Raw genomic sequence first — 59,114 nt, 5'->3', positions numbered from 1 at the left:
GACTGCATCGAAATTGTCAAGAGTAAGCTACAGACACACAACATGCCTAGTGAATATGCAGAGCTGTTACATCACTGCCTCACATCTGGTTATTTATTGTAGAATGATGAATTCTATGTACAAGTTGACGGGGTAGCCATGGGTTCTCCAGTATCCCCCGTGGTCGCCGATTTATTCATGGAAGACCTGGAGGAGAGGGCTCTTCGCTCCGGACCTATAACACCTAGGTTTTATAAACGGTACGTAGATGACACTTTCACAATATTACCTAGTGATCTGACATCTGCATTTTTAGTACATCTTAATTCTATATTTAAAAACATTCAATTTACTATGGAATTAGAGGCAAATAATTCTTTAGCTTTCCTTGACATCCTTATTATCAAGAATCCTGACAATACATTAAGTCACACAGTTTATAGGAAACCCACACACACCAACAAATAGCTCCATGGTGACTCGCACCACCACCCTAGTCAGTTAGCTACCGTTGGCAAATCTTTGTTTCAGAGAGCCCACCATCTCTGCGATGCTGAACACCTAGAGGACGAGCTACGTCAGGTCAAGCTTGCACTCCACCAGAACAAGCTGCCCGTGCCTCGCCAGCATCGCAGAAGCCGTATCAAACCACCCACAGTTGAGCGACAACCTGCATTTTTACCATCTGTGAAGGGAGTTACAGACAGGATTGGCAACATCTTGAAGCGAGCTTCGATTAAAACCGTTTACAAGCCTCATAAGAAAGTGAGCCAGTTCTTGAGACCTATCAAGAGTAATATTCCTTTACAAACTGCGGGAGTATATAAACTCGAATGTGAGTGTGGTTTATCTTACATAGGCCAAACAAAGAGGAGTATCGGTACCAGGGTCAAGGAACATAAAGGAGATGTCAAAAATAGGCGTTCTTCAAAGTCTGCAGTCTGTAAATATGCTCTGGATAAACCTAACCATTTTATTCGATTCGATAAACTACAGATCCTCGCTAAAGAACACAGATTCATTCCTAGAATGATACGCGAGGCTATTGAAATTCAAAAACATCCGAACTTCAATAGAGAAGATGGTTGGAGAGTTTCTAACACCTGGGATCCACTTATTTAAAAAAATTTTTAATCCCAAATCCAAAAAACTGCAAGACCTAAAGATACAGTCAGTGCCATCTGCGTGCAACCGGAACGTTACTCAAGATACCAATTGAGAAATCGTTGGCGGTAGTTGTAAATAATATTTCCTTTGTTCTTCATATAGACAAATGTCACCTTAGTCTACCCGTGACCACGAACACTGTAAAGTGCTCGAAACGTCGGGATGTTAAAAATAATTAATATACGCGATTCAAATCCAAAATGTTATAGCTAGTTTTATTTCAACCAGTAACATTATCTAATTAGCTGATTTTCTTAAAGTGGTGTGGAGCCTTTCCTAAGGTCAAGTGGCGGTCTTTCTCTTTTTTTATGGTGTAGGTTGGCGGACGACCATAAGGGCCACCTGACGGTAAGTGGTCACCATCACCCATAGACAATGACGCTGTAAGATATATTAACTATACCGTCTATCGTCAATGTGCCACCAACCTTGGGAACTAAGATGTTATGTCCCTTGTGCCTGTAGTTACACTGGCTCACTCACCCTTCAGACCTGAATACAACAATACTGAGTAATGTTATTTGGTGGTAGAATAACTGATGAGTGGGTGGTACCTACCCAGACGGGCTTGTACAAAGCCCTACCACCAAGTCCCTGGAATACTGATTGAAAATTGATGTAATGAGGAGTAACTTAGGTTACAATACTTTTTTTTGTCAAATCAACTAATCAAACAACGACGTCAGAAAAAGCCTAAACGTCCCTGTTTTCTTTTTAAACGTAAACTTGTAGATAAAACTTTTTATCCATTATACTAGTTTAACATCTATCCATATTTTATCCAATCGAAGCCGGACAATATATGTATGTGACTTTATAATGAACACCTACACTGTATTTCTCTAAAAATTTTTTTTCATATTCTAGCTTGGAATCAATACCTCTTGACTTAATATATAGATATAATTGTATTTAAATAATATGACTGTATGTTGAAAAAGAGTAACTACTGAGTTTCTTGCTGGTTCTTCTCGGTAGTTAAATGACGATTCAAAAGTGCTTGTAAAGGCCCCCTTGAATAAAGTTTATTTTGATTTTCTAAAAGGTTAGTGCAGGAGTTGTAGTAGTTTAAACGTGTATGATACACGTTTAAACTACTACAACTAACAATGAGACTGACATTTGATATTAATTTGATTTATCTATACTTATATTATAAAGTAGCTGTGCACAAGACCTTGTACGCGTTTGAATTTAACAAAAAAGAAATATTATTGTAACCTAAGTTACTCCCTATTATATCAGTTATCTGCTAGTGAAAGTCCCATTAAAATCGGTTCAGCCTTTCAAGAGATTAGCCGGAACAAACAAACAAACAGACAGACAAACCGACAAAAATTGTAAAAAATATTATTTTGGTATATGTACCGTGTATAAATACAATATGCATTGAGTAAAAAAGGGCTATTTTAATATTACAAACAGAAAATCCAGTTTTATTATATGTATAGATGTGAAAGTAGCTCTGTGTGTCGCTATTTCACTACCAATCTACTGAATTTGGTGAAATTTGGTATGAAGCAAACTTAAGAAACATGACAACCAATTTCTAACAACTAGTATAAAATATTAATTTAAGAATAATTTCGCCTGTATATAATTGATTCATTGATTAACACATGAAGTAAAGTAGTGTTAGCGATGCATAGTTTTGTGTGTTCATGTATGTGAGTTTGAGTCAGAAATAAAAGTCACATTGCTATCTAACATTTATTTGAGTAATAATAGACACATATTTCTACTACTACATGTCACTACTACATGGAGTCATATATAATATTCAAATACTATGCTCGTTACATCCAGCTAGTTCCTCTCAAAGATTACACATGCTGCATCTTCACATAAATATTGTCACTTTGATTTAATTATCATTAACTTTAAATTATTCATTTAATTTAATTTCATCCATCGGCCCCAAGATAAAATGAAATTACATAAATAATTTCTAGTTCATAAAAAATCAAAGAAATAATTTTATGTGCGCCGAGCGATGTCAGACGTACGAAATCTTTAACAGGCTCTAACTTTACAAACACCTTGTATGTTATTTAGGAGAACAGGATATACCTATGACATAGAATTCACGAATATATATAGTAAGATTAAGTTACCTAATACCTCGTAAATTGCCTTGTATACATCCACACTCTCATATACTAAAATTATATAAATCATCAAACATAATCGGTAACTTATTTTATTTATATAAATCAAAAAAGGTTTTAATGTTCGAATGATTGGTAAAAAAAAAATATTAAATACCGTGTCACATTATACTTAAAAAAAAATTACAATATCATAAAAGTAACAAAAAGCTGGAATTAATGGAAAATTCATCGAAAAGTCCATTATGCCTAAGTTTTGTCGGTATATATGGAATATAATTCTAAAAAGTGGAATATATATCTAAAAGCTGGAATATATTTCTATAATATGGAATATAAAGAGACTTTTTTTTTGCTTTTATATTTTTTAATTTCTTATCTTAATCGCTAAGCCAATATTCAATTGGCGGTTTTGAGTAAATATTTACCTTATCAATATTAATTAAGTATATAATTGAAATAATAAAAATCCGATCGATTGCATAAACCGAAAAAAAATGTAAGTACCTATAATTCACAATTCAAATCAAACTCGTCGAATTATATAAATAAAATAAAATATCTTAATAATTGAGATCATTTTACTAATTCATAATAAAATAACAAACTGGCATAAAATATACAGAACAATGTTTTATCGGAAATAATATGTAGCATATCCTAACAATAATAAAACTTTTATAAACGACGTATTTGTTTCGATTATCGCAGACTTAGAGCATTATTACTGAACCTTAAAATAGAACATTTAAAATTGATATTTTTTTACTTTTTTTAATATTTATTAATTATAACCATTAAACCTTTGGTAATTATATTTGGCAATAGAGACTATGTAGATATATTAATAGACGATTATAAATTGAATTCTATTCCTAAACATACATAAGATAGTAGGTATAGTTATATATAATGTAAAAGAAGTGTATATTAGGATAGGAAATATAATGTCAATTACGTCCATTTAATTTAAAGCCACTCACCATTGACTGTGATAAATATAAATTCATATCCAAAATACATGTATACATAGCAAAGATTTACATTAAATAGTTTAAACTATGAGCAAAAAATCAATCAGCTAAAATAGTGTCAGGAATTCACTACCATCGAATTTTGAATAGAGTTCTAAAACAGTATATGTTTAAATGTATGTATATCGATAAACATCGAACGATTAAAACGTTTTCAAAACCACTGGCTGACATTCATTTTCATTGCCATAACATTAGTTTGGTACGAAAACAATAAAAAATAAAATCGAATACCTTTCTAACATTTTCCATCAGCACCAACTCAAACCGTGTTCCCTCACGAAAGTTTAATTCACAATCACCTCTTATAATTTAGAGTTCAAACGTTTTCATATAAAGCCTTTTCCAGGTATCAAAAATAATTTACAGTTATGTAAATTTTCGAAAACTCTTTCCCAGACCAACAATAACATTTCTAAATTAATCAAACTTTACGATTCACTTTGAAGCATCAATTTGAATCCGCTTCAGTCGTAACGACTTGCTCCTTGGTTCAGACGTGACATTCAAAAGACCTGGGCTACGTTCAACACTGAGGGAATGTCCTCGTTCCCTAGCTGGAGGGTTCAGGCTCTTGAAAGAACCCCCTTGTACAGGTCCTATGGTTTCTTTCTCCTCACATGACCTGGCAATCTGATTCCGCAATTCCTCTGGATCAAGAGAGTTCATTTTTTCCTCAGATTCAATAGCCCTGAAAATTGCTCATTTGGAATAGATCGATTTGATATAAAGTCATATAGATAATTCGCTAGGCAGAACTGATGTCGCAATTTTTAATTTCGCTTTGCATTTTACTTAAATGTTAACGATTTAATATTAGCATTACCTTGTCTCGAGTCTATTTAATCTCTGCTTCAAAAGTGCTTGTTTTTCGCCAACGTCAGCCAGTAATACTTGCAAACGGTTTTGTAAACTAATAACAGTAGATTCCAATTTGCGAACGGTATCCTCTAAGCTTTGCTGGGTCGTTTGAGCGTTTTCGAATATAGTTTCATCGAGTAGTCCGTCCTATAAAATTTGTTTTATGTTAGTCCATATAACTTAAAATCTAAGCGACTTAAAGCAGATATAACTATGTCGAAATACTGACAGAGTTGAGATAAATAAACAACAACAGCAACAACAACAACATCAACTTCTACTTCTACGATTACTCCTACTTGTACTACCTACTAAATAAAAAGATCTATCTACAAATAATTGTAATTAAAAGAAACTAATGCAATGATATCATAAAATGAATAAAATACTCTTCATACGATTAATAAATGTTAAAATGTTATAAAAATGTTCACTATCATCAGACTATAACTATTTTTTATATGTAAAACTTACAACTTTTATTACGATGTAAACACACGATCGGACTAGGTGAGATCAACTTACAAACCTTACGCAGTAATTGACAACCGCGTGCAGTTAAAGTAGCCCTGGCATCTGGATAGTCTGCGAGGGCTTCCCATAAATCTTTCTTAGCCAGGCAGAATAAATCGGAATATCCCAATGACCTGACGTTAGCTGTGCGTCTGTTACCAGTGCGGTTACCAGCGATCTCCAAAACACTGACTTCTCCGAAAACTGATCCTGCGCTCAGAGTAGCAAGAACGGTTGTACCGTCATCGGCCACAACTTGAAGCCTACCCCGCTTCACGATATACATTTCCTTGCCGACGTCACCTTTGCGGCATATATAGTCGCCAGGGCTGAATACCTGCAGCCTCAATTTCAGCACCAAAGCTTCAAGTAAACCGGGTTCGCAATCTTGAAAAATCCGTACTTTTCGGAGTGTCTCGAGGTGAACTCGAATAGCAATTTCCGCTTTCAGTTTGTCCGGTAAAGATGATAGTACGTTCTCTTCATCCAAAGCTCCACTCTCCGCCCATGTGTAGGAAAACCAGCGGATCACTCTTGCCTCTAAATCGCCAGTAATTTTTCGAAAAGCCATGTATTGTTTCACACTGTCCATCTTGTTTTGGAATTCAACTCTTGCCACGTTCATGTTCGAGATCATCGATCCAATATTGCCTACTATAGTTGCAAAAATAAGAACACCTGCCAGAAAGTCTGCCACAACGAATGCATACTCGACATCAATTTCTGGTTGGGGAGTCTCGCCAATAGTGGTCAACGTCAACGTTGACCAATAAAAGCTGTATATATATTGGTGTGCCAACGTTTCATTCTGAGCTCCGGTGATGTTATATACCCAATTGTCAGTGCCAAATCCAATAGCGTAGCTGATCGCGAAGTAGAGGCATGCGTTCCAGTGTATCAGGACTAAGATTGCCATTACGACCTAGAATATCAATTTTTTTAATATTATTAATATGAATGATAAATAATTATTAATAAGTTTATTGTTGCTAATTTTAGTTGACCTTGCAAATTCTAAAAGCGTTCGGAAAACTAGTGGCGGTCTCGGTGCGGTCGAACCACTCCCACATTCGAGGCAGGCGAAATAGTCGATTAAGTCGCACAATAACAGGGCACGGCAAACGGTCCTGGAACACAACCAATATTGACACTTCCAGTAATAACAAAGCTAAAGAATGTGTTTGGTTGGAATGTTTATTGTCGTTCGATTCATCTCGCCTTGTAGGTACCCTCAACTTATTTACCAAATGTAAAATACGAGATGACTTTAATTGTAAATCTAGTTGATCTATACGTTATCATTTATACTGATTTTATTTTTTATCAACCGCAGTGCAGCACGGGTTTAAAGTGTAGTAAATATACTTATCATTCTATAACCATTAGAAAAAAGAGTGCACTATAGAAATGAATAGAAAACCTGAAGAATTCAATGATTGTATGACTATTTTGGAAAGAAAAAAAAAATTCAAAACAAATCCAAATCCCTAAATCGATTATATATCGATTACTGTATAAATCTGAATTACTTTTGTGAAATAAAGCCTTAAATTTTGATGTCTCTAGCCTTTTAAGCATTAATACTTAATTGATAAATATTTTTAGTAAAGTGTTATATTCAAATATACATACTTAGAATTACATTATTTTAATGATATGATCGACTCACGTAGTTGCAAGATCCTGGGGTCCACCAATAGTAAGCTAGGTCCGTCGGTAAAAGAGAGAGAACATCGTAGGGCCATGCGTCGGATCTCATATAATTTTGCCTAAGATAATGAGAATCCTTCACCATGAGTCCTTGTTCTAAATAACCTGAAATTAACATCTCACCATTTTTCAATATGTAGTATTGAACATTCATTCATTCCCATAAAACATATCGATAAATTTAAATCGAGCCTGTTTTAATAAAACTCATAGTCGCGTAACAGTTAAAAGCAAGTGAAACAAATATAGGTAGTCGCTTACAAGACTAAAGAGCGTATATCTCACGAGCGTTAAAATACTTATGACTTTTTAATGTCACATGTTCCCTTCCTATCAAGTGACTAACACTTCGTAATTCAATAAACACAGTTTCTGTCTTAGTCGAAGTAATAGTTACGAAATGAAAATTGCTCGGAAACTAGTGCAGTGCTGTCATTGAATCTTCACGATTGAGTTTTAATAAGAGACCAGGAACCGTTCGATTCGTATGGTAAAATGTCTTCTGAGCTTCTTAATTATATTAAAATTTAATAATATCGAATTACCGAATAAGTATATTTCCAAAAATTTTATTTTGATTTTACTTTTTGGTTCTCCAAATCGAACAGTCCTATGATATCAAGATCATTCAATTCAGAGTATTTGTGCGGAAAGTGAGGGCTGGGTGAGTTGTTTGTCCACGCGTTAGCTAAATTTGATGACGCAAGGCGCGGCCCAACGTATGTGGGTGTCAAATTGTTGAGTTGCGACCTTATTTCGAATACTACACTCGATTTAAATCTATGAATAATACGTCATAAGAAATAGACAAGTTGAAGATTGTTTATACAGCGTACTTTACCATCCGTTTCAACAGAAACAAATAAGCTTCAAATGAAAAAGCATGAACTGATTGTATTTCTCACATAAGAACTCGATATAATTGTATTCACGAGCGCATTTCCCTGTAAAATTTTCAACAAAAAAAGACGTTCCATTCGCTTGCTATTAAATAACTAAAATATATCATTAGTACTTCGCATAATGTCGCATAGCCACCTTAAATAATATATAAAAAAATCATTACGGTTTTTAGGTTATTAATCCAATATTGTTCTGAAGAGATCATTGATTATAATAGAGTGAACGTACCTTCATGAGCATGTATAACTGTATCGATGATGTAAATGATGTCACAGAGGTAATCGAGCACGAACCACATAAGAGTGAGTTCATCCAGCTTCCAGAATACCGCTCGTCCGATGACGAATATGACGTTATACAGTATAGCCAGGGAGACGACAGTGAGCCACTAGCAGAGACATCGGAAATATATTTATTTGACAACACTAACAAAGTAACAAGTACATAAAAATATACACAATAAACCAAAAGTAATTGGGTAATTGCTTACATTGTTTTAAGAGTTCTAAATTTGAATTATAAGTCAACATTTTAAAATCAATTAAATAAAACATTATAAAATAATGAGGATAATGCAAATTCATTTTTATATCAAAATATTAAAAATAAGTTAAATAAAATAAACTATTGTGTAATTAAATATATTGTTAGAACTTGTAAAATATCACAATGGATATATAATATCGAATTATATACACGAGTGTCAGTTCAAATGTAAGATCTTCAAACCAGAACAGCTATTAATTGTAAATATATGATAATATGCTGTGAATTTACAAGAAACAAAATTTTCCATATCCACCATCCTAAGTTGACCTGTCTGAACTTTGTCACAAGTTACAACAAAACATTCAACAATTTAACATTCTAAGGAAGTACGTAGCGTGGTTATAATTGTGTAAATTGTGCACTATGATTATTTTCTACTATTATGTGATTATCTCGACGAGACTAAGTTGAGGCCGGCCAATAATCATCATTGGTTATGAGAAACTATTTGTATACTCAAGTGACACTGGTCATGTTGACTGTTTTACAAAATAAACATTTATTAAAAAGAAGATAATATTTAATAAAACCTTTTCTACGTACCCGATAATGTGATGGTTCGGTTGGATCGAATGCCAGTTTAAGTCCACAGAGGAGCTTGGACTTTTTCGCCTGGTACAGCGGTTCTTCGGGGTCGGTGAAGGTTTGGGTCGAAAACTTATCAAGGAACCAATCGGGTGGTTTCGATCGACCTTCGCCACTGATCCGTTGGCGAACATTGCGTGTAATCCTGTGGAACTGACGTCGGAAGCATCCTGGTTCCTCGTCTCTTGGCGGCTGTCAAATTAATTGCCACGTTAATTGCTATCACACCATAATCTCATTCGTCATAAACCAAAACAAAAGTCATCATCATCATAATCATGTAACGACAAAATATAGTAAATAAGATTTCTGATTGTTTGCAGTCACTTAAGATTGATTTTACTGGGAGGAGAAATTAATGTTCATCTACTAGATCGTCAATTGTGACGTATTAATTATATTTGATGCAGCACTAATTACCCACTAAACAAAAACAAAATAAGCGAATAATAATCTGACTACATGACAGTTATTAACTACGGGATACTTACGATATTTTTGTTGTAGCTCGATACTAGACTAGTCTCGTGTCCAAGACATTCGTAGATAATGTCGAAATATCGAGCTCCAACGGATACAAATAAAAAAAATGGTAAATATCCCGTAGTTAATAACTGTAATAATAAAAATAACCATGTAAATTTAAAATCTTACAACATAATATTAATAATCTGGTGTATCTATCTTTACTTTGTGTTTTTTTTATTTGTACACACGTTTTCATTACCAGGCTGCGAACTATCAACTTCGACTACCTACATAATTATCACAAATTTTAATTTTCACACATTGACAATATTTCAATGAAAATTGAAGGAATGAGGAATGAATGAATGATGAATGACATTAGCCATAATTATTTTTACGGCATCAATGTATCGGTAGTGGTGATCGAGTACCATAATTTGGCCCGTTTGTTCATCCGACTCGTCAAAACAAAGCTGCAAAGTCGCTGCTGAATTCTAGTTGAGAATTTTATAATTGCTGCGCTTTTAATACTGTCGATATTGTGAGGAATATAGCCCGAACTCTCGTTATGTGCTATTGTCGAGCACACATTCTTCAGCTTCGTAAATACCATAAAGGTTTTATAACTCAAACGTCACGGTAGTTTAAAAACGTTAGGCAAAGTTCTAGTATTGAGCATCTAACCATCGAGGTTTATGACGACCATAAAAATATAGCTATTTAATCATCCAACAATCGTGAGACGTATGACATATATATATACGTGACAGACGGTTCTAGTTTTAGTTCCAATGATATATTGAATGCTATCTATGTCTGTGTTTTTTATATGGAATAGTTTTGCGGACGAGCATTTGGGCCACCTGATGGTAAGTAGTCACCATCACCCATAGACAATGATGCTGTAATAAATATTAACTATTCCTCACATCGTCAATGCGCCACCAACCTTGGGAACTAAGATGCTATGTCTGCAGTTGTGCCTGCAGTTACACTGCTCACTCACCCTTCAAACCGGAACACAACAATACAGCGTACTGTTGTTCAGCGGTAGAATATCTGATAAGTGGTTTACTCATCAGATGTTCTACCGCCGGGTGGGTTGCTTACCACCAAGTAAACAAGTTTTAACAAGTTATAATAATATTATTTGTAATAAATAAATATGTCATTTTGTGATATTAAAATTAAGAAAAGAAAAAAAATATATATTTGCAATATTTTGTAATTGTAAAGCATTTTTTTTTTTTAATAAATACACATAAATTTATTCAGTTAAACGCCTATAATCTATATATAATATAGGCTTCACTCGAATGAAATAAATAAAACTAAAAAAATATGTATAATATAAACGATGATATTATGAAAGATCTATATTTTTTTTTTATTCAGTAAAAACTAACAAATAATAATCCTTTACACAGATTTCTGAACGCACCGGTAAACGTCAAACATGTCCGCCCGTCGAGCTGTCATGTCATGTCATGAATTTCATGGATTCAATATCGAAATATCTCGATTATACGAATTTAGCAAACGTATGTTGTCGACGAAAATTCTTTATAACTTAACGATCTATAATTGTGCATAGGTTTAGATTGGGAATATCGGAGAAATGCACGAAATGTATAATAAAATAGACAGATGTGACAACTATATATTTGAAAACAAACAAAAAATATGTATAGTACGACACAACTCAGATGTAGCATTGGCAAGATTCGTAAATGTATCGTATGATCTTTACGCAAACGTAATAACTTATAATATCATATGAATATATTAGTCAATTTGACGCGTCGATTTACATGCTCTTGCTTCTCGGGTTAAACTGACGCGGGAATCTATAACGACGAATAGTAGTCGAATGGCGCGATAGGGAGCCATTTCTATTTGTTGTGTAAATCGGCAGTAATCGGTTTTATTGAATTTGTCGATGCTACATCTAAGTTGTGTCGTACCATACCTACATATACATAATATTAACGTAAATATAAATAAGTAATTAAATGAAATGTTATATAAATGAAAAAGCAGACATACCAGTTGGTAGTCAGGATGAAATTACAATTTATCTCAAACAATTCGGTAGTTAAACTGAATGAAAAGCGAAATTCAATTGCATTGTATTGTTTTAATTTGATTCGAAAATTCAGATTCACAAGGAAGCGCAATAACGTTTTTTTTTAAGAATTTATAACTTAGTGAAAAACAATTTCTTGTATTGATACGACGTAAGCGACGTACACTGTCATAATTAAAAAAGGTTTAAGAATGTGATAAAAATATATCAAAGAAAGATTTCCAAATTTCACATGTGACTTTATGGAAATTCATTGTTGATCCGAAATTTATGGCATTGGTACTAGTGTTAAGTTTCAAGGTGAAATGATAATTATAACATTATAAGATGTATGTCTTATGATTTAAAGTTGAAAGTTCTCTTTCCTGGAGATTTATTCTAAGGCGAATCACTGCGCGATCTGTTTTCACAGAATGTGTTTGTTTAATAGAAAAGTCAGTGTTCCTTTTTTAAATATATAAGTCGCCTGAATAGTCTGAATAGTCCATGTAAACGGCTTCTATATACATAGATTAAATATATCTGTGTGTCGGTTCAATTTGAAAAGTTACCTAGCCTATAACGATTTAAGGCTTTGTTAAATATCGTATATATAGGATGGATTTTATAACTGGGCGTGAATGAACTAATCCGAAACTATGCGGAATAACAAAAAGCACTAAAAGCAGCCTCCAAGCGGATATTTGAAAAATCAATATTCCTAGCGAAGCCGAACCCGTTGATTTACAAAAACAAAAAACAGATTACCACGCATTCGATAGTTTTCAGAAATTTTAGATTCTCGGATTTTTTTTTTGTAAAGTAATGCAGTGCGTTTCATTAATCCTAATATTTTAGCTTGTATAATAACAAAATAATTAAAGTAACAAACACAGTATACGTAACATATAATATAACACTTAAAAATGGGACAGAGACAAAAGTCTACTAAATATACAATTAAGGCAAAACAATGTATTGAACTCGCAATCTGTGGCCATTTTTTTTTTATATTGTTAAAGAAAGTTTAAAGACAAACAACTTCACGTATTCCGCCAAGCATTGCCAACTTCAGAACAGAACATCAATTATTCTTGGTTCTATTAAGAATTAAGATTTGAACCTAGAACTTAAGGAATTACAGTATAAAGTTAAAGTCGAAGTAAAGACCAGCCATAGAGATTTTACATAGAGAAATCTCTACTAATACTAGCTGCCGCGACTCTGTGGACGTTAGAATTTGACAAAAAAGGTATTGTTGTAGTCTAATTAACTCCTTATGATATTAGCTTTCTGCCAGGGATAGTCCCGTGAAAATCGGTTCAGCCGTTCCTGAGATTAGCCGGAACAAACAGGAAGACAGATGTTATTTTGGTATATGTATATTGCAATCAGTGAAAAGCGATTATTTTAATATTAATAATAATTTAGATTACAAATGCGAAGGTATCTATATTATATAACCGAATTTGATGAAATTTGCCAACTACATCATCATCAGAATCATCAGCCCTTTTTTGTCCACTGCTGGACGTAGGCCTCTCCAAGTGCACGCCACTGTGGTCTTTCTCCGGCTACTCGCACCAGCTTCTGCCAGCCGCCTTGCGTAAATCGTCACTCCACCGTGCCTGAGGACTTCCTACACTACGTTTGCTTAGCCAACTATGGATAAAGCCTTTTTTGCCAACTACGAATAAAAGCCACATATAATACCTGACTAACCTAACTGACTAACTCCTAATACGCGAGCGAAACCTCTGTGAGTAAATTTATTGGCATTTCTCTAGCAATTGTATAATTCTCCGATGCTAATCTAATGAAATATCTATTAGTTCACCTTGTGGGCAAGACATATTAGTATGCCGTGGCATACTGCATGACGGTCATTTATTTCATGCCCAATCTCCTCGGCCATCTTCTAACCTCCCCTCCCCCACTTTTAATGTGATACTATAATATTATTATTAATATTTATAATAACTTCAAACTTTATTTGTTAAATAGTTTTCTTTAATTATTATTAATCAGTTATCGTTCAGTGGTTTAGCAGTGAAAACGTAACAAACGGACAGACAGATTTGGCAATTGGTACGGCGCCCCCTTAGGGTCCATATTTTACTTATCAATACTAGCGTTATAGTTTACAATAATAACAAAAGCCTGTAAATTTCCCACTGCTGGGCTTCTCTCCCCTTAAGGAGAAGGTTTACGTATCATAATATCGAACTTGAAAATGCAACCATCGAATTCGAACCTTGGCACTCTTAAAGCACTATAGTAATTCGATACACGCGCTATTTAAAAATAACTTCCTCGAAAGAGTTATCTTATGTAATTTTCCTTGTAGTTTTGTAACTATTCGCCATTGTCACCGAGACCATGGCGGTGTCATGGCGATGGATGTGCTCTTTGAATATAAATAAGCCTAAACATTTCCACGTGTAAGAATTAAGCGAGTTATTTATTGTTTTTTAATTGACAATTTTTAATTCGCTCGTTGTAAGCTGGCCATTAGCTAATTGTTCCGTCGAATGGTCAATACGTTGAATAGCTCTGGGCGTATCGGATATTGTAAAAAGGGGATAAGAGCTAAGCTCTACAAACGCATTGGCAATACCAGGTATGACAAATCCGCTTTGCAATACAATGCCTGCGAGCGTTATTGATTCTGACGGTACATTTGCTCGCTCGCGTCAAAGTAAAATTATATATTTCATTAATTGAATAAATCGACTTCGATGTAAGGATTAATTAGTTAGATGGATGGATTTTCACAGTATATATTTTTTATAATGAATTAATCGTATTCCATGCTCGATAACGAATATATTAGAATTTATGTGCATCAAAATGAAAAAAATATAATGATGAAATTGTCATTAAATGATAAATATATTTTTATGTATATATGTGTGATATTTAAATGCTTTTCTTACTCAATATTCCGAAATATAGTCATAAAAATTATTGCAAAATTAATTGAACCTAGATGATATTTTACGTTTTTGTAAAATAAGTTATATTTTTAAATATACATATATTTTTTTATAATAATTAATCATTTAAATCTATTTTAATTTAAATCAAATCAACTTAAATAATGTTTTCTCGTCTATTTCATTACGATTATATATTGTGATTCAAGAAATAGAACACATTAACAATTGGTGAAGAAATCTTAAATTATGAAACAATAACTAGTTTTTGAACGTTCACCAGAACTTACATATAAATATATATATTTTTTTTTATTTTTATTTATTTTGGGAGTTTTGTCCAACGCAGGTACGTCAGTCCCAATATATGCTTTTCCTTTGGTTTTGATATTATTTAATATTAATTGCTATTAAGTAGAACTCCAGGAGCATTCTAGTTGATTCTGACGAAGGATCTGCTAGAATAGTTTGAAAAAATCCAAGATTGAATGAACATACATTTAAACTACATAAAAGTAACTTTCTCTCATTCTGAGTCTTGCCACAGTACATACACAACTTACATATATAAAAAATATATAAAAACGAATGATTACAGCGTCGCTGCTTGTGAAGTTGAGACTACTACGTTTGTGTGTGTGAGCTTAGCGTTATAATATATTTAATTTGTCATACTGGGTAAAAATCCTACAAGTCCTCGTAATTAATATGAAGGAAAGTTAATGATCATTATAAATTGAACACGATGAGTAACACAATACACGTTACAACAACGAGCAATATTTTTGTAATTCTCATGCTTGGTAATAAATGAAATATAATTATTTTCTCAAATTTCTAAAGGTAGAAAGAGCAATCCAAAGATAAACGACTCCTTCAAGTATGCTCCAGTCGACACTGATCTTGCTTGTACGATAATACATTAAAATGAAAGTAAAAATCTGTTAGTCTGCGGGCGCTTATAAATAATTCAGAACATTTCGTAATTCGAAATATATGATACAATTTATTTCGAAAATAAATTGCATTCGTCAAAAGACATGTAATAATTCAAAATTTTTCCTCGACATAAAATTGGGCTCATAAAATTTGAATCAAGAACCTTGAAATCTCAAACCCTATGAGACAAACACTTTATCAACGATATACTCAAACGTACTACAACCTATAACAATTTCCTTCACACCTCGGCCATACAGTTCATACACTCACAGCCCACTTGACATTAAAACGGAGTACTTAACACTATCTAAAAAAAAAACAATGCAAAACTGATCTCGCGCAATAAAAATGCAAATACATATAATATGACATCAGGATAAGTCCAAAGGGTGTCATATTAACGACGTATGCCGATCGTAATAACGCCGCGTGCTTGACAATTGCCTCATTAACAAAGAGCAATGAATCGTGACGAAGACGGACAAACAGCCTGTCGGATTCAATAAATTAAATTGACTGTTTGTTCAAAGTGATTCGAACAACAAAATTTAATTAATTAAAAGTATGATGCCTTTGAGGATGTCAAAGCAATTACATTCTCATACGTTCTGTTGCAATTGCCTTTAATTTTCTGCAATTTTATTATTAACGGTCGGAAGAAATATCAAAATTTAATTTAAAGCAAAAGTCTTTTTGTTTTTAAAATATCAGATGGATATCATGTCAGTATATTAAAATTAATTTTAAATACATCTTACAATCGTATTACATATTGTACCACGCAACAATGGCCTTTTCGTAGATACTCTATGCTCTATAATTTTTCTATAGATATCATATCTTTTTATTTTAACAGGATAATAGCATGCACTTTGAAGGCTTTTTTAATTTCGTTCGGATGGGTACTTCCTACATCCGAACTATTGTGTAATATTTTTATGCGATAACATTAGTAAGCTTACATATTACGTTTGTGAACTTTATTTGATATATTTTTTATATTTCAGTAATTTTTATATATGACAGCACTGAAAAGTCTGTCATATATATGACATATATATGTCATATATATGACATATATATCATATATATGTTTCTTTTTACAAAATAAAAAGAACTATAAAAGTAGTAAAGTAAAGTATACTTTACTACTTTTATAGTTCTTTTTATTTTCATTGTCGTCTGGTTTGATCCAGGTTGGTAGTTTCACTTAATGCAGTTTTGTAAAATAACTTAAATAAAGATGTTTCAAATGTGATAGTTAAATGAATGTTTATTTTGAATTAGATTTTTGAGATTTCAAGGGATTCGAAGTTAAGTTTTAAAAAGTGTCTAAGGTGTTGCACGGAAGAAACTAAATTATTCGTTGCCCGACTCACCACTTATGAATTTCAATTTCATAATAATGTTATTAAGGTGACGTACGGAGGACGCTAAAATAATTTCATAAGAACCGCAAACTTCAGAGATAATATTGAAGTATTTACTAAACACCGTGAAATATTTTAGCTCAATAAATATTTACAATATTTGACTAAGCAAGTCAAGTGACAACAAGTAGGTGTACAGAACAATATTCTAAACTTACATATATGTCGCCGCATCAGACAATTAAATCATTAACATCTAAAAACAGCCTATAAATTTCCCACTGCTGAGCTAAGGCATCTCCCTTTACGGAGAAGGTTTGGAATATATTCCACTACATGTGGCACATTTTTTATAAAATTAGGCACATGCAGGTTTCCTCGCGATGTTTTCCTTCACCGCTGAGCACGAGATGAATTATAAACACAAATTGAGCTCATTAATATTCAGTGGTGCTTGCCTGGGTTTGAACTCGCTTTGGTTAAGATGCACGTGTTCTAACCACTGGGCCATCACGGCTCTAGGTAATTAAATAATTTGATTGAAATCACTTAGTTTACAGTCTGGATGGTCAGTGAGAATCGTGTTAGGAAAAAAAGATTTCTTAGCTGTCAAAAAGGATATGACAGAGGGTGTCGCGGCTTATAAAATACAAGTACCGCTTATTCCCTATCCCTTGGGAATTCTGAAATATCCTAAAACAGTTTTCAGTTATTGTTACAACCTACTTGTTTGAGATAGAGCTACTTTGGTTCGAAACTATAAATCCCATTTATTCCCTATCCCGGGGGAATTTTGAAAAATACCTTCTTAGTGCACCTCTAGGACACTTAAAGCATAAATGTGCCAATTATTAAGTCTCTAGGTCCAGTGGTTTAGGCTGTGCGGTGTCTGTCACTCACTTAGTAACGGAACAGTTTTATATAATTATATTGATTGTTAAAAATACGAATAATACACCAAATCTTTAGTTTGCTTGTATTATTTCGTGAATATGTATGTCGAAGATGAACTTGAACCAAACATCTTGCCGGCTACCCATCATATATTATAAGCTTTAGTAAGTGCATCAAAATACTTTTAAGAGACCGTATCATTGATCCAAAACTTAATCATCATCGAAACAACAACAGCCGTTAGCGTCTCCAACAAAGCCTGAATATAAGTTGGTTTAAAACCGACCAATTTGACATTATATTCTCCAGTCTTTCTATTAACAGTAGTAGGAGTTGAAAAGCCACGTGAGTTGATTTCGAGGATGTATCCAAGTACAACGATCACGGACTCATCGTGTACTTAATTTGTGTCTGTAATTCACCTCGTGTTCATCGATAAAGGACAATCTCGAGGATACCCGTTACCGTTGAATGTCTTTCAAATGCGTATTTTTGTTGTTTTTTTTTTTTGTTTTTTATGGTATAAGTTGGCTATATATAGGCCACCTGATGGTAAGTGGTCACCATCACCCATAGACAATGAAGCTGTAAGAAATATTAACTATTCCTTACATCGTCAATGTGCCACCAACCTTGGGAACTAAGATGTTATATCCCTTGTGCCTGTAGTTACACTGGCTCACTCATCCTTCAAACCGGAACATATTAGGTTGGGGAAAAAGTCTTTTCGCATATAGTATGTATGAACTTGTAATAAAATCTCTTTGGCTATACCATTTGTATCTGGCTGGTTTTGGTATCATTAAAAAGTTTTAATTTTAAAGAAGGCACTTCCAAATTCAAATTAGCAATTTGTGTGATTTTCATTTGTTTTTGTTGTTGTTAAAATGAGTGAATCTAAAGAAGGAATTCGATACATTTTAAAATTTTACTATAAAAAAGGTAAAAATGCAACTCAAGCCGCGAAAAAATTTGTGATGTTTATGGACCTAATGCAGTATCTGTGAGAGTAGCGCAAGTTTGGTTTAAGCGTTTTCAAGCCGGAAATTTTGATATCAAAGATGCATCTCGCTCTGGTCGCCCTGTTACGGACAAAATTGATGCCATTTTTGAAAAAGTGGAGCAAGATCGGCATATTAGTAGTTACGATGTAGCTGAAGAACTGGAAATTGACCACAAAACGGTTTTGACTCATTTGAATAAAGCTGGGTACACAAAAAAGCTCGATATATGGGTGCCTCATGAACTCACTGAAAGAAACCTAATGAACAGTGTACTCATTTGTGATTCTTTATTACGACGTAATGAAACCGAACCATTTTTGAAGAAGCTGATAACTGGTGATGAAAAGTGGATCACATACGACAAGAACGTGCGAAAAAGATCGTGGTCAAAGGCCGGTCAAGCTTCACAGACTGTGACAAAACCCTGATTAACTCGTAACAAGGTAATGCTGTGTGTATGGTGGGATTGGAAGGGCGTCATTCATTATGAGCTGTTACCGCCCGGCAGGACCATCGATTCAGAACTGTATTGCGAACAATTGATGAGATTGAAGCAAGAAATTGAGAAAAAGCGGCCAGAATTGATCAACAGAAGGGGTGTGGTTTTTCACCATGACAACGCTAGACCTCACACATCTTTAGCCACTCAACAAAAATTACGAGAGTTTGGCTGGGAGGTATTAATGCATCCGCCGTATAGTCCTGACCTTGCACCTTCAGATTTTCATCTGTTTCGGTCTCTGCAGAATTCCTTAGGCAGTGTCAGGTTAACATCACGAGAGGACTGCCAAAACCACTTGTCGCAGTTTCTCGATCAGAAGCCCCAAAATTTTTACAGCAATTTGATCATGTCACTACCAACAAGATGGCAAAAAGTTATGGAACAAAATGGCACCTACATACTTTAGTCAAATGTAAATAAACTATAAAAAAACCTTTTTGAATTTTCATATAAAATACGAAGAAACTTTTTCCCCAACCTATTAATAATACTGAGTACTGTTATTTGGCGGTAGAATAACTGATGAGTGGGTGGTACCTACAGAGACGGGCTTGCACAGAGCCCTACCACCAAGTAATATGATATAATAGTAGTATTGTGGATCAATGTATCTCATTGTCATGGCAAGGAGTAAAAGCTATACATACTTTATGATTTTTATCATATTGACTTTAAAATACAATTAACAATGATAATCGTTGATTTTGGACAAAGATTCTACGATAAACGATAACGATCAAAGATTACAAATGCCACAATTATTGTATAGCATCAGCTTTTTCTACAATTTACAATACTTTAACTTAAACAATTGTTTAAATCAAAGTACTGTTAAGCTAAAAGGTTTGTCCATATAGATCAGTAATTGGTAGTGTCTGTATATAATAATTCTTTGTTTGCGAATCAGTTCATATCCTTGTTATTACAAATGGACACATGATCAGCGTCTTTAGTGATCACCTGATATGATCAACTAATGCGTACAATTGGATCAAATATTTCGCTGTTTATGATATTACACTGATCAACTCATTTAGCGCTTTTAGATACTGAAACAACTCTAAAAAGTATTTGTTACAGAACTGCTTAAGGAGTAACCCTTATCATGTATACCAATGAACCGACGGATTTGGCGTTTTGTTTTTTCAACATATTGCCATTTACTGCTGGACTAAAGCCATGAAACATCAACCATCTTGGGTAGTCCACGTCGCCATCATCACCCAGTACGTTTGACTAAGCATGGTCTCCAATTAAGCACGTTTACTTAGGTAATAATGACTTCACATCTGAGTCTTTAAGTCATGGGTAGTATATTATTTTTTATTGTACGCTCTACAAAACAAATGACAGTCAAAAGTACATTCGATCACATATTTAATTATGTAGTAGCGAAATGCTTTTGATATTAAGTGTAAATTAGCGTCCAGAGATGAAGCATACAATTTATTTACTTATTTATTAGTTATGTGTACTCGTGGTGAAACTATCTCCGTCTGGCGGAGTAATTCCTTCGTAGTATATTTCAATTGTTATTCCAACTCGTTTATATGAACGACAGACACGAACCTTCATTTACTCAGCTATTAAACCGGGCGATTAGCTGCGCACTTTCCTCAGTCGCTTGAGGTTACTGATTGTCAAGTACTATCGATTTTCGAAACATATACATCTCGTGTTCTTAGCGTGTACTTTAAGTCACTCCCTTTTGTACAGTTTATATTAATTGAAGATATATTTACAATGAAACAAACAAATGACTATAAATATAGTCATGTTAACTATATCGTCATTCCGTCGCATATTTTTTGGATTACTAAAAAGAGAGAGATAGATTTTGTAAGTCGTTTGGTTGCGAAATATAGAATTCAATTTCATTGGTATCTCTTAAACGACTGCTACGAGATCTACGGCTTAGTATGAATGTCTACTTGACTATACTACAGGTTGTATGAATTGTTCAAAACAAATACTGCGCTTAGAAAGATAATCTTTCCTCATACAAATACTCACTGACATAGGTATGTATATAATATAGGTATATAGTAACCTCTGTGAGAAATACATTTATCTGAATACGTCAACACTGGCATTCAAAAACATCGTTACTAAGAGATACTTATTATAAAAAAAAATAACAAAATGATTTGTAAATACTTTTTTAAAATTAGAATCATATTTAAAAAAAATTAACTCACCTGTCCCGTAGACATTCCGAGTCCGATTTTCTGTATAGTAAAAACGGGACTCATGTTGCCGAACTGACTTACTCACTCGACTAATTCTTACACATTCACATTGCAGTTCTTATAAGACATACAGTAATTAAAACCTTCGTGAAATGAAAGATCCTTTATCTGTAATTGGTAGGTTGGGTCACGACACCGCCTCGCCACTAACTTCAATTAAAGGAAATTTAGTTAGCACTACTAATTACTGATACGTCACCATCGAGGTGTTCTCAGAACGGCCCTTCCGTGGCTCCCTATGCGACGCTGGAGTTCCGAAGACTACCGCTCTCACGGGCGAAATGAGCATCAACTTTAAAGATTAACGAAGTCTATGCGTGTTCAAGGTAGTTGAACAATAGGCCATGATGAGTACCGACTTCCCTGTCGGTTTATGATGCGTTCGTCGTCCGTTGTAAATGGTGATGGCGCGCTGTAGGCTGTCGCGAATGTAATTGCCCTTTTAAAACTGAATGCATTAAGCTGATCAGTTTCGATGCCATACGTTCGGACTTTAAAAGTAAATTGATTGAATTAAACTTGGAATAAAATAATTGTTTATATATATTTATTCCGTGTAAATTTATTAAATAATTATATGTATCAATTGTTTTGAGTCAATACATAAGAATGTTGAAGTCGTTAGAAATATTACATATTGTATGATTTTCAAGTTGATAAGCAAATTTGGAAATAATTTTCTGTTAAATAAAATATATCTCGACTTGTTGTTGTAATGTAAGCTACATTACAACAGTTTATAAATATAAATGCGATCTAAGATGGCCCAGTGGTTACAAAAAGTAATTTTAGTAAATTATTGCGAGTTCAAATCCGAGCAAGCAACTGAATTTACATGTGTTTAATTTGAATTCGTTATTTAATAAATAAACTAACTTAGATTATACTTAAAATTTTACAATCAAAAGGAGAGTTGAAAATTGTGAATCTATTATTTTACTATTTTAATTCGAATTATTTGCTTATACATAACAAACAAGGTTGTAACTTAGGTAAAACTAAACCAATAAGGTCCGATAAATGAGAGTAGCATTTAAAAAAAAGACTTTTGCATATATACATTCCATTTATGTAAAAAAAAATTCTATACGTGCCAGTGCATGAAAACGTATCATTTATTTATTTTAGACATCGATGGATGTTTTGAAAGTAGGTTAGGTACTGAATGGTAAGTGATCACCGTTTCTCTTAAATATCGACGCAGTATCAAATTTTAATAATTTATTTCTTATGACAATTACGTTACTTACGTACTAATCTAATTATCCTACTAAGTAGATCTTAGTAAGATAGTTCGCAATATGTAGTATTAGTGATAATTAAACGTTCGGAAGTCACACCTCAAGTCCTTTAAAGCCTTGATTCAAGTTTGCTCGATCAATAGGAGGCAAAGTTATCAGCATTAAGTTCCTGTTTACTGCTTAGTTCTAAGTAAATTCACTTCAAGTATTTACACGCTTAAATGGAATTCAATAAGTTAATTATTTCCAAGTCTCGTCTATCCGATGTTATTCAAATACATTTAACACTAAATAACATTTTTGATAGAATAAGTTCCAAACCTTCTCTTCAACTGCCTTAGCCCAGCAGAGGAAAATTTACAGGCTGTTGTTGTTGTTGCTTGAAAATATGATTGACCGATATCAAAAAAATCTAAAGATTTCATTTTAAGTGTTTGGTTGTCATGCAAGACATATCGGCAATATTGAATTTAACATGACGTCACAGCATGGACAAGTTGGATTTAAGACGAAATTAACGATGCCTCATTTGTCAACGTACGATATCTATACGGGAACGTACATACATACACGGGCTGCGGAATTATAAAAATTATTTTTCTAATTCCATACTAATCTTATAAATGCGACAGTAACTCTCTCTGTTTGTCTCTTTTCCATGCCAAAACTTCTGCACCGATTCAATTGAAATTTGGTGCATAAATAGTCTAGAGCCTAAGAAAGAACATAAGCTACTTTTTAATTGGAAAAAAGTACTGTTAACGAAGAGGTCATTATTGTAATATTTTAAGTTAATTTGTAAATATATTCTACGCGAGCAAAACTGCGGGTAACAGCTAGTAGAATATAATTATATCTACTTAATGGAAAATTCAATATGATTGATAATAATGTGTCAAATTATCACTATAGATATAAAAGCTGAGCTTAATTTCCACATCAGACATATCTCAAGAATATTTAAATTATTGAATTACTTTTAAGAAATAATAACTGTTAAGCTGTTAATTCAAATTGATCCAGAATACCATGTCTGGCGGTTTTGTGCACACTCATCAAATAGTAATTTGTCATAGTTGCGTCCAGTAAGGCTGGTATCCTAATATTGAGAATAGGGTTGTCAACTGATGAAACTTTTGCCATTAATATACATCATTTTTAGTACTATTCGAATACTTAATTTAGGGTTGGCGGTATTTGAAATTTATTATATAATTTATTATGGAACGTTTATCTGCCAATATTTTGTGTGAAGATGTCTCGGAGCACTAAATGACATATGTATTTGAATGAACAAAATATGGAGTGTCTTCCAGCAGCTTAAAAAGCAGTCGGCTGGTGACAAAACTTGTCACCTAATGGTAAGTGCTTACCTGCGCTTATATTATTGGGATTGTAAGAAATACCTAACATTTTTTAAACAGGCTGCTTAAAATTACACTGCTGTATTATTTGCAAGAAACGTTATCTATATATAATTGAGAGAATTGTTTCTAAAATTCATGCGTTTTGAGGACGATTCTAAATAAATATATGTGAGGCAACATCACATACATTACTCTAATCCCAATGTATGCTAAAGTACTTGTGTTATGGAAAATCAGAAGTGATGATGGTACCACAAACACCCAAGACGACATAGAACACTTATGGTAATCTATATCGTCTCGGCCGGGAATCGAGCCCGGGACCCCGGAGTGGCGTACACATGAAAACCGGTGTAAACTGGACAACGGAGGTCGTCGTTCTCTTTTTTAAAAAATTAAGCTCCAGTCTCATTATTTGTCAATTACAATATTAGACCCAATATTAATATAAATATAATTAATAATGAAGATTGTCAATATTTACATCGTAGTTGTATAAACGATTAATAAAAGATTTAATTTTATTTTTGAAAGTAACAGCCCTGTTAGGGAGCGGAAAAGTTTTAGGTTCAAGATCGTTCACGTAAAAAGGATCGAGCACACTCACGTGATAAGTGAAGCGTTTCGATCTCTGATGATAATCTGTGGAGGTCGTATTTGTATGCGTTGAAACTGAGGCCGTCATTGTGTATGCATTTGAGTTATATCAATGATTCATTGTAATATATTGTTGCAACTGGAGCAATTCCTAAGGGATACTAGCTCTACGTATCGTGAATCATAGTATAAAGGTGTGTGTACAAACAATGTGCTTTTTTAATGATATAGGTCGAGCAAATGAGGCGTCTATTTGTAAGTGGTCGTCACTATACATAAATATCGATGCTGTAAATAATATTAACCATTTATTATCAGGAACTAAGATGTTATGCCACTAGTGACTTATATTACCTCAAAAACCGTTCAAACCTAAATACAATATTAAGTTCTTAACTATTTAATGAGAGAATGGTACATGACAGATGAGTTGAATAAAGTCAAACCATTAAGTAAATTATCTCTATTACCTCACTATTATAATGGACTCATAATCAAAAACTACTAACTATCCTTGTACTTATGTAAATTTACGTATTTTACTGAGGGATGACCCAAGCAAATTATTCATAGTGCTGGCAGCTAATGATTTTTTTATAAAGAAATCCGATAACTTTTTAACAACCCAATAGGGTTTCGAGATAAGACTACGAAATCTGCAGCCTTATGTTTATAAGGCCACTCGATATCCCATAGATATCTTTCGCTTCGCTTTGTCGTGCTGGCATAGTCGCAGCCTAAAACACAATATTATATAGAGCAATTTCTCTGACGCATAATGTCGTATGCATACGAAATGATTGGTCTAATCTAAATTCTATGTCAATCGATGTTATTCGTTTTTGGTGTATCGCAAAATATGCGACTTTGTTCGTAAATGTCGATATTGAAAAAAAACTTAAATCAGATATAAAACAACTTTTTAAGGTTTGTTTTTGCATTATTCTATATTAATCACAAATAAGGAATGAATGTTTTCGAAGACATAACATATTGTTAATGCAGGGACATAGCTCTCACTCCTTATTATGGCAGAATCGGTCCAGCCGTTACAGAGATTAGCCGGAACAAACAGCCAGACAGACAGACAAAAAATGTTGAAAATATTATTTTGATATGTGTACCGTGTATACACACATATGCATTGAGTGAAAAAGGGCTATTTTAATATTACAAACAGACACTCCAATTTTATTATTCGTACATGACTATTTATTATCTACTATTATCACCCGTGCGAAGCCGGGACGGGTTGCTAGTCGAGAAGAAAATTCTAATTTGTATAATATGACCTAATACATAGGTACATATATATATATTCTGTGTGCTCAAATATTCCGGTATGGAATTTTGCAATTTGTAACCATACTTGTCTAAAGAGTACTAGACGAAAAACATTAAATGCAGTAAATAATAAGGTGGCCTCGCTTACTGTAATTACATTAAGACCGTCTCAGGTTAAAAAAATTAAGCATTTAGAGCCGTCTGCATCAGAAAACTACATAATCAAAAAAAATAAGCAGTCCAATTCGAAAATAAAGTTTCTTAATTTTATTGAATTGTAAATTCTAATAAATCTTCAAAATACTGACTTTTGGGCTCACTCTCATTTTGGGGATGCGTTGTCAGGCGGTAGGTATAAAAATTATCGTAAGTGCTTACTTGGAATTCAGGCTTGCTTCAAACCAAATCATGTTATTTGGCTCAGTGGTGTGTCCGCCAAACAGACGAATAGACGAACAGAGGTATTTCCGTATTGATATTATTATGGAAGATATTTATATGATATATATTAGGTATATTTATTTATTCAATATATTTTTAGTCATTTCGTAGTCACATATTCCACCACGCTGTTCCAATGCGGGTTTGTGGAATACGCATGTGGATGTGGCAGAATTTCTATGAAATTTGTCACATGCAGGTTTCCTCACGATGTTTTCGTTTCCAAAGAAAGTATTTAACATTTGCATTGTTAATGAGTCCTTTGAATGAGTCCTTCAATATTTTTTTCAAGACAAAGCCAGCTGTTGCGGATGCGCTTCTGAAGACGCCATACCAGCCCCTTCTGACGAGGACTCAATACTTCTACCTCCAGTCAAATGCACGATACTTTATAAACATAAAATAGTCTGGATTTTGCCTGTAGTCGATTACTTAGTAGGTAATTATGTAAAATAAGCAATGCCTTTATTATTTAAATCAAATATAGTACATTGGCTCTTTCGTCTAAGTAGCTGAGACTGCTGAGAATTTCATATTTACGTCTTCAAGCTCTGATCAACATTACGTTGGATCTTTTAATTAACCAATGTCTCGGTAATAGCTTAAAATATATTTTTAACGATATTTGTAGGTGGACCAGCTAAAGGGCCAAGAAAGTACAGCGGTACCTGTATAGACTGACATAGAACTGAGATGGTCCAGTGGTTAGCACACGTGAATCTTAATCGATGATTTCGGGTTCGAATCCAGACAAGCACTACTAGATATTTGTGTTTATAATTCTTCTCGCGCTCGGCGGTGAAGGAAAACATCGTGAGGGTTTCCTTATTTCTGCATCTAATTTCATCGAAATTCTGCCACATGTGCATTCCACCAACCCGCATTGGAATATGTTCCAAACCCTCTCCTTAATGGAAGAGGAGGCCTTAGCCCAGTAGTGGGTAATTTACAGGCTGTTACTTTACTTTTCTTTACCTATATAGACATAGAGAACGAGACTCCAATCTTAGGAGCTGAGACATCATGTACCTATAGTGACACTAACATACTTACCTTTGTTTCCTGCTTTGCTATCGCCAAAGAATACATGATCATTGGGTCGTACCAACCTACAAGCATGCACAAAACCCCATTACCACGTAAAACTTTTAAAAATATTCAGTAAGTCTTTTATTATTCGTTAGTGCCTTGTCTGTAGACAGAACAGATGCATCATATCTAAAAATCGATACAGACATTCGTTTGGACACGTCGCTTAATTGACAGATCACGCTGTAGGTAACTCGCTGTCACACGTACTGTATCAGTAAAATATTATAGTGCTTCGAGATAGAGTTGGCTAAAATTTCTTAATACGTGTTACAATACTACATGGCTAATCAATCTAAAATTGTTGTTTTATTTCCCTCAATGGATTACGAAATATAAATATGAGATAACATCACATACATTACTCTGATCACAATGTAAGTAGCTAAAGCACTCGTTTTATGGAAAATCAGAAGTAACGACGGTACTACAAACACCCAGACCCAAGACAACAGAGAAAACTAATGATAATCTACATCGACTTGGCCGGGAGTCGAACCCGGGACCTCGGAGTGGCGTACCCATGAAAACCGGTGTACACACCACTCGACCACGGAGGTCTTCAAATAAGAAACTATTGTAATAATCTTTTAACTGGTTCCTGTAAAGGAGAAGACTTGAAAATTATTTTACAACGCTATTTTAATACGTCTGGCAATTATTCATTAGACGAAAATTCAATATGTTATTTTAACGACAATCCTAAAATGGATTATAAGGTCGAAAACACGTATGTATACATGTACATGTCCAACAGGCATAACGTTGCGTTATTATATACATTGAAAAAAGATATTCTACTTCCAAAAACCTGGAATCCTATGATACAAATATTCTGTTATTTATTATTTACTAAGGCTATTTAAAAATATGAGAAATTATAGAAATATAGTCGTGAATGTAAAGACAAAAATTCATATCAGATCACCTAATAAAAGTGTGTTAAAATCTTCTTTTTGTCATGAGAATGTAATTAGAAATTCCTAACAAGTTTTCTATATTCGAATTCCATCGTCTGTTCGAGTTTAAGCGCAGCAGAGTTTGACCGGATTTCGATATTGCATAGAATTCAGCGTTTTCAAGTTAACAAATAGTTGGAAAAATTATATGTTCATTTTGTAACATAACAAACTAATGAACCAGTTTGAGCTAGTTTGTACTTAAGCAGTTTGGGTGCGTTCGATTCGGAATTTCTACTTCGGGTTCAGAGATTGAAATGTTCGTAAAGAACGTATTATGTTTTCGTTTTATTGTTGTAATTTGTAATATATAGTATGACACAAGTTAGATGTAGCGTTGGCAAAATTCATAAACCTATCAAATCCGAATTAAGTAAGCTATCTCAAATACGTGAATATGATCTTTACACAAACGTAATAACTTGTAATATCATATGACCTAACATATTCGTCAATTTGACACGTCGAAATGGTTGAACTGACGCGAGAATCTATAGCGACGATTAGCGTATAATGGCGCGATAGGGAGCTATTTCTATTGGTTTTGTGAATCGGCAGTAATCGGTTTCATTGCATTTTGCGATGCTACATCTAAGTTGTGTCGTACTACACGTACGTCGTGTGACAATTTTATAATGAATTGGTTTGAAAAATAAATGTAATTATCGATCAATTTAAATCTCATCATAATCTCTAAAAAAAGATTATTTAATTCTTATAAAGTTAAAGCCCATTTCGAAAAGAAAGCAAACTTTGTAAATACTAACTTATACCTTGGACTACAAGTCTATAAATTGTCGCCCAGTAGCGAGGTCAAGAGGTAAAGGAGCTCGAGAGTCCCAAAAAGTATCTCAGTTCCTCAGCAATAAATCTAACAGTTCCCTAGCTAATTACTATTCTACTTAAAGTTTTCAACGAATATTACGCTAAATAAAAATGAAATATATAATGCTTAATTTTAATTACTGTTACTTAACGATATTTAAACCTATCGAAAATTTAATCTATAAATCAATTTAAAATAAAAAGAATTATATAATATAGGGTATTATTATACAGAGTGTTTCAGGAAACCATTTGGATTGGACCCCCATGTATATCCCAGGATTTTTTGTAATTTTCGAGATATGAAAGTTTTTGATTGATTTTCAGTTTTCTCCAAATTTTGGACGTATTTAGCTATAATGTTTTTTTTAAGTGATTATTTTTTAAGATTTTCTTTGTTTTTTATTATTGCTAGTATGTGTAATAAATTTACTCTCTGCTAATTATTGAAACTGTTGCGATTCTTTAGCTTTAGCTCATTCAAATAAACTCAATTGACGTTTAGATCCTATTGGACCTTTTTTTACTAAAGACCTATTTACACATAATATAATGTTTATAGTATGTGCTTTAAATGTCACTGCTCAGGAACTTCAAAGTACTAACGTACTTCTGTTCGTATTTACCGGCTTACTGATAAAGTTTCAGAAGTGACTTATCACTGAGTTGTAAAGCTGACATTGTGCTCTGAAGTTGGGACGCCAGCATCAGACGAATGGGTTGCGACTTAGAAACTAAATTTCCAACAGTATTAAAATTGACGTTGGCACGTTTAGTAACTACTAGAAATTGTTTTACGACAATTAAATTAATGTATAAATATAAAATGGTATAAATTCAGGGCGAATAATTTATATTTGTAAGTTTTGGATAACTATTAAATAGCCCACTGCTGTTTAAAGGCATGACCTCCTTTTGAGAAGGTTTTTGTAGCATTTTGATTTTATGATGTTTTTTTTTCAGTGCTAAGCCTAAGATGAATTGTGCTGGCCCATCTTCGAGTCTTAGGTCATCTTTATTCAATATCAGATATAATCTACACTATGCTGCTTCAATCTGGATTAAATATGCATTTGTTTGTGCTATTTTCTACAACGACTTACTTTGTAAAAAAATATGATGAGATAGACAAAGTATCATATATACAATCTGTGGTTATGTAATCAATATTATTTTATACGTTTTTATATAATCTGTTATAATGTTTTCAAGCTGTGTCACTAAGTTTATTAACAAATCTAAGTCATTAATTTTATCGGATTCAATTGTATCAAAATCAAAATAAATTTTATTCAAGTAGGCTTTTACAAGCACTTTTGAATCGTCATTTTACAATCAAGTGAAGCTACCACCGGTTCGGAAAGTAGATTCTACCGAGAAGAACCGGCAAGAAACACAGTAGTTACTCTTTTTTAACATTAAAAAACATACAAAGTCATGTTAGTTACATACAATTATTTAAATTAATATATCCTGCTTGGAATAACAGGTATTAGCTCCATGCTTTTTTATCGTCTGTATAATCTTGTATCAAATAATACCTATGCCTTTTTTACCAATGTATTTTTTACAAACGAGGTATCTAGTTACATACATAAGAACAATTTTCAATTCTTACGTGGATCTTACGAGTGCTCGGATCGACTTACTCGGCAAATTGTAAATCTGTTTACAGAATCGAAATGTGAGCGATCTTTAATCAAATGATTGATAAATAATTGTTTCAATGAAGTTTATTGTTGATTATAATATTTGATTTCAGAGACAGAAAGTTATGTTTTCTGATAACAAAATTGGAGTGTCTGTTTGTAATATTACAATAACAGCTATTAACTCAATGCATACGTGTATACTCGGTATATATACCAAAATATTTATTTTCTCAAATCTTTGTCTGTCTGTCACTAAACAGCTGGTCGAATTTCAACGGGATTGTCACTGACAGATAGCTGATATAATAAGGAGTAGATTGGGTTAACACAATATTTTTTTTTGTTAAATTAAAAAGCCAAGTTACAGCTAGTCCTTAAATAAATTGCTATTGCCGTTACTGCTGAGGACTAAAAATATATTTAAACAACGATAACGGAAGGTACTCGAAGATATTCGGTAATCATATACTCAATTTGTCTTTATTACTAATGTCGTGTGATTGCTAAGTAAATGTGCCAAATTCATATCCATGAACTATGAGCCGTAATCCATAAATTAAGAGGCAAGATCAATTCGTTACATAGTATTCATCGTAACCGATGATTATGGTTTGAGACTGACAAAACCACTGAAATTTATTGTGCTTTATTCCTTAGGCGTTGAAGGAAACCAAGGTGAGCAAACCTAATGTGTCTAATTTCAATGAATAAGTTTCCATCAATCCGCATTGGAGCAGTGAAGCTACTCAAATGGAGATGCCTTAGCCCAGCTGTGGAATATGTAAAGGCGTTACAAATAATAAAATAAATATTCACTTACTTCATCATCAAAGGGGTCGATGCGCTCTTCGATCATCATATTGGAACGATTGCTTCGACTGTGTCGTGGCGGGATAACTCTTCTAGTCTGAGACCTCGAAGTCCTGGGCTGGTCCCGAGAATTTACCGACGTAGGTCTGGTAGAAGACAATTTCGTGATCGTAAACACTTTACCATTGCGGAAGCTGTAACAAAATAACTTTGTATGAGAATTTGTCGCTTATTTGTTTTGTATCATAATCATAACATAGTATAAAATAAAGTTGCTTAAAGTCTGACCCTATCTACGCTTACAACAACAGTCTGTAAATTCCCACTGCTGGGCTAAAGGCCTCCTCTCCCTTTGAGGAGAAGGTTTGGAACATATTCCACCACGCTGTTCCAATGCGGGTTGGTGGAATACACATATGGCAGAATTTCTATGAAATTTGTCACATGCAGGTTTCCTCACGATGTTTTCCTTCACCGCTGAGCCCGAGATGAATTATAAAGACAAATTAGGCACATGAATCAGCGGTGCTTGCCTGGGTTTGAACCCGCAATCATCGGTTAAGATGCGCGCGTTCTTACCACTGGGCCATCTCGACTGTTATCTACGCTTAGATCTTAAAAATTACGCAATGCAGTTTTTTTGAATAAATAGAGTGATTCCATTAAAAGGTTTTTGTATATAATGAACAATATAGTATAGAAACAAGAAAAAATCTCTAGTATATTTAGTATCACTGCTGGGCTATGATACAGTGATACTTTCAGTATCACACCTCCATGTGTCTAATTTCATCAAAATTTTGCCACATGTGCATTCCACCAACCCGCATTGGAACAGCGTGATGGAATATATTCCAAACCCTCTCCTTAATGGAAAAGGAGGCCTTATCTCAGCAGTGGGAAATTTACAGACTGTTACTTTTTAGTATCAGCATTGCACACGTGCGAAGCCCGCGCGGGTCATTAGTGTTTAATAATCGAACTCGATTTAACAAATAAGATTGATTTATTGATTTACTAAATTATTTTTAGATTAAAAAAAAAAACATTAAAATTATATTTAATAATACAGACTTCTTAGATAGAAATAAATACGTGACGTTGTTAGTTTCTCACGGTAAGGATATCAAGAAAGACAATATAATTATTGCTAATAATCATAAATTGATAACTATTACGTACACGCTGTATACAGCAATTGTTTGTTCTAAATGCAAAAAATGAATATCGCATAATTATTAATCAAAGCCAAAATAAAAAAAACTGTAAAACCGACCAAATTTTTTTTCAATTTACATAATCTAAATAATCAACATCAATTCAATTCAGTCAAAAGAAACTTTCTTTTTATATTAAGTATGTATAAGTACCGATCAATCTCATTTGTGTCTTCTCCATCCTGAGTGACATTGGTGAAATAATCTAGGCCCTGCTGGCACAACTAAAAGCCATTAAACTAAGAATTGAATTGAATGCTACAAGTATTATAAGTCAAAGAGATTTCGATCTGTTAATAAGAGGACCATTCACAAAAGAAGCTAAGGCAAATAAATTTTTCGAAAAAAAGAAAATATACTCAATCGGTAACTTATATGTTCTTAATATTTCCGATGATCTTAAGACACGTGATTACTCTTGATGACGTAATTAAAATTCTAGTACCAGTACCAGTCTACTAACATGTAACGATTATGTATTTTTTCCGATTATTCGAGATATAGAACTTTTAGTATTCCTCACAAAAATAAAACGCAGTTTAATCATAACTAAGGGGAAATTCTACTAATTTATATAATGTATGATACAATCCAGATTATCCAATATATGCGACAGAAGCACAATTGGATTGTTGTATTAGTTGAATTGGAAAACGCAAACAGCAATGTTAATGTTTCGATTCGTTTCCGATAAACTGACACTTTATTATGTAAAATGGCGTCCAAGTTCTTCTAAATTTAAAATAGTCCAGTTATTTCGTTGGAAATAATTAATAAATGAAAATGAAATTAAAAAGCTAATTTTTTTATATGTTGCAGGGGATACACAAAGATATGCTAAAAAAAGGTTCTCGTAAAAGTTATCGAATCTCATCGGATAGCTGAGCCAGGAACAATAACCCCATTTTTCATGATGCCGGCCCCCTTAAATCTTGGTTGAAAAACTCAAGTTAAATTTTTATAAGTATGCAAAAAAAATTAAAGCAAAAATTTGCTTTCAATTTATATTCGATATTCAAAACTAATATTTGAAGCTAGCTGCCGAAAATCACAGTTAGTTATGCATTCCCGAAACTAGGATTTCGTATTAATTTCTATTTGAGCGATTTCCATGGAATATGCAATTCCTTTGAACGCACGGTAGCGCAGCGTCAAGTTCGGCGAAATATAAGGTATTGCGTTTAACTTAAGACCTGACCTTGAAATTTTACATCAACACCTACAACATGAAAACAAAAAATTAGCTTGTTAATTTCATTTTCATATTTTAATGTATATAATAACTGGACAACTGATGTTCTTAATTTAAAATAACTGCTTTTATGACAACGGAATTTAATCGACAATTTCTCCTACAATTTTAATTAAATTTCATAACACATAGACGTAATTCCGATGATCTTTATAAAAACTCTGTTAAACAATGTTAATTAAAACGCGCGTAGTTAATAATTGGTCACGTTTTTTTGCTTCTATCTATAAATGTTGAATGCATTTGAATTATTTATCTTTACACGCTATGATTGCGTTTTTTTGTATGAAAATATTCCATTATCAAGCAATAGAAATCGTAACGTGTAAGTTATTAAAGATTTATAATATTTTTGAATTATTTTACTAATCGCTTGTAGGCAGAGGATCCGACGGAACACCGTCATAGACATTATATATTTATTCACTCGAAAAAACGCAGCCTGCCATAATTATTTTTTAATATATTTTTTTCCCGTTATAATCACCTATAATAATCTCAACACGCTAAGACAGATCTTATAAATACGAGCGTAACTCATACGTACACGTCAGTAATAATTTAATGTGGAGGGGCGCGCTTTCGTGAGTGAACAAATGTATGAAAAATATATCATTTACTATAACGGTTTCTATCTAGCGATTATTATTTGTAATTAATCAAGCTCACCATTCAACTCAGAACATAGCAATGCGAAGTATCATTGATCGATTAGCGGTAATTACAATAATAGATCTGTATTACCCAACAACTAAAGCATGAGGAACTTGATGTGATAATTGTAGTTTAAAACTCGGTACAAAAAATTCAATCAAAATTTACCAATTCGTATAGCAACTTGATGTAACAAATAATAATATAAGTGGATTATATGAAATCTAATATGAATTAGTGACTTAAAGAAAGGAATGAAAGATATATAATTTGAATGGCACTTAGGACCTTCTTATTCTAGACAACTTGTTAAAAGTCACACTTTTTTAATATAGTCTTAAAAGGATTTTCTTTTTCCAGCGGTAATATTAACTGAATGTTATGTTCGGGCTTATGATTGGAACATTGTCCGAGCAAGAGATAAATAATGCAGGTAAATTAAGTACTAGATAACAAAGCGATAAGTTTGTCTGGACTTGACCTCTGAATCTACTTGAGTTTAGAGTGAGGCAATACCGTTATTAAGTGTCCATTGCGTCTTTGTAATGTTATGATTACAATTAATTGAGAGTCACATCAGCATTGTGATGTTGCATTCCAATATTGTCATATTAGAGCGTTACATGTTACGGTATAATTGAATCATGTCAGTCTTTGAACGTCAATCGAGTAAAATTTAGTTTCCTGTTGCTGATACTAAAACCGTTTAAACAATTTGCATTATTTCGCCTTGCCACTCTGTTAGCGATTCCATCAATATCCGTGCTTCATCTGGTCTCTTTTCCCGTGACGTATGACGTGACTATATATACATATTTATTATAAATATGAGACAACATCACATACATTACTCTGATCCCAATGTAAGTAGCTAAAGTACTTGTGTTATGGAAAATCAGAAGTAACGACGGTAACACAAACACCCAGACCCAAGACAACATAGAAAACTAATGATGATCTACATTGACTCGGATGGGAATCCAACCCGAGACCTCGGAGTGGCGTACCCATGAAAACCGGTAAACACTCGACCACGGAGGTCGTCATATTTGTTTGAGATACGACGGACTTTCAACGATAAATCAAAATATACACATAATATACATATAAAAACAATGCAATACACCGATGTGCCCTCACTTGTTAAATTAAATACGACTTTCAAACAAGCACATGACCACAATATATATGTAAGTATAAAAATAAAACATTTACGCGTATTGTCTTTCATTGGGTGATGACGCTGATCTTCGCTGCTGTGGTCGAGGAGTCCTGGTGTTACGTCCTTGCGATGCCACATATGTATACATATTATTGACAAACTACAGCATCAGTATTGATTCCTGTGAACAAAATATATCATTAGGCATCTTACTACTCGTTACATATGACTGAGGGGGCTTTCATTTGCATTTGTTCGTCGAATATAAGGAACATCGTGGTCGTATAGGAATCTCTATTGAATAATTTTTGAATTAATCGTAGATATAACTATTTTTTCAAATCAAATCAAAACAAACTTTATTCAAGTAGGCTTTTACAAGAACTTTTGAATCGTCATTTACAATTAAGTGAAGCTACAACCGGTTCGGAAAGTAGATTCTACCGAATAGAACCAGCAAGAAACTCAGTAGTCAGTAGTAGTACTCTTTTTCAACATTTAAAAAATACAAAGTCAAGTTAGTTAAATACAATTATTTTAATGAATATATCCTGCTGGCAAGTCAACAGGTATTAACTCCACGCTTTTTTATCATCTTTAAAATCTTGTATCGAATAATATGCCTTTTTTACCAAGGTATTTTTTATAAACGATTTGAATTTACGAAACGGCAAAGTTAAAAATGTCTGCGGAATTTTATATTTAAATTCAACTCAATTCTCAATCATAATTCAACTCAGCGAAGTCTAGTATTACTGTAAAGTTATTATTATTATGTAAAAACTCAGTTCGTATGACACTCGTAATTTATTGAAAACCTATTTATCAATTCACTGTTTTGATACGTGTTTGCGTTAAATGTCATAATTTTCATTATCAATTTTATTTCACGGCATATTTGTGGGTACTAAAATAACATATACGTAAAGTTAAGTAATTACATTCTGTACATAAAGACTCTGTTAGTAAATTGATCAGGGCGATATCAATTTGAAAAACGAAAAGAAAACACGAATCCTAATCATTTTCCTTTTTTTATTTCCCAAATTCATGTAACATAATAGCTAGTCGCTGCAAGCCTTATAACTTAAAGTTGATATCCAAAAACTTTCAAATAATTAAATTACTTTTATTCTACTTGTAAAAGATTTAAATTTTTAAAACGCATTCACTGAAACTTGTTATTGACAGTAGAGTTAGAATGAAATATCGAATATTTTTCGAAATTAGACTATTCTAGAGAAGAATTTCTAAAGCTGGTGCTTTATTGAAAAGAGATTTACTAATTTAACTTTAAGCCTCATTTCTCAAAAGTACTATTTGGCGCTTAAGCCTCTTTTCCTCTCCTCTCCATTGATATGATTAATAACGTCATACTGATTCTTTAATTTAAAATCATAGTTAATATTGCTCCGTAGTTGATATTAGCGAAGCCTAGCCGATGCTTCTGATTCAGAAGTAGTTCAGCCATTACTGGAATTTTCTTTTTTAATCCGTTTTTTTTTTAATGGATGGTACGAAAAATGCTGCTGACGTTAAAACTTTTACGTTACGGCTATTAGGGTATTGGGATTATTTCAGATATTGTATGTATTATGTGTCGTTTAAAATATTTTAAAAATAACATTAATATACGAAGCATATAAAAGCATCAAATTAAACTTGACTTCTATATAATGTATTCAACAAAAAAATACTGAAAGAACTCAAAAAATTTCATTATCATTACAACCTGTGTGACACAACCTTTGTGTTGAATTGTATACTAAAAAGATAATTAAAAAAATATATCTTTGTGTAATTTTACATCGAAGTAAAGATTAAAATCTAATATTGCCCATGCAATGCGGGGACGAATAAAAGACTAACTGTTCAACTAGCCGTTTTATTTGATACGTTGAGAATTTTTAATATTTCCTAGGAAGATACCTACAAATTCCATGCGGACGATGTTTTCGGTTCAATAAACAAATATTGGAATATATTGTACATGAATATTAATTTCCATGAAACCTCTGCCTATTTTAAATGAACATTCAATTTATATTCGATATTCAAAATTAATATTTGAAGCTGGCTACCGAAAATCACAGTTAGTTATGCATTCCCGAAACTAGGATTTCGTATTAATTTCTATTTGAGCGATTTCCATGGAATATGCCAGTCCTTTGAACGCACGGTAGCGCAGTGCCAAGTTCGGCGAATTATAAGGTATTGCGTTTAACTTAAGACCTGATCTTGAAATTTACATCAATTCGTTAATCTATATCACATCAAATGTTATTCAAATGATTGCTAGTTCAGTGTTATATTTATAAATTTTTATTTCTGAATAGTTTTGTAATAGTGTTGTTTTTTAACGTAGTTTAATAAACAACGTAATGTAAATTTTTATTTATACGCTGTAGTAATCATTAATCATTGAATTATTAGAAAAAACAACACAATAAAATGTTTAATTGAAATAAAAAATAAAAATTGTCACTAAATAGTTCGAGCTAATTTTTCGATACAACTGGCTCTCAACATATCGCACCTTATGATGGCTCGTACACCCAAGAATTGTAAATAATTTTAACTCGATCGAATGATATTGGAACGTACAGATATAAAATAAAAGAGGCAGTTTTTAACAAAGCAGTTATAACTGCAAAACGAAAAAAAAAACTTTATTAGTCACCAAGAGCATATACTAAAATATATTCAAGCTTACAAAGTTTGCATTAATTTGATTATTTTTCCTATATCTACAGCATCGTTTTAATCATCTATCGATTTTAATATCGTCAAACGATAATATGAAAACCACTCTCAAATGGATATATCCAACGGATTATAGAAAAACTTGCTTAAAAACATATTAAAATGTTTCAAATGCAATAAGAGCGAGCAGATGAAATGAATCCTAATATTATAAAGTAGTAGGTTTCTTTGTGGATCAGAAATGATAACATGTAATCTGATTGTTATGGAACTTCTATAAGATTATCTTAAGTAATTATTTCAAAACGGCTTAAAGCCAATTTGATTATAAATAAATAATATAAATAGGAGACAACATCACATACATTACTCTAATCCCAATGTAAATAGATAAATCACTAGTGTTGTGAAAAATCAGAAGTAGCGACGGTACCACAAACACCCAGACCCTCTTGGGTCTGAACAAGAACAACAACAGTCAACATAGAAAACTACTGATAATCTACATTGACTCGACCGGGAATCGAATCCGGGACCTCGGAGTGGTGTAACCATGAAAACCGGTGTACACACCACTCGACCACGGAGGTCGTCATAATCGTAATTAGTATTACAAATAATGATTTCTTTTTTAAAATGAACATACTGTTTATATGAGGCTTTAGTAACACTAAAATAAAAATTGGGAATGTCGATAAAAGAACTCAGGAGTTTATTTTTACAATAATATACCTAATAATAGTAATAAATATACGCTAGTTTGGGCACATCAGAAGATGATCTCCAAGTACGTAAGAAATTTAGTGAACAATCTTAACATTGTAGGGCCCAAAACCAGAGGGTGACCTAAAATCAGATGGACAGATATGGTCAGAAAAGATCTCAGTTCCTGCAGTTTTACTGAAAACGATGCGTTAAATAGAGCGAAATGGAAATAAAAGACTAGGAAGGCAGACTCCGCCATCAGGCAATAAGTTCACAGGAGAGAGAGAAAGAGCTAGTATAATTGTACAATAAAGTTTTAATATTTTTTTATAAGACTTGGTCTTTTTTTTCAAAGAGATAATCCAATAAAATTATTTGCTGTAAATTTTATAATTAGAGAACAATTATGCATTGTAGAATATTCGGAAATTCAATCAACCAGAATAATTACGCCTGGATATATTGTGCACAAAATTCTAGGCATCATTAAAGTAGGCTTCTATTCATTTTTAACAATGAAATAGTGCGCTATGCGATAATTTATCTTATAATGAGCGAGCATATAGCTCAATTTACTTTGATGTGTATTTTCTTTGTGGATTAAATTATAATTTAAAAAATAGCATAATTATATTTCAGAGTTTTAAAAATGTAAAGATAATTAAATGTTTTACAACTTATTTAATTAATTCAAATGAACAGCATATACTGTAGCTTCTTTTATACTTTAAGCAGGAGTATTTTTAAATAGTAGAATTAAAAGTTTAGTTATTGGACAGCGATGGTGACCGCTCACCAGCACCAATGACCATTAGCGCTGTAAAAACCAATAACATTATTCAAACCGGATATAATACGATACTAAGTATTGTTTTATGGTTGTTAAATATCCGATGAGTTTGATGATGATGAAACCTTTTGCAAATACCTACCACCAAATAAGTATTTATTACAACATAACTATAGATGATAAATTTATTTTAGTATTCGATCTAAAATCAAATCTTTCTCGCTTAATTGCTATCAATGAATACAAGCAAAGATACCGTTTGTGATAGCCGTATTATGTAATACTATATTTTGTCCTCAGCTTCATTCGCGGGGGTTCATAATGGCAATAAAAGCAACCTAGTAAAGTTGCTTTATACCAAATGCAATCAAATTCGATTCATTGGTTCGATAGTGAAAGAGCGACACAGACAGACAGAGTTACTTTCACATATAATATTAACTATAATAGGGACTAATTACGTGTAGTATGAATTAACATTTGATATTGATTGGAGAATCCATACGATTACATCAAATAGCTTCAATTAACATTGAGCTTTGATTATGTTCATGAGACTTAAGCTGATACTATAAGAAGTGATTATGAAACCAATCAAATTTCATATTTAAACACAGATAGCCAATTGTAACCTTGATCGTTTGATTATGATGTACTACATGGAGTAGATTTAACTACTAACAATAAAGTAATATATGATTCCGAAGACGAAGCTTCAGATAAACAATAGAAATTATAAAGATGAACGAATAAACACAAAATAAATGATACCCCACTACCACGATTAGAATTTCATCGCAAATATTTAAAGAGAAGTTTTTGCACATTAAAATACAAATTTAATTAAAACAAATTTTAATAAAAATAGCATCTCTACATATCATGATCAAGTAGTAAGGATGCAAGATTAGACGACGCTAGAAGCACCTGTTACCAGTTCAAACATAAGAATACTTTTAAATGAAGGTTTTTGAAATATAACTCCAAGATAGACTAATCTTAAAACTTGACGTCGTTTACTGTTAAAATAATATGAATAAAAAAATAATATATTGAACAGAGATAAATAACTAACAATCTTTAAAACAGTTGTTGTTTCAGAAATTTAATTTTTCGTCACTTATCACCATATGATTACCAGCTTTTGCTCGTCAACAATTAAATGAAATTTATCTATGGTCTCGAGTCAAAGATGTTTTTTTAATGAGAAATTATGATGATTTGTCATACTGCCAACGCCTACTTCCCAGTAAGTTGTCTAACAAATAACCGAAACCACGACCAGTTTATTACTGAAATGATATAAGTATACATTGTCAGGTTTCTAAAAAAAGTTTCCTTTCATTACTTGGTGGTTTTGTGCAAGCCCGTCTGGGTAGGAACCACCCACTCACCAGTTATTCTACCGCCCAATAACAGTACTCAGTATTGTTGTGTTCAGGTTTGAAGGGTCAGTGAGCCAGTGTAACTACAGGCACAAGGGACATAACATCTTAGTTCTCAAGGTTGGTGGCACATTGACAATGTGAGGAATAGTTAATATTTCTACAGCTTCATTGTCTATGGGTGATGGTGACCACTTACCATCAGGTGGCCCATATGCTCGTCCTCAAACCTACACCATACAAAAATAATATTTGGAAGTATTGACTTAGAGCAATTATACTCGTTGATCCGTTTTGTAAAATCTTGATCAAGTGTGTTGGAATATTATTAGTAAACTAAAATAAAATGAACTCGAAACATTATGTTTTACTAAATGGAATATAACGAACTTCAAAATGTTGATTACCAAGTTTAATTGACTCCATGCTTGTTATGTTTGGAATCTAATATATGAAATTCACGTACATGTAGGCAATCGTTTCCCCATTCATGGCTGTGTTGTGTTTCTAAATTTGATTATTGTGCTTGTAAGCATGTATTGTAGCTCAATTTCTTGTAAATGACGTCAGGAGGCAACCTTCCTTGAATATAAACGCACTGAACTATTCTATGTGCTATAGAAATTATAGTATATTGTGCTGTAGGCTTAGCTTCCTGGTTAGCTTTCTCAAGCATAAGATTTGATATGTGTTACATCTTACAACATATCTATATGTATCGTATTATATGTAATAATTTTATTTGTACAGTTTTTAATGTTATATAGCTAATGCCTGAATACTCTGCAATACAGTACTGAGACTACTTAAATTATAGTTATGAATATTGGATTGTAGACGTAAGTTTGGAACTGAAATAAGAATGACGTATGTCCAAAGTCGATTTTGAGGAAGCTCGCTATCTTCTAAAAATTCATACTTCATTTTTAACGTGGAATGGCGTTATTAACTTTGTTGGCTAATTATTCAAGGCATTTTAAAAGAAGAAATCAATAATGTAAATAAATAAAGCACCAAGGAGGATACACTAGGAAAAAGAAAGAGAGTTAACAACTTATTCTTTAAAAGAACTAAATTAAATTTAGAACTAATTAAAAGAAGACCAGTGTGGCTGAATTGACTGTGACTTTTAATTGTGAAATCGGGTCAAATGATTTTATATAAAACATTCTACAATAGAATTGATTATATTTGGATGCTCATCGGATATTATTTTATCTGACCTAGAATAAATTCTAGACAAGAGGTTATATTAGAAGTGACCCAAATTATATTCGCTGATAATTTATTTATAATTCTTTATTTATAAAATTTATATTTCGATATCCATTACATTGCTTTAACTATGGGATGTTAATTTACTATGTTGACAAAATCTGTTTTTCTTTTCAAAATGTAAAATAAAGGTTAAAATTTATAGCAATTGAAACAATTTTTGGAAAAAGTGAACTGAATTTTATTTTATTTTTATTAGGACAACCAACGGTAGATACAATATCATATGAAAAATAAATTACATTTCAAAATTATCAAAGTAAAAGTTCTAGTATTTACAGGTATTCTCAACGTGCATATTATTCATAGTATAAATTAAACATTATTTGTACTAAAATTATATATTAGAAAATAAAACATACGAATGGAGGCCGACTATTATGACATATGTCTAAATTATTTGCTTTTATACCGATCGTGTTGTGTAACAACGAATATTTTTATCGAATTAAAGATTATGAGTTCAAACGAGTGGGCTCGGGAGGGATTAATCATATTAATTTGTGTTTATAATAATAATTCTTATGCTCGGCGATGAAAGATAAAAAACAAATTATTTTATCCACTATTCCGTTCATATTAACTTTGAAGGAAATATTGGCTGAACTACAACATGTTTTGAATTCAATCGATGTAAATATATTTCGAATTTATTGTTAATCAACATTGGATAACCTGGGAAAGAAAAGTAATTATTAAGTTTGTCATTCATCATGTTACTGGCAGTTGAATCTGTAATATATTAAAATTTAAATTAAAAAAAAAATTAATTTCGTTGAAACAACCTGAATCAATTGAAAAAAACAACTATATAATTCTACAGAAGTTCGATTTTTAAAATGTAATAATATTAGAGAATTAAAGTCTTAAACTATCTAGAACTGGTGATAAGTCCAAGTATTCATTTATTAGTGTCGCTAACAAATTGCCGCTCGTTGAAGATGAGTATTGATTATCACGTAAACACAGTTTTAGTACTGCATTATGGGAGTGCCTTTTTCGGACATCTATCATTTGTCAAGACTTAATAAAGGAGGGAATATTTTATGTATGGCTCGGTTTATTTTAATTACAAAATGATCGAATCATTTCTACATTTAATCATCATATGATAAGCTAATAACGCCAAGTGTCCGACTCTGCAAAGTTAATAAATCCTTCCTGGGGCAAGGTATCCGTTTCTATAATAAAATTCACAACATTTTTAACTTTGCTTTTTCGTCAATTCAAATCGTTTGTAAAAAATACATTGGTAAAAAACCATATTCTTCGATACAAGATTTTATATATTATTATGATAAAAAAGCGAAGAGTAACTACTGAGTTTCTTGCCGGTTCTTCTCGGTAGAATCTACTTTCCGAACCAGTGGTAGCTTCTCATAATTGTAAAATGACGATTCAAAAGTGCTTGTAAAAGATTTTGCTATCAATTTAGCTATCAAATTATATATACGTATAAATTTGGTCCATATATTTAAATTTCAATGGAAAACTTTAACACGAAACACTTTTTCCTAGTATTTTGATAAAATTGATTGTGAAGGATGTTGACAGTTTAATGTACTATCCGAGCGCCGGAGACGGAAAAGAGATTACAATTACGTGTAAAGTAACGTATACGTCAAACTGAATTCGATTTGAAAGTACGCTAATTTTTTTTTTCAAAAATTTAAAACTAGTAGTCGCCGCGGATTTGGTTGCGTTTTCCGTTGGTTGTCATGTGTCAGACAAAAAAAGTTGGAGTTCAAGTTTGCTTCATACCAAATTTCATCAAATGCTGTTTGGTCGTGATGGAAAGACAGACAGAGTAACTGTAATATATATAATATTAATAAAGATTAAATTATAACAATGTTCTATACATTCATATTAATTGCAAATTAGGCAAGACATAATCCGTTCAAGTTAAAAAGTTATAGACCATAAACATCCCACTCCTGAAGGGAATTTGGAGCCTATTACAACAAACTACTCTAATCCAGGTTAATGGATACACAATGTTGGCGGAGTTTCATCCGGTACAGCTTTCCTCAGATGGTTTGCATCAGCACCGATGAAGAGATGACAGTGGTGCTAGCCTGGAGTGACCCACAATGTTCAATTTTCCTTACTTCGAACGCCGAAAACAGTGTTCCATCGTGGGTCATCGTGGGTAACTCCTAACTAGCTCAAAATACTGGCACCTTATTTCAACACCATAATCAGTAGTTTAAAATAACAATTAAATATAAAATTGAATAGAATATCATTTATTCAACAAACGCTTTGACCATGCTATCAGCACAGTACCAAACTATGCACGTCCGGGATAAATTGGAAAAAAAAAAGCTTTTTTCTGCTCCCCAAAATTCGATAGTAATTACTGAGTTGCCAGGCTTCAAATTTACACAAGCCAAAAAACCTCCATGGTAGTTAGCACGCGGTATAACCGAAATAAAGTTGTTACTACGAAGGGAAAAATTTTAACAAGCAATGTTTTTACAATTTTTTGTTTTCATCAAAAACACAGTTTTTATACGGAATCGTGATGAAAACACCGAACTATAACATGGAGATAACCTTACGTCCGATAAAAATATCCGATACATTTTTTTAATAACTATTCCAAGGTAGATTTACGAAAAATGCTATTTTTGAGCTGGATATTGTCGAAAGCGAATTTTTTTCATTATTTGGGATTAAAAACAAAACAAGAGTACAAAAATCCTTACTACGGGAAAATATAACTTTCATTTAAACTCTAGTAATTTAATTTATGTGTTTGAGTAATTACGTTTGTCAGATAGCCAAGAGTAATGTAGTAAATTTTTATTTACTTTCTTACGTACGTCACTTATTTGGTGGTAGGGCTCTGTGTAAGCCTGCCTGGTACCACTCATTCATCAGATATTCTACCGCTAAACAACAGTACGCAGTATCGTTGTGTTCCGGTTTGAAGGGCGAGTGAAACAGTGTAACTACAGGCATAAGGGACATAGCATCTTAATCCCAAGGATGGTGGCGCATTGACGATGTAAGGAATAGTTAATATTTCGTCATTATCTATGGGTGATGGTGACCACTTACCATCAGGTGGCCCATATGCTCGCCCGCCAACCTATTCCATAAAATAAAATAAAATAATTTTATTACAAAACAAAATCAAATAAAGGCACAAACGACAAAACATCGAAATATTCATCTGAAGGGAAATATTCATCATCGAATTAATGTGCTTATCAAATGTTATTACAGTTCTAAATTCCAGATCAACTTATAGAACTTGATTCCTTGCATGATGTTAATGCTGTTTACTTGCATCTAAGAAAAATATTTATAGTTATAAAATTGGATCAACTGAATGATCGTCATCAGTGTCGCAAATATTGGGTATGTAAGAAATATTAACAATTCCTTACATCATCTATGCACCGGCCAAATATTGGACCGCAAATATGTCTCTGGTGCCTGTAGTACTGGCTCACCTCTATCTCAAATTTTATAACGATGTATAGTAGTCGTGATGTGGTGAACCAAATTTATAGAAAAGATTTCTTTGGACTCAAAAATGGTTTATCTGATAATGACCGGTCCAACTCTTCTACCGAAATCCTCTCTATAATAGCATTAATGCATCAACCATGACGTTTCAAAGCTTAAGAAATTTGTGTAGCATAGATGGGCAGACCAGAAAATGGGTCACCTGATCGTGAGAATGCAGATAGAAATTAGGGCCGTAAGAACTTTGAATTATACTGACATCAATGCAACACTAACAATGGGTACTAAGATGTTAAGTCCTATGTGCCTGTACACTAACTCATTCACCAATACAACTTGTGTTTGGTGGTTAAACCATGATGAGGCTGGTGCATATCCAGACGAGCTTTCACAAAGGCCCCTTAAGTAAATGGTATAAAGTAAGTTAGTACAGCAAATATAATAGTTCCTTTGATGTCTGCATTCGTAATGGTTAATCGATTTCAAGATCAAACTTAAACATAAACTTAGAACTGAACTCGAGATCAAGTTAAGTTCAACGTCAGATCCTTACTCAGAGATTAATACCGAACCTTTGAGAAGAGTTTTCATTGTGTAAACAGGAAATGCTGCTACGTAGGTTCTATGAATTAAATATAAAGCGAATAGTTTTATTTATTTCTAGTATTTACTTAAGAGAAAACTTTAATCTTGATTTCCTTTGGAAGACTTGTTTATCGGAACTAAGGATTTCATCTTAGCTTCTTAGTACAACTATGAAAAGCTTGCTAAGTTGTGTGAAGTATAGTGTTTTGAAAGGAGCTCCGGATGTAAGCATGGCCTAGTTGACAATTTATTTTACGTTCTACTTATTATAACAGATAATACCAAGTTGTAATATTGTTTAGTGAAACGATAGCCGAATGTCGAACATCTAAAAAGTGGACAAGTTAATGAATTTTATTTTACGTTGTATATAATTATGATATGTTATCTACACACATTGCATTAGTTAGTGGGCTAGTGATAACATTCTTCGGCATATTGGAACTCCTTAAATCATGAACTCCTTGGGCCATCAATTGTTCTGAAATAGGAACAAAATGGACTCTTGTAAATTTGGTTTACTCAGGACCAGAATACAGAAACAAAGATTATGTATATATTTAGTGGTAGAACGATTCATGAGTCAGTCAGGTATTCAGGTTTTAGTTACTTAGGTTTTTAGAATAGTAAAAAATATACGATTCGAAGAGAAATAAATGGATGAAATTAATTCAGCAGCTTGACGTACGGGTTGTGATGCTGTCATGCTGTGTTACGGATCATTCTATAACACTCTTTGTACTGACTGGCGTTTGCTGCTAAAAAGAGAAAGGTAAAAACACAAAGGCTTTTTGGTCAAAAGTTTTTAACTTTTCGTTATATTATATAATTTTCATACTCTTTATCTAATCCAGCAAGCCATCCATATCGTACTCTTTTAAGTTTTCATAATTCGAATATTCGTCACAATACTTTTTTAAACTGACCAATGAAATAATTTCTTCTTTTCGTATATATACATATTAACATACAGGTTAATGAAATGTATATATATATATATATATATATTTATAATATTATAAATGTAAAAGTAACTCTGGCTATCTTTCGCTCTTTCACGACCAAACCGCTGAATCGAATTTGATGAAATTTGGTATGAAGCAAATTTAAACTCCAGTAAAGTACATAGGCTTTTTTTGCCTGAAATATGACAATCAACGCCCTAAAATGCGAATGAAGCCGCGGGCGATTACTAGTTTCAGATAAAACTGTTGGGATGTTTGAGTAAGTTTTAACAAGTTAACGATTTTCGAATGTATGTTTAGAGGGTTTTTCTCACGAGGAATTAAAGTTTTTGCATCGAGCAGCCTTCAGTATATCCAAACTTACAATTATCTAAATTATAGGGAATTAAGTTTGAAATTAATGATATTTATATAATCCAGACTAATAAACAAAGAGAGAAAGAAAAAGATGTCTTTCAGTTCTAGTGTGATTTATATTTAAAAACTCAAGTTCACTGGGAAGTTAATTTGAAATCAAGTGATTTTTGTTGAAACAGACTAACACACAAACATGGAAGAAGCTCTATATATAATATATATGACTACGTATCCAAATTCTGAGTCGTCTCAAAAACCTCAAGTATATTTATAGGGAAGATAGAAAATTGTACCGAAAATACTCGTACATGTCCAAACATGAAAGCAAGATAATATTGCTTTGACATACTTTTTGAGTTACCGTTTGTAGCTCATAGGGAAGTTAGTGCAAAATCGATTATACACCTACCGACCAGTTAGTAAAGAAACCATTACTTACAAGCAAGCTAGGTAATAAAAACGTTAATATAATAGCTTTATTTTTAAGGCAAGCCTGCCTTATAACGGCATGTGTTTTTGTAATTGTCATTGACTGTTATAATATTATATTTAATTTGTTGCTGATATTAAATAAATATATGTATCCGTTTTGTTTAATAAAAAACTCATGTGGGATTTCAAAAATGATAATGAACGTATATAGTAATAAAATAAATCAGATAATTCAAAGTGAGTATTGATACCACTGATTGATTTTGACAACAATGCCTGATAAGAGACAAATTTGATAAGAGCACCAAAATATATCAACCTTATATTTTTTACCACTGTTCATTCCTTTCATCAAAAGTATTAGTCTAATGAATTATATTTATTCAAATCAATCGGATTACAAGATATTTTTTCATTTCAATAATAAAAGTAATTTTAATTAAAGAATTAAATCATCCTACGCTTGGCATTGGTCCTACCTAAATGAAATATCATTTGATCCGATCAAGAAACCATACGATGTCTTTGCGACTTTTAAGAATCTCTACGGATATCCAAAATAAATGTCAAGGAACTAAATAAAATACTTATATATTCATAAAATTCCGCAGACATTTATAACTGTACCGTTTCGCAAATTAAAATCGTTTGTAAAAAAAAATACATTATAAAAAAAGCATATTATTCGATACAAGATTTTATAGATGATAAAAAAGCTTGGAGTTAATACCTGTTGACTTCCAAGCAGGACATATTCATTTAAATAATTGTATTTGACTAACATGACTTTGTATTTTTTAAATGTTGAAAAGGAGTAACTAGTGAGTGAGACGATTCATAAGTACTTGTAAAAGCATACTCGAATAAAGATTATTTTGATTTTGATTAATTTAATAGATCACAATATTCGTTATGGTTCAAAATAATTAGTAAAACCATAAAAGAGATTATTTATGTCAAATTCGGTGAAAATATATTAAAATCACGTGCTTATTAAAAGCCTTCGTCATTACCGGAATTAAGTACATTGATGCTGTTATACTGCGCTCGGTACAAATGAGAATTGAAATTTTAAGCTCAAATGAAGCTTTATATTGTTAGCATTCGATTTTTTTTTTCGACGGGAGGGGATTTACTGTCGATTTAATATTAATATATTAAACTTATGCTTCTACAATATTCATGTATTAGTAATTTGAAATAACGGAATATTCTGATAAAGTTTATTTGTGTAACTATGTGCAGAGTAATTAATTTTGATACTTTTATCCATCAATAAAAAAAAGTATCAAAGTAATTTTTATCCATCTATGTGAGCCGAGATGGCCCAGCGGTCAGGCCCAGTACGAATGCATAGTAACCGATGATTGCAAGTTCAAACCCAGACAAGCACCACTGAATATTCATATGCTAATTTATTAACATAAGAATTAACAACATTAAATGCTTAAATATATATATATACAAATATGAATTGAAACTAGGTACTGTATAAATCTTGACCGCGTGGAATGGTGGCAAGAATGCTAGCAGCATTTCCCCGTTGAATCGCAATTGGGTATTTGACAATTTTATAAAAAGTATTTCATTGTATTCTTAGGACACTAAAGATACGTTTAATAATAGTTTATTTCATTTTTAAAGTTAATTTATAACAAAAACAGTCATTTTAAATAATACGATTCAAAATTCCCGCCAAAACAGCGAGTCACGTGACAAATTAGGCCGTGACGTCATGATTCAATAAACAGTTAAGTGAATGATCCTGTGTAAACTGTTTTTCTCTTGTTTTTCTTGAAATCCCAATAAATTATTTATTCATGTGCCACAATCGGGGCTTTTTCGTAAAAAGTGGCTGACGAACTTTATGCTCAGGGCATATTCTGCATTTCACTGTGCACAGAGTGTGGTCACGTTTTAATTGAACATAACCAATAGCTTCATCACCATAGGACTGTCTTGATGATCTGTAAATAGAAATATTTCAATAAAATAATTATGAAAAAAAAATTGTAAATGGTCAGCAGACCATGTTACGCATCAATGTATTAGTAGTTATATTTTGATAGACACTTTTTGCATTCTTATTCTTCAAATTATTACCTACCGCAATATAACCCGAAATATATTTTTTGACATACATAACCAACAAAGTAAATAATGACAAATAATATCAAAATTTTAAAGCTAAGGACATCGATTGAATTAGAACATTATGAATATATGTATATTAGATAGATACCGTTTTTTATACTTACACTGAAGTTTTCACGTTTCTAAATTCTGCAGAACAGAAGTCCGTGTTTGATGCAAAGAAATTTACAATCATAAACGAATCAACTTTTGGCAGATTAGCACTATCAGCTTTTATAAAGTGTTTCTCTACTTGCATTTTGACTGAATAACTAATAAAATCAACACAAAATTATTAATAAAATAACACCACCGTACAAAAGTAACAGTGCAATTTGTTTGACAGACCAAACAAGATTTGTTTGTTTATTGAATCGTAACGTCACGCGTTCTGATTGGCTAGTGAGCCGTTTGAGTTTTGTAATTGCACAGATGCAAAATTTATTATTTATTTTTAAGAAATAAAAATATTTATAATGTTTAATTTGTAAATTGACATATTTATTCTGAATCAGCATCTTGAAATCTACATAATTCAATTATTTTCTCATTTAATTGTTAGCCATGTCAAATACCGAATTCCGATCCTCTGGGCAAAAAACGAATCAGCCCTCCTGTCACCAAAGGAGGCAATGAGGCGAGGTGTTATACTTTTGATATGTCATATACTTAATTCGTGTTTATAAATTCATCTCGTGCGGTGAAGGAAAACGTCGTGAAGAAACCTGCATTTGTCAAATTTCATAGAAATTCTGCCATCCGTGTATTCCACCAACCTGCATTGAAATAGCGTTGTGGAATATGTTCTAAAACCTTCTCCTCAAATGGAGCAGAAACCTTAGCCGTGGGAAATTAAAAGGTTGTTGTTGTTGTTAATCATCTATAACTAACCTATCTGTTATTATTCGAATTATACTTTTTAGTCGTCATGCTAGAAATGAACCCACATTGAAAATCGCCAAGGTAATGCCTCATTACGTAATGAGGTTCAATTAAGGCCAGTCAAAAAGAAATATAAACCTCGCAAACGCTTACAAAGTGCTCAAAACATCGTTTGTAAAAGATTTCTAAGGGTATCAGAACTAATTGTGTCAAAAATATATTTTCTACTTCATATTATACAATAATAAGCAATTTTGTCGAGACATATATCGCCTACGTGAATACGATTGATCTCTCGTAAGCCGTTCATTAAAACAGGATAAGAGGAGAATAATCGATATTATGAAAAATATTACCTTTAATATTACCGTTATATTCAACTATTCGAATAAAAATTCTTTATTATGTAAAAGTAATGTGATGGCGCAGTAGTCAGAACGCGGGAATCTTAACCAATGACCGCGGTTTCAAATCTACAACTGAATGTTCATGTAAATTTCTTTGAAAGTAGGCACATGTAGGTTTCCTCACGATGTTTTCCTTCACTGCCAAACTCGAGATAAATTCTATGCACAATTTAAGTACATGGTAATTCAGTTGTGATTGCCTGGGTTTGAACCCGCAATCATCGGTTAAGACGCACGCGTTCTAACCACTGGGCCAACTCAGCTTATTTCACAAAATAGTTCCTATTTCATTCTCTGAAATATAAACACTGACCAATCTAGTTTCAGCCGAAATATGTTTCATAAACCAAAATAATAATGATCAAAGGCTTTACCAAATTCAATTACGGGATTTTAGGGAATATGATATCACAGGAAAACCGATACTGCGTTTGACGTTGGCCGAAATCAGCATTCGTATTTTATGTATCGATGACATTCAAATTACTAAATTCGAAATAGATACCATTTATGAAATCAGACGAAATATTAATGTTGTAATATTGATACTAAACATTTTGAATCACGTTTAGTGGTTACTTATCAAGTCATATAATATATGCCTGACAAACTGAACTGAACAGAACACACTGATTTATGTCATATAGCGAAGTCCGCATCCGGAACGATCCAATTTTCTTAGGAATTCTGTGAAATAAAACTTATGTCTTTTTTATGTCATAGGTTGGCGGACGAGTATACGGGCCACCTGATAGTAAGTGGTCACCAACACCCATAGACAATGAAGCTGTAAAAAATATTAACTATTCATTACATCGTCAATGTGCCACCAACCTTGGGAACTAAGACGTTATGTCCCTTGTGCCTGTAGTTACATTGGCTCACTCACCCTTCAAACTGCAACACAACAATACTGAGTACTGTTATTTGGCGGTAGAATAACTGATGAGTGGGTGGTACCTACTCAGACGGGCTTGCACAAAGCCCTACCACCAAGTAATCTTTGAGCTATATTTTTTTCATATGAGAAGATCCATGAGTATTCTCCTCTGAAAATAAGACGGATTACGGCTATAGATAGATGCTGAAGTCATACCGAAGTTTCGACGAGATGAAAAACTTGTCAATTGGGCTGCACAAAATTGACCAACTTGGAGATAGCTACGTGATAGCAAAGATCGCCTATTCATAATAACGCCGCTTCGCCATGGATTGGTATGACCACATGGAGGATTATAATCTCACTTGGCACGATTGGAAACTTGCATTGCAAACTGCCTTTCCTTTGTCTATCGACTTCGTCGAAAGATTGCAAGAGGTGTTAGCAAGTAATGTAACGCATCAAGAAACAATGACCAAATACTTTCATTCAAAACTGACACAAAAAACTACAAGGTTGAAGGAGAATATGCTGTCTCGTGCATCATAAAGGGTCTACCCTTAGAAATACGGGCGAACGCTAAAGTGGTCATCGATGGACTTAATACAAAGTCTTTCATATGATAGTAAGTGATGTTCAGTGCCCGCAGGTATTAACGCTGTAACAATTATGAACCACTCCTTACATCAAACCAACGGCGCCACCAACTTTGCGAGATAAAATGTGATGTCCCTTGTGCTTGTAGTTACACTGGCTCACTCACCCTTCTAACTGAAACACAACAATACTAAGTATTGCGGTTGGGCGGTCTAATATCTGATGAGCGGGTGGTAGCTGGGTAGCTACCACCCACACATTTTTTTTCTAGGTATCTGTCTAGTCGGTGTATGTGTAGGTGTATGTGTAGGATTTTGTCTAGTCCGCCTACCCAGGCGGACTAGACAAAAACCCTACCACCTAGAAAAAAACACTTTGCAAAAGAAACCTGCATTCCATATATACCTAGTCAATTTTTTATAGATATAGATAGTTGTTAAGGAATTTTATTCAGACGTTCGGTAGTTCATAAATGTAATTAATATAACAGCAATTAACATGGGCATTAAAATTGTTTCGAAGAACACATTACGTTGTATGCGAGATTGTAATCGCTCGTGGTGCTAAAGATTTTTGAACAATAATACATGTTTATTATGACTTTCAGGCAGCCCTGATATCGAATATACCAAAAATATAAATAAATAGGTAAAGAATAAATAATTAGAGTGTTATGAATATAAGCAAGTTTAAAACTTTTGCAGGGATTAATTTTGATTTCCGAGATAAGGAACTATAGCGATACTGATTTCCTAACGGTTGTTGTTTTTGATCTCCAGAGGTTTAAAATTGGACAGTTCTATAATTATTAACATTTAATTCAGAAGAATTTGGATTCGGTTAATACTTGTTATAATATATATAGCAACAAAGATTATAGTATATGTACGATGTTGGGAAAATGTTAGGTTAGGTCATATCTTCTCCCTGGTCTTCTTCGGCGTACCTGGTAAGCTGCGGCACTCACTCCACGACCTCATTCTTTGACATGACACTTTTCAAAACGAAACCATTACAATCCACCGCATCTTACTGCCTAACATGGCATTTATAATCCCAAGACGTTGCATTAAATATCCACATCTTAATATATAATAGCACTGACTAAAAATTAGCTTTAATTATTTTGTCAAATCAAAACAAGATTGTTTTATTAATAAAAAACAAAAAATGTCAGCGTGGACCTCGTCTTAAAAAAAGACTAGCTTGAAGTCCAAGGAAAATCAGCTGGTGTTCAGTAAAAATTTAAAATATAAAACGCCAAATGTATTAAAGTAAAAAAATTGAAATATTATAAAAGCTTAGTAGACTATTTGTGGTCATAAAAATCATCTTACTGAATTGCAATACAGTGTAACTGGATAAGGCCTTCGGAGATTAACTACGTAATAAAATATTAACTAAGCTACGTTATAAATTTGTTCATGTCCTGTGAGCTCTTCTATGCTTCGTTAATTTGGCCTTTGTATTCTGATACTTCGGTTTATGCGAGATTTTACAGAAATGTTGCTGCATTCTCTAAATTCCCGTGTGATATATATTCAACTAAGCTCAATTTATACTAAGATTTGGATTGAATATATGTATATTCCATACGATTGATAAAGTTTACAAAATTCGTATCCATTATTTGAATTTTGATTTCACTTACGTGACCAACAGATTCTTTTTCATAAATAAGAATATATTTTTGAATAACAACAACAACAGCCTGTAAAGTCCCACTGCTGGGCTAAAGGCCTTCTCTCCCTTTGAGGAGAAGGTTTGGAACATATTCCACCACGCTGTTCCAATGCGTGTTGGTGGAATACACATGTGCCAGAATTTCTATGAAATTTCTCACATGCAGGTTTCCCCACGATGTTTTCCTTTACCGCTGAGCACGAGATGAATTATAATGACAAATTAAGCACATGAATCAGTGGTGCTTGCCTGGGTTTGAACCCGCAATCATCGGTTAAGATGCACGCGTTCTAACCACTGGGCCATCTCGACTCCGTGAATAAGACTTTCACAAATTCAAGGATTTTTTTTAATCTATGATCGTACTAATGCATAAGTAAAAATGACCAAAAAAGCGAAACCAAAGAGTTTGTAGTATTGCTAGAATGTGATTCTGCTAAGCTAAATATCTTTCAAGAAAAATGGTACCTCGATAAGTTCGAACAACAATTTTCTATTAACGATTCAATCACCAATTAATCTCTATTAAGTAATATCAAGGCCCTTCAAGTATTTTTAAGTATAACTCTTATTGAGAGTACAAGCCTGAATCATCGAGTTGAATATTAAACAGCTCTTAGACCTGGCGGAGAGCCGCATTAGAATGCGAATCTGATTCCATATTCCATGTTCAATCGTAAATCCAGATGTCGCGTTTTGAATACCTGTTCTTTCCCCTTGGAATTTTTTTCCATGGTATTTTGTTAAGTTAAACTATTTAGTAAAAATGATATGGAATATGGAAATTAAAAATTAAAGTAAGTAACTAAATTCGCCGGATATTAACTGTTCGCCTTAGTCAGAATGGTAAAAAGCGTTTCTTCTTCAAATGCGCCCTGGATGGCATAGCCGTCGCCTCCACGAACTTAACATACTCAAACTTGTCTTCGAAGCAATCATCCAGTCTTTAAAGTCTAAATGTGATGAAAGCAACAAGTTACGTTCCAATTTACACGATGATAGAGGATGGTCGTGAATCGAAAACGGCGTGCGGCAAAAACTAGGATAATGCCCAACAAACGCTGTCACGCTCTTTATGGGATGTAACGAAGCAAAACATTACAAGAGGTATTAAGTTATTATACGTAGATGTACTGGTTGCGATTGTAATCGATTTGTTTAGCAAAAAATCAGCGAGGTAGGCAAGAATCACCCTTTGCACCCTAGTTTTCGAAGGCGTAATTTTGAAAATTGGATAATCCCACTCAGTAAAATTTTTCGAATGCACCAACTCGACCATATTATACCAGGAGTTATAAATGTGCGATATGCGGTGAGGTCCTCAGAATGCAAGCTCCTGTACCTGAGCTCTCTCCAATTGCATCGCGTAGTCATTGGATCATAAGAGCGAGAGAGATAGAGCATATCTCTGATTGTCCGAACACTTTAGGCTTACTTTCTCGTGCAGTGTTACTGCTAGTCCCCGTTAGGAGAAGGCCGCGGAATATAAGCACATCATCATATTGAAAAATACAACTCATCATCCTCCTGCCCTTACCCCAATTTGCTTGGTTCGGCGCAAGCATGTCTTCTTCCATACTTCCCTTTTCACGTCATCTCAAAAGTATCAATATTTCCATTTATATCATCTTTGACACAATCCATCCAATTTAATATGTTATACATAAAATTCACGATTTTGAATATATTTTGCAACCGATAGTATAGAAGTTTTGCAACGTTTTTCTCAACGCAATCCGAGCGTACTAAATACGCACTTGAAAAATCTTAAATGTGCTCACCCTGATTCGTGTTAAAGAACCCTCGGTTCCGTAATAGGTTTTTGGAACAGTCTGTTTTAAAGTTATATTTTAAAAAAGAGAAAAAAAAATCTTCCCTCGATTTTAAATCAATATTTAATAAAAAATTAAGATATATACAAATTTTATAATATCCGCTTTGTTGTGAAATTATTAATAGTTAGTCTCGCGGGTACATCTTTCATGTCATGGTACATTCCCCGTCTATATTCTTGTTACTTCCGCTTGTTACTTCCATTGTATTTGTACAATATTAGAGATCCCGATTTCGAAAGAGATGAGCATCCACTTTACGGCTATTCATGTCTCAAAATACTCATAAAATAAACATTTTAAATATTGAATTGTTGACTTATTCGATTAAACAAGCTTGCTCCAATGGTGTGTTTTGCTCTTGTTAATATTAAATGATATGTGCTTCAGAGAATATGTTAACCCGTCAAGACGCATTATCACCAATATTATCGAAAATAAATACTAATACTAATATTATTCAAGAAGATAAAATTGGAACGTGAATGTGTACCGTAAAAATATGTTTGATCAAAGCAATTATAGCTTAGATATTATTATTCAAAACATCAAAGATATTATAATTAATAAGAATGATATCTTACAGACTTGAAATACTTTATATAACATTAATGAATCTTGCCCCTTGTGGGAGTTAATATCAGTACGGCTTCGATGTGTTTTTGTCATTGAATACAAATGTACTTTATAAAATATATACATATTGTAACGCTTATTAATGATTATTAATAAGAGAGAAATTTAATTGGTGAATTTTTTAATTATTTTTTTTTGAGATAATAATAATAATAATTTATTTATGATTTATATTTATATATTTATGATTTATATTATTTATTTAATGAGATGTCTCCAAAGCGTGAATAAGTTACTGTGAAAAACTTCTCCGTATTAAAAGTACTTCTTTCATTACTTACTTCTTATTTACCCGCACGGGTGTTGATTTTCCGAAAATTATTTTTCCAAAGGTATCGATAAAAAAAAAATATTTTTAAGAACTGTTTTAAAAAGAAATCTAATAATTGCATGTTGAACATGCAATTTTTTAATTGTATAATTTGTTCATTATTTTGAAATAAAGAGATCAAACTTCTGTGGCAACCCATGTGGGTTGATTAAATAGATAGGGGTAAAAATTATAGGATTATTTAGAAGAAGCATCGGCGATAATATTAAAAACTATAGGAGATAAGAGCAAGTTATTATGTTAAAACTATATCGAATACACCTTGCACTCCCTGGTGGGAGTTGATTTACGTAAAAATATTCGTTCGTTTGGCTTCATGTCTATCACGCTGCAGCAAAAGCTATCCTATACTATTTGGGTATAATTATTAAAATCGCATCTGCACCTTATCGGAAACTGTTATAAATTTCAATTTTATGTAATAATAAATGTTCGTTCAGAGGCGCGCGCGTAACCGATCGAGATATTTGAATATGTTTGGCCTCTGAGCTGACGCGCAGGCTAATAATTTAATTATGGTGACGGATACGTCTCCGTGATCGGTGTGCTGTCACTCATTTCAAAATGCACACTAAGCTGAAGGGCAAAGTACGGTGCGTTGCAATGTTATAATCGTAAAATTTTGTCTTTTTTATAATTTTTCTGTTTATCTTATTTATAAGCTGTT

At 32.9% G+C, this 59,114-nt stretch overlaps 1 protein-coding gene across 1 annotated transcript; it reads right to left on the bottom strand.

Moving 5' to 3' along the window:
* Nucleotides 1–2,848: 2,848 nt before the first annotated feature.
* Nucleotides 2,849–22,101, bottom strand: LOC124543305 (cyclic nucleotide-gated cation channel subunit A-like). The gene is made up of 8 exons (XM_047121485.1): nucleotides 21,789–22,101; nucleotides 9,368–9,601; nucleotides 8,504–8,663; nucleotides 7,332–7,477; nucleotides 6,667–6,789; nucleotides 5,679–6,584; nucleotides 5,115–5,296; nucleotides 2,849–4,979 (listed from the first exon to the last, which is right to left on the bottom strand). The coding sequence occupies exons 1-8, from the start codon at nucleotides 21,840–21,842 to the stop codon at nucleotides 4,727–4,729; spliced, it is 2,058 nt and encodes a 685-aa protein (XP_046977441.1). The 5' UTR covers nucleotides 21,843–22,101; the 3' UTR covers nucleotides 2,849–4,726.
* Between the last annotated feature and the right edge of the window lie 37,013 nt (nucleotides 22,102–59,114).

Source organism: Vanessa cardui, chromosome Z (assembly GCF_905220365.1).
Source record: "Vanessa cardui chromosome Z, ilVanCard2.1, whole genome shotgun sequence".
NCBI classification, from domain to species: domain Eukaryota; kingdom Metazoa; phylum Arthropoda; class Insecta; order Lepidoptera; family Nymphalidae; genus Vanessa; species Vanessa cardui.
The sequence above is the reverse complement of the archived record's forward strand: the minus strand, read 5'-3'. Positions and strand labels throughout refer to the sequence as shown.

Bases quoted from the DNA above. Each gene is read 5' to 3' on its own strand.
- LOC124543305 (XM_047121485.1), bottom strand. From the start codon at position 21,842: ATGAGTCCCGTTTTTACTATACAGAAAATCGGACTCGGAATGTCTACG. The intron at 7,478-8,503 runs GTACGTTCACTC...TGTTAATTTCAG, and splicing joins AGTTATACATGCTCATGAAG to GTTATTTAGAACAAGGACTC. The intron at 5,297-5,678 runs GTTTGTAAGTTG...CAAATTTTATAG, and splicing joins GTTGTCAATTACTGCGTAAG to GACGGACTACTCGATGAAAC.